This window comes from Cupressus sempervirens, chromosome 5, assembly GCF_028749045.1.
Source record: "Cupressus sempervirens isolate cs-2001-9-10 chromosome 5, ASM2874904v1, whole genome shotgun sequence".
In the NCBI taxonomy this organism is placed as follows: domain Eukaryota; kingdom Viridiplantae; phylum Streptophyta; class Pinopsida; order Cupressales; family Cupressaceae; genus Cupressus; species Cupressus sempervirens.
This window is the reverse complement of record NC_143122.1, coordinates 614,554,838-614,626,926: the sequence shown is the minus strand read 5'-3', so window position 1 is coordinate 614,626,926 and position 72,089 is coordinate 614,554,838.

Sequence of the window (72,089 nt, the reverse complement as noted above, 5' to 3'; positions counted from 1 at the left end):
TGGTAAGCACCTTAAAATGAAATTTGACAAACTGTTTACATCAATTATAACTTTATTGAAAAACAAATCTCTTCGGTGAATTAAAAAACATTTTTAATGAAATCTAACAAACTGTGTACAAAAATAATAAATTTAATTTCATTTAAAAAATTGTCCTATATATAGTTCTAAATTATCAGTTACATTAATGAAATCTTCTCATCCAGTCTTAAAAAAGAAAAGCAAAGTAGCACAATTTCTGACCAACTCTCTTTACATGTGAAGTAAAATCTAAATAGAGTCATTATCTTTAATTATAAACATAAAAAGCAGGAAATGCTACAAAAATTGAATGTTTAAAGTTACCTCTCCTTTAATGATTAATAAGACTGGTGATTCTTATAGTGAATTTTAGCATTCCAAAGTTCTAGCAAACCTGGAACAACACTAGTGTTTTTGAGTGTAATCCTATTGATTGGGATCTATACAACAAAGCATTTTGTCCTTGTGTGGAATTGAATCTACAATAATATGGATCACTTTCAAAGGTTACCAGAAGACTTGGTGAGGGAATTTGTAATTAGGGTGTCATACATATTTCAAAATAAGCTTAGGTGTGTACCAAAAATGTTGTCTGGAGTGGGTTGGGGGCAGAGAATATGATGATTAAATATTTGTGACAAGAACAAGAGATGCTTCTCAAAAATTTCAGCTCTATGATGATGAGCATGATTTGAGTGTATTTAGATGGAGGTAGGTGTTCAGAGAGAGGTCAAGAATCACAACACGAAGTTCCTACAGTTCTCTTGTGATCCTTGAAATTTGATATGAAACTTTAAGTTTCGTGCCTTCATGGAATTCACTATGTTCTAATTAAATTTGGTGGGGTAGGGGAGGGAAGTGTGGAAATTTTAACCCTCTAGGCGTAAGAGCAAGTGTTGAAACATTAGAGATGTTGAATTTTTGTTAAAAAAAAAACGTGAAAATAAATCTAGTCTATGATGAGTTATATTCAAGATCAATCTTTTCTTCTCCAAGGTTTTACAGTTGTGCAAGAATTGTAGCTCGAGAAAATTGTAGTATTGAAAATGTGCATGTAGTCTACAATTTATCTAAGGACCCAGGCCTTCTAGGCTTTAGAGTAGGGGAATTTTGTGAATAATTAAATCACAACTTTTAAAATTTTCACTTAGGATTAACTATTGTCGAGTGCTAGTTTTGCTCGGCACCTTAAGGAGCCGAGTGACAGGAGGGTGTTGAGTGAGCTCAGCACATGAAAGAGCCAAGTGAACTTGGCACTCAAAGGGGGACTTGGCACCAATGGATGCCAAGTGAGCTCGGCTATAACTATAGAGTTAAAAAAAAGACCAAGATGAGTGACAAACTTCCAATGTGAATGCTACCACCACTAAAAACCAGAGATCCAAAACTTGAAACATTCAAAAATAATCTTCTTAAATGAAATATATAGAAGAAGAAACAATGGATTCACATATGCCTACTTGCTTACTATTTAACTTTGATTCAAACTATTACAAAATTTAGGAGCATTAAACTTCAACCAAAAAACCCTAAAATAATCCTAAAACTTCAAACTGATAAATACCTTAAAAACTTTGAACTAGCAGCTCTAATGGCTGCATACAATAATGCATGGAGCATTCAGTGCTTCACAGGTCGAATCCAATAAACCATGAACTTACAGAATAACACAAAGAAGTACGTGCAATTACAGGCACTAAATTAAATTCTTTCTGTCTGTGCACTTGACTTGATCTGCTGATCAACTTCTCTCTTCTCTGCAACTTCTTAATCTGCTCAATTGACTAACTGAATGAGAGAGAGACATTCCTTCTTTTTTTTTCTTCTGCCAAATATTTTCCCCCTCATTTCCAAATTTGAAACTCACCTACTTGCATTCAATTTTTTGTCTATTTTGTAGTCTGTCAAGAGGTAGGTGAGTGTTTGGCTCCAAGGACAAATGACTGAATGCAATTAATATTTCAACACTCCCCCTTTGTCTTGAGCCAAACAAACAAGGATCACTGCTGATCCAAATCTACTACACCAAGACACTCTCTTAGGTGTACAAAAGTTCCAAGGCCTAATGCCTTAATAAAAATGTCTGCTAGCTGCTGCTCAGACTTGCAATATTCCATTTTGATATTCCCATTCTCCACCAACTCTCTGATGAAGTGATATTTGATCTTTATATGCTTGCTTCTCCCATGGAAGACTGGATTCTTGGACAATGCAATTGATGAGATGTTGTCATAATAAATTGTGGTTCCATCCTCTTGCCTTTCATTCAAATCTGTTAAGATCCTCCTTAACCAAATTTCTTGACATGTTGTTGCATTTGCTGCTATGTATTCAACCTCTGCTATAGATTCAACAACAATAGGTTGCTTCTTGGATGCCCATGAGATTGCACGTGATCCCATATGAAACATGTATCTGAAAGTGCTCTTCCTATCATCTATACTTCCAGCCCAATCACTATTTGTATAACCTACCAACTTGAATTCACTTGCTACAGCATGCAAAATTCCAAATTCCTTGATACCTTTCACATACCTTAGGATCCTCTTTCCCACTTGCCAATGGAAATCCTTTGGTGTTTCTATAAATCTAAAAATCAAACTTATCGCATGCATCAAGTCTGGCCGAGTTGCAGTTTTCGATCAACTCTCTTGTTAGAGTCTTCCTTGCTTAACCTTAGGCCAATTGCTGTTGGTGTGGGGGCTGACTTACTGTTCTACATTTTGTGTCTCTCTAAGATCTGCCTTGCATATTTTTTTTGAGAGATAAAGATGCCATCATGCATTTGTTTTACTTCAATTCCTAGAAAGTACTTCAAGAGACCAAGGTCTGTCATCTAAAATTCATTTTTTCATGGACTCTTTGAACTCACCAATTAAAGCCTTATCATTACCAATAAAAATCAAATCATCTACATACAAGACAACAATCAACACATTTCTATTTGCTACCTTGATGTAGAGAGTAGGCTCACCACTGCTTTTGCTAAAGCCATTGCTCATCAAATATGAGTCAATCCTACTGTACCATGACCTTGGAGCTTGCTTGAGCCCATAAAAATCTCTCTTCAATATATATACTTTGAGTTCTCCACCTACAACTTCATAACCAGTTGGCTGTTCCAAATAGACTTCTTCCTTCAATACACCATTCAAGAAAGCAGACTTCACATCTATTTGAAATACCTTCCATTTGTGTTGAGCTATAATTGCTATGACAACACACATGATTTCCATTCTTGCGATTGGGGCATATGTCTCATTATAATCTCTACCATACTGTTGTTTGTAGCCCTTTACTACTAGCCTTGGCTTATATATATCAATCTTGCCTTCAACATTGCATTTGGTCTTGTAGACCCATTTCACTTCAATCACTTGTTTTTTGTGAGGCAATTTAGTTAGCTCCAATGTCTCATTCCTTTCTATAGCATCTATCTCCTCATCCACGGTCTTACACCATTTCTTCTCCTTAATAGCTTCTTCAAAATATATTGGATCACTATGAGAAAATAATGCAAAATTAACACTCTCATCATAATCTTCATACCTTTCATCTTGGTATATTTCCCTAAGACTCTTGGTCTTTCTTGGTAACAGGGAGGAGAGTGTGGGATCAGAATCTTCACTACTGCTGCTTTGCCAACTAGCTCAGTCTTCATTTTTACTTGGCACTGACACTCGCTCATGCCTAGAGGAGCTTGGAAATGATTGAGGTTTCTTGTCTTTTCTTCTATTCACTCTTTCTTCTTGTTGTTCATCAACATCCTCTTCACTCATAATTGGAACTTTACTTGAGGTGCTCAGTGATTCATCAATTGGTCCATACCATGACTGATTTTCAAGAAATTCCACATATCTTAAGAGAATCATCTTGTTGTTCAATGGGTCATACAATCTATATGCTTTTGATTCTGAGCTGTACCCTATGAAGATGCACTTCACACCTTTGTCATCCAATTTCTGCCTTTTCTCTTTAGGCACATGTGCATATGCAACACATCCAAACACCCTTAGGTGTTCTACTATCCATCTTCCTCGTGACCATGCTTCTTTTTGAATTCTATCACAGACTGCCTTGGTAGGATACCTATTAATTAGATAAACTATTGTTTCCTCAACCTCTCACAAAAATTTAGTTGGGAGACCTTTCTCTTTCATCATGCTCCTTGCCATTTCAACAATGGTCCTGTTATTTCTTTCAACTACTCCATTTTGTTGTGGTGTATAGTTGCCTCTGAGCTCTTTCTTTATGCCATGTTTCTTGCAAAAATTTACAAAAGAATTGGAGGTATACTCCCCTCCTCTATATGATCTTAGGACCTTGATATAGTATCCACATTCTCTTCCAGCCTAGGCTTTGAACTCAAGAAACTTATCAAATGCTTCAGATTTAGATTTCAAAAAATAAACCCATGTCCTATGATTGAAATCATCAATAAATGTCATGAAATAAATACTCCCCCCAATGGAAGTAACTTGCATAGGACCGACTAGGTCAGTACGCACTAACTCTAATGGATATCTAGCTCTCTTAGAATTTTTAGAATTAAAGGGAAGCCTATGTTGCTTACCAAAATTACAAGCCTCACACTTGTCACATGAATTTTCCATTTGTGTTAAACCTTCTACTATTCTTTTATTTGAAAACAAATTTAAACTAGCATAGCCAAGATGACCATACTTGAGGTGCCATAGCCATGAAGGGTCTTCAATCACACTCCTTAGAGCTGATTGTGTGGGAGGTGCAACACCAACTTGAAATGAGAAACATGTCTCTATCCTCAAGAGAAACATTATGTTCTTTGTCATTTGAACTACTGCAAGTAAGTCCTTGCTCCAATCCTTTTCGTGAATGAAACACCTGTCATTCTCCATCAGCACTTTGTATCCATTTTGAATGAGCTGACCAATTCTCATCAATATGTGTTTCATATCAGGGGCAAAATACACCATTTTTATTTACTTCTTCTCACCTTGCTTGGTGCGGACCATAATAGATCTTTTGCCCACTACTGGTAGGGTTCCATTGTTACCCATTTTAATCTGAGATTTGAAACTCTTGTCAATGAATGAAAATAAAGTTTCATTACCACTCATGTGGTTGCTACATCCACTATTGAGGTACCAAACCTCAGGGCTTCCTTCTTCACCAACACTACACATGATGAAGGCAGTGGCATTGTTTCCACTTCCCACGTTCACATCACCCACATTTGCTTGTCCTGACTAATCATTTTGCTTCTTCCAGCATTCACTTGCATAATGCTCATATTTATGATAGTAGTAGCATTCTACATTACTCCTATTTGAGTTGCAGCTTTTCTTACCTCCTCTTGAAGTATTTTGTGAGCTACTTTCTCCATCTGCTCTTCTTGAGCTTTTTGCTGCAACATTTCTTTGTCCTCCATTGCCTCGGCCTTTGCCTCTAGAGTTTTTGCTTGAGCCATTTCTTCCTCTCCCCCTTCCTCTTGGATTTGACTGAGCCTTGAATACTTGCTCTTGGGAAGAAGAAGATGCACATTTGTTGATCCTATGCTCATTGGTTTGAAGAATACCCATAAACTCATCCATTGTCAAAATAGTGAGGTCTTTTTCCACTTCTATGGTCATGACCAAATTGTCATATTTATGAGGTAAAATCCTCAATATTTTTTCCACTATCCTCTACTCTTGATAGTCTTCTCCATTTGACTTTACTTGGTTAATCACATTAAGGTCCTTGAACTAAAATCTGCAATTCATTCATTTTTTTTCATCTGAAGGTTTTCAAACTCCCTCCTTATATTTTGTAGCTTTACTGTATGGACTTTATCAGTTCCCTTGAAGTTTGTCTCAAGGATGTCCCATGCTTCCTTTGCATAATTTGCTACTGCAATTTGGAGAAAAATTGTCTCTGCCATTACTGCCTCAATCAAACTTAATGCCTTAGCATCCTTTCTCCTTGACTCTTTCAACTGAGTCTTCTGTGCATTTGTGAGAGTAGCATATTGAGTTGGGTCTGTCACATCATTGAACGTATTAATCACAAACTCTCATAAATCATTCGTAACCATTATGGTTTTCATTTTCTTTGCCCAAGTATCATAATTTTTTCCATTAAAGGGTGGTGGCTACTGCCATATTTTTCCCGCATCTCCTACCATGTCAAATATCCCAGAAAATTTTGCCCTAACTCACTGTGGATGTGGGGCCTCAAGGCTCTGATACCATGTGAATAATTAATACAGAACTTTTAAAATTTTCACCTGGCACTAACTATTGCTGAGCGCTAGTTTTTCTTAGCAGCTTAAGGAGCCAAGTGACAGGAGGGTGTCGAGTGAGCTCGACACATGAAGGAGCCAAGTGAACTCAGCACTCAAAGGGGAACTTGGCACCAATGGATGCTGAGTGAGCTCAGCTAGAACTGTAGAGTTAAAATAAAGACCAAGCCGAGTGACAAACTTCCAATGTGAATGCTACCACCACTAAAAACTAGAGATCTAAAACTTGAAACATTCAACAATAATCTTCTTGAATGAAATATATAGAAGAAGAAACAATGGATTCACGTATGCTTTCTTGCTTACTATTTAACTTTGATTCAAACTATGACAAAATCTAGGAGCATTCGGCTTCAACTAGAAAACCCTAAAATAACCCTAAAACTTCAAACTGATAAACAACTTAAAAAATTTGAACTTGTAGCTCTAATGGCTGCATACAATAATGCCTAGAGCAATCACTGCTTTATAGGTCAAATCCAATAAACCACGAACTTACAGAATAACACAAAGAAGTACGTGCAATTGCAGGTACTAAATGAACTTCCTTCTGTCTCTACACTAGACTTGATTTGTTGATCAACTTCTCTCTTCTCTACTCTTCTCTGCAAGTTCTTAATTTGCTCAACTGATTGACTCAATGAGAGAGAGACATTCCTTTTTTTGTCTTCTACCAAATATTTTCCCCCTCATTTCCAAATTTGAAACTCACCTACCCGCATTCAATTTTTTGTCTCTTCTGTAGTTTGCCGAGAGGCAGGTGAGCATTTGGCTTCAGGGACAATTGACTGAATGCAATTAATATTTCAACAAATTTACTCTTACAAAAAAGCTAGAAGAATTTCTAGTTTCTATATGGTATCATCTCAAGCACAACATTTGTTGGCCATCATGCTTTCGGATTTAGGGTTTGTTGATTATTATGTAGTGGAGAATAAGAAATAATTACAAGAGAATTATTAATGTGTTTTCCTTGGAGCTTGCTCAGGCTGGCATTGAGCACTCAAGAGGAAATGAAGGTATTTTTTGTTAGATTAATATGAGTCAGTTGCATCCCTCAAATGATCTCGAGGGAGAAGTAAAACTATGAAAAAGGATAATGTTGTTATATCCCCATCAAAACAACAATCATATAATTAAAATATCAAAATATAAATAACAATATAGTTTTGATTTATTATAATCATACTATAATATTGCATCATATATTACTATTATAATATGAAAATATGAAAATTAAAAATTATTATATTTAGATTAATAAAATATAAAGTAAATATATTACAAAATACTATTAAAAATAATATTATTAATATTAATAAGAAATATAATTTATATTATTATTAAAATTATATAAATGATTAATATAAGATTAATGTAATTAAATTATTAATACAATATAATTATTATTTATGAAAAGACATGACTCTTAAGAATGAAAAATTACATATAGAGAAAAACTACCATTGAGAAATGGGGATTTAGATATGAAGAAATATGGGAAAAGATATATACAACTAGTCTACAATCTTAGAAATAAAAGAAATTATGAAAGGTCCCAATAAGGGACATTACAGATATTGATTTCATTCAAGAATACCTTCATCAGGCATCTACAGATAGCCACATCTTACGAAGCTCCAACTGATGTCTCTGCCTCACCTTCTGCCTCCTAATGCTCTGCTATATCAAGATCCATTTTTCTACTTGTCTTAAGATCAACGAAAGAACTGGAAATTTTTTGAAAAGATCAAGTAAATGGCAGATAAAGGTCATTACAAACGGTATCAGAGCGAGCATCCTGCCAGCCTGTGCATGATGGAGGCACCTACTAATTTATGACTATCAAAACAATTATTGGAAGCTAATACTCGCAATTATATATATGACATAACATATCAGACACACAGATAGAAAGAATAAAATATATTTTCTTCACTGCTTTTGAGATGAGAAGCAAGTTTGTATGAAAATTAATCAATTATTGCATAGAGAAAACACGCAACTCTAAACCAAATCTGTGACAAGGAAACAGTTATTGAAAAACAAATGTGTACGAAAATCAACCAAATCTTTGTATAGAGAGAACACGAACTCCAAAACAAATCTGTGACAAGTACTTTCAATGTATGGCCTAGCTTTTGCATCTGTCATTTGAACGATCCTCAAGGCACTTCAAATGATGATATATACTTATATATCATATTATGAAATGAATTCTGTAAACTTTGCTTTCCTAAAATTTTCTTGGACTATGAATTGATAAATATTTGGACATGCATTTACTTCAATGGCTTTTCCATTAAAGGAAAACACTTATTGATAAACAAATTTGTATGAGAATTAATCAAATGTTGTACAGAGAATATTAAGTCAGGAGATTATTGAAATATAGAAGCATTGAATCAAGTTAAAAAGTTGCAAATGGCCATCATTAAGATGTGAAAGTATTTTGAGAAATGATTTTATGGAGTGCGAAATTAGAAGGTTTGGAATTGCTCAAGACCAAAAAGTTAAAAAGAGAAGAGATTGCTAAAATAATTGAAAAATATGGAAGCTCCACATTTAGTGAGCAATAAGAAGTTAGCCGATGAATTCAAAATATTACACAAAAGTTCCCATTCCATTAAATCAAGGAATAGTTATGCTAGACCGCAGGTTGCAATGAGTTCAAAGCGTCCTTGAACTCTCAGTATTTTTCTTACGGAATGCCAAAGACCATATAGCTAAAAATATTCCTCTTCACCATTCTACCGAGGCACAAAAATTACATGGAGGGAATTGTTTCATCACAGGAAAGCTTTGAGTTGCTAAGAATAATGTTGAGCACTTGGGCTGCAAGCCACAACACTCTTAGCAGACATAAAGATAGAGCTCTGCACCAAAATGGGAAGCCTTGTGATAGTGTGTTGGAATGGATATAAGCATATTGGGAACATGTAAGATGGACTGATAAAAGGGTTTTAAAAAATTCCAGCCTGATACACAAGGCTGCCATCTTGCCCATGTTGAATATGGGAACTTTAGAACAGAGTATCCACATCCATTAAAGCATATCAGATCGAGATGATGTCATATTATAGAACTGAAATATGGCAGTGGACAATGCGATGAAAATGTGTTAGCTTTCGCATGATGGAGCATCATTTGTTGCACACTTATTATTAGCATTAACACTCCCACTTTTGTTGCCCTCTTAAATGGAAAAGGCATGATGATACACCAAAATACTGATAAAAAGACATAGAGAACAAATGCAACTGTGCTTCCACAGAAAAATGCAAGGGGTGATGCTCAAAGTGTCAAACCTGATGCATAAGGAATGAAGGTTTTCACTTTCAAATTTTATCAAGCTATTTGTTATGCATACAACCAGGGAAATGTATAGGATGGAAGATTTCAAAGAGAGAGATAGTGTGTAAGGAATTCAAATGAGTTATAAAAACAACACTACCCATTCTAAGAAGAGATTGTTGAATCTGCAAGTACAGTACAGATCCACAGGGAGTAGATTCATACTATAAGCATTAGAAGCATTCATAGATTTACATTTTTTCATGTTAGATTTATTAGTTGCTATTATTCCATTTAAATTATTTCAATTTAAGGTTATTCCTAAACTGGGGTTTCCCCCCACCATAAACACACTCCTTTATTTTGCTAGATCTCAGATATGTGAAAAAATTGCATATCTAGATAACCATGTTGCTCTATTACAACCCTCTTTGAGGAGGTCAACGTTGAGAGATCATGAAACTATTTCTGGGTTTTGTCCATAGTGTCATTTTCAGTAGCAAATTTAATAATCAGCCTTTCTAGAGGTTGTTTGGTAGGCCATGTTTTGTTTTGCATCTAAGAAGATATTTCATCTTCCTCTCTTTTATTTATATATAGTTTATCATGTTTTCATATTTTTATAGCTCATCTCTATCTTACCAATCTTCTTTCTTAAATCCTCTTAGGGAGGAGGTGAGAGGAAAATAAATATAGGTTGTTCATTCCTTCTTCATTAGGGTTTGCATTGATACTTCCTTGTGTATCAATCTAACCTAATCCATGGGGTGGATCTTGGTCTTCCCAGTACTAAATGTGCTAGGGTGATTTCTTCCATTTTATCTCTACACATCGCTATATGAGGATACCCAAGAAATGTAGTGTAGAACTCAGGCCCAATTTTTGGAAGCAAATAAGTATTATAGTGCAACGAGTTTGGAGATTAAAAACACTTTTTATCGATGGAAATAGTGGTTCAAAAATTATGAGAATCATTAAGAGGTCTGTCATTTTCATTGAAAAGTAAGAGGAAACTATCAAGCCTTAGATTTACTAAAACCTCAGTGGATTAATTGTTCCATCCAAAAGTTTAAAGTGGCACATCTAGGCATAAAGCCATAGACTACACAAAAATTCAATTGTGCTAGTCCCAAAGTTTAAACCTCAATAGATTAATTTTTCCATCCAAAGCAAGAAATTAATGATTGTGGACTTAGAAAAATCCTACCAATTTTGAACCTTAATACCTAAAGATGCATAGGTGCGCAAGCTCCCAAGGTGTGCAGGTACAAAGATTCCTGAACACTTGCATTGACTTCATTAGTTTAGTGGTAGTTCAGTTTTTAGGTGTTTTCATCCACCAAAAGAGTGCATTCATCCACCAAAAAAATACTTGAAGTATTATTGGTTGAAACAAGAAGATTTAATCACTGGAAATAAAATAAACTAGCAGTTGCATGTTTTTGTACATGCAACGAGTGCGCCAATAAGAGATGAGATTTAAGAGAAAAATGTAGAATGAACATTAAATAATGTAAATATAAGTTTTAAAAAAATAAAAAAGTTAAAGATTAAAAATAGATATAAAATTTACAATATTTAGGAAATTTGAATATTACTTAACAAACGTGTTCAATAATTTCAATATTTTACAATTTAATTCAATTTTATCAAATATGAAAAAAAAATCATTTAAAAAAAACCCATCAAAAAATTTATTAAGAAAAATTAATAAGAGAAATACCAAAAAAAAATTAAAAATGAAAAATGGCGAAATCTCTAACAAATATTGCATTAACAAAATAAATTATAGAAACTGAAAGAACAATATTTAAAGAAAAAATTAAACTAATATAAAATATAATTTAAAGTTTTTTAAAAACTAAAATCTAAATCAATTTAAAAAATCAAAAGTTTAACAAATAGAGATCACAACATAATCTAATGTGGAGATCACAAGTAATTATTTTTTTAATAAATAAGAAAAGAAAAACAAAAGTGAAAAGTGAATATTTAAATTATAATATTATGTGAACAATTTGGATTATTAATAATTTTAATTTAAATAACATAATATTTACTAAAATATTTTAAATAGATCAATAAATACAAAATACCTCAAACTCATTTGATAAAAAATCTCCTCCTTTGTCAGATCTCAAACATTTTAGGCATTTAACTGTGTCTTTCTCAACTCTTGCTAAGTACCACTTAAAAATTTAGAAAGCATCATATTTCTGTTTCAGAAACATAACAGTCATCATTCTAGAATAATCATCTACAAGCAGCATAACATACTTATATCATTTGTAGCTTTGCACTTCAATTGGTCTACACAAATCATTATGAATAATATCTAATATTCTTTTATAGATATGAGTCTTACTCTTAAAACTTGACTTTGTCATTTTGCGTAACTGACATTGTTTGCAAATTATATTGTCAGGCTTCTTCAACTTAGGAAAACCTCTGACTCTTTTCATATTACTGATACTTAATAAATATTATTTATTTAAATTAAATTTATCAAATATAGAAAAAATAATCTTTTAAAAACATCGTCAAAAATTCTATTATGAAAAATTAATAAGAGAAAAAAAAAAGTCTAATAAATATTTTATTGATTAAATAAATTATAGAAACTAAAAAAAAACATTTAAAAAAAAAAACTAATATAAAAATAAATTAAAATAATTTTAAAACTAAAATCTAAATCAATTTTAAAAATCAAAAGTTAATTGAATAGATCACAACATGAGCTAATGTGGAGATCACAACTAATAAATAGAAAAAGTAAATCAATAGTTAAAAGTAGAGATAACAACTATAAATATCATAACAAGAGTTAAAATTGGAGGGAGATAAAAATTGGCCGATAAATAATTAACGGGAAAGATTTTCAATTTTTTGGCCAAACTCTTGCAAATTTTCCGTTAAAAATTTAATTTTCAAGAACAAAGTTCCCACAAATAGCCTATTGGCTAAATAAATTAAAAATAGAATATTGCAACAAAAAACTAAAATACTTATTATTGTAAGCTTATAACTATTATTTTATTTTATCAAATTAATTTCTTTTTATAAACGAAAAATAACTTTAAACAATTCTAAATAATTTTTAACAAATGTAAGCCAATAACTATTATTTTTATTTGATCAAATTGTTTTTAAAAAAAATAGCTTTTTACAATTTTAGATTTTTTAAATCTTTTTCTAATTGTCAAAAAAAAGCTTTATTGATTTTGTTAGAAGTATTATTATTTATTTTTCCTAATTGTCAAAAAAAGTTTATCACAGGCTATTTTTTTCAAGTATCTTTTTTATTTTTATTTTTTTCTAATAGAAGCTATCGGTATCACCTACTTAAACTTGGTCTTTGTTGGGATTTCATATGTAAGAGCGAACCAACAATATGGCAAGAGAAATTGATGAGAAGAATTATCCAACTATTAAAGAGGGATGACAAAAGAACAATACCGGTCGTATGTGTTGCCTTCCTCTTTCAAGATTGTTCTCGTCAATTTCCCATAAAAAAGGCTGCTCCCCACAAAGAGATTGTTTCGATTTAAAAAATGACATGATTGAGGAGATTTTGGGAAGGCTTCCATTGCCATCGTTGTTGAGAGCCAAGACCATTTGCAAAGCCTAGAATACCACAATATCATCCCCCAATTTCAATGCTCATGTGGATCTCGGTATAAATAATCACTATTTTGTGGCCCAGGTGGATGCTAGAAATGTAGCGTTGTTTAGCATCGCCCTCAACCGCTATTTTCAAATGCCTCTTTTCACGACTACAGATGATTTTGATCTTCACATGTGCGCAACAGAAGTAGCAGGGCTTTACCTCTTTTTTGTATGTTAGAATTATAATTATAGCATGATCATAGTTAACATTGTGACTTTCTCTAGTACTCATCTTGCTTGGTATGACATTAAATCCCAAGAGTTTCAGTTGAGGCAGATTGTGGGATGCTTTCCAGAGAGGTCTTTTCATCGTTATGCCATGCCTTCGATAGTTTTGTGTGGTGGAAAGCTTCTTTTGGTGGCGCCTGTAAAGCAAGAGGATGTGGGAATATGGGAGCTGAATTCAGATGATAATACAACATGGTCTGATGTCACGAATCAAATTTTGACATTTTTTTATTCGGACTTATTATGTTGATTGATCTTTTGACTAAGACTATGTATGACTCAACTTGAGTGGAATACCTTTATATATATATAGATATATTTTAAAGAATTTAATATTTGATGATATTAGATGGATAAATTTTATTTGTTGTAAAAAAAATGATTTTGTTACATGATTGATCATACGAGATTTTGATATGATGGATAAATTATCATTGTTTTTATCCGTTTATATTTGATGATGTATGAATAATGTTAAAAATTTGTATTTAAGAAGTTATTTATTTGCCATGACGATGACGTTACTGACTCAATGGATGATTTCGAGTTTGTGAGTGTGCAGGTACTAAAGGCGGAAGGGTGGTTGAGGTAGAGGAGTTTAACGCCTTGGTAGGGTTGGTTCAGAATTTGTATGGTATAGTCGCGCGTGCACACACACACACACACAGTTGTTTTTATTTGAATTTAAATCATTTTCTTTGAATTTTAATTGATCTAGATAGATTAAATGTTTTTTTTATGATAAGGTAGCGTAAATGAAAATAAAAATTAAAAAAATGAATGATTAAATATTATTTTCCTTAGAAATATTATATGTTAGATTATTATTTTTGGATAAAAGGGGTAAAAACTTTATTAAAGAACAGAAATAACCATTACAGAGAAAGCACGGACCTAGGGTCCCAAGAAAGCCAAAGCACCTCCCCACAGGTAACTAGAACAACCCTCACCATTATCTATCACCATTCTCAATGCCATCCACATCCAGAATATTCATTAGGTCCAGACAACACTCCTGAGGGATTAACTCCCACTCCTCAATTCTCCATCCCTCAGCATACTCAGAAGCCCACTTTGCTAAACAATCACCAACCCTATTCCATTCCCTTGGGATATGGATGAAAGTCACCATTTCCATCAGAGAAAAAATCCTTAAAATTTGTTGGACAATCCTAGCCAATTGCCAGTTAACATCAACCACTTTCTACGCAAAAAGCAGATTGATCAACACTTGAGAATCAGACTCACAAACTATCCTTTTCCACCCCAAGCATGAGCTCTCTCAAGAGCAACAAAAATAGCTAGGCCTTCAACCTAGTTGATGGTCTGAACCCCTTCATAGATCGAAAAGATAAAGATCACAGTGCCCCAAGAGTCTCTACCAATCCTGCCAATATCGGCTGAACTAGGATTACCCCTTGAAGAACCATCAATATTGATCTTCAACACACCAAGGGGAGGGGCCTACCACTTTCCAACTCTGTCAACTTTTTGCCTCTCACGATGCCATCTCTTATCCCTGGCCAAGGCCAAGAGGATCCCAGAAACCCCAATCTTTCAACCAGCTCCGCATCACTCTTCTTCAAAGGGAATTCCACATCACACTTAGCTGCAATTGTCTCTTGAACCATGCCTAGAACCCTTAGCCAAACTTTCTGCACTAACCTCTGCTCCCCACAAAATATCCTTTGATTATGCTCCAGCCAAATCTGCCACAACAAGAATATAGGCCCCACAAGCCACACCTCCTGCAGAAAGGGAGCCATAGAAGGGGGTTGAACCATTCCTTGCCAAAACTCAATCAAGGAAGAAGCATGAACACATGGAGTATTCCAAACACCCCACCAAAGGTGCCAAAGCTGCATGGCAAAAGGGAAAATAAAGAATAGGTGGGTTGAATCCTCCTCATTAGCCCCACACATAACACAAATAGATGGGCCAAGAAATACTCTCTTTCGAATATTATCCCAGGTCAAACACTTATTCCAAGCCAACATTCAAACAAAATAGCTACATTTTGGCCACGAAAGCTTATTCCAAACCTTTTTCCACCATTGCATTTCAAGCCCAACCAACTTATGAGACATCAACCTACTATAACCATAAGCAATAGTATAGATCCCCTTAGGATTGGGAGACCAAGCAAGCACGTCATCTTCCTGGAGAGAGCAGCATCTTCAACTAGATAGAATATTATGCAGCACATCACACCCCTCCTATAACCCATTAACTGGCCATTCCTCTGGGGGCTTCCATCTTGCCATCTCTAACTAATCACAGAGATAAAAGGACTTGAAATCCCTCACCCGAATCTAGCCAGCCTCTTGAAACTACTAACAAAGAAGCCCCAAATTGGGGAACTGAGAACTGATGGGAGGATACCCATCCCAAGAATCCGACCAGAACTAGGCCGCCTCCCCTCCCTTGTAGATCCAAAATAATCCATCCTTGATAAGCTTTGCACCTTTCTTAAGGGTGTCCCAAATCGAAGATCCCTTTCCCATAAGGGGGTATCTAGAGATGTCAAGAGGGAAAATTCTTGGAAGGTACTTATGAGAAATAATTCTGGCCCAGCTCTTATCCTGCTCATTACACCACCACCAATACAATTTAGCCACCAAAGCTTCCCCAGTCAAAGCCGATTTCCTGAAGCCCAATCCACCATACTGTTTTGGGCTACATACCACTTCCCATCTAACCAAACTCCATTTAGAGGACTGCAAGCAACCAACCCACAAAAATTAGCGCACCACAGAATCAAGATCCTTCAGAAAGCCCATAGGAGCAACTTGGAGCATAGATCTATAAATGGGTAGAGCTTGCACTATAGACTTAATCAACTGGACCTGACTATCAAAAGATAGCTAGCGATGAGTCCAATGATTAACTCTCACCCAAAATTTATCCAAAATAATCTGCCAGGACTCTCTAGGGAGTTTACTCACTGAGATGGGAATACCGAGATACATCAATGGAAGACTCTCAATCTGGAATCTTAATGTTTGGGCAATCCTTTGCTTAATAGGGCCCAAAGTATTGAAGAAGAAGATAGAAGACTTTCCTTCATTAATTTGCTGACCAGAGGCAATCATGTACACATCCAAGATCCTTCGAAGATTAGAGGCCTCCCTCATAGTGGCCAACCCCATCATAGCAGTGTCATCCACAAATTGCAGGTGAGTTTGTGGAGGTAATGCACCCCCCCACTTCCAACCCTGGATAAGGCCCAATTCCACATTTTGTTTAATCCATCTCCCCAAACCTTCAGCCAAAAGAATGAACAAATAAGGAGAGAGAAAATCCCCCTGATGAAGATCCCTCGAGGCTCTAAAAAGATCAGAATGACTACCATTGATAAGCACTGAAAAGAATACTGAGGTAACATAGCTTCTGACCCATTGAATCCAATCTTCTACAAATCCAAACATGCTAAGAACCCGCCAAAGGAAGGACCATCTAACTCTATCATATGCCTTAGCCATGTCCAGTTTAATAAACATCGCCTTTTCCTTTGACCTGGCCATAGGGTGGATAACCTCAGTTGCAATGAAAATTCCATCAAAAATTTTCTTACTGAAAATAAAACTACTTTGCTCTTCAAAGATCAAATCAACAATCCCCTTCTCCAATCTGTCAGCCATAAGTTTAGAAATAATTTTATAGATAACATTGCATAATGAAATGGGCCTGAATTGGCTCAACCTATCCACCTCCTCCATTTTGGGGATAAGAGCAAGAAAAGTAGCATTGAGAGCCCTTAACATCTGCTTGTTCTATTGAGATTCACAAACCACTGCTAGGAGGTCAAATTTGACGATTTCCCAGAATTCTTGGAAAAACTCAATCGGGAAACCATCCAAACCAGGAGCTTTCCCCTTCTTCATATTAAACACAGTCCCTTCAAGCTCTTCTAACAAAATCTCCCTCATGAGTTGTTGATTCATATTTTCAGAAACAAGAGAAGGGATACAAGAAAAAATTTGCTCCTCCTCAGGAGACCCCCCTTGCAGGTCCTCACAAAATAGAGACTCAAAATACTACATTGCCTCACTAGAGATATCCAGGGAGGAAGACGATCACCCCTGTCATTAACCAATCCAGTAATATAATTACCCTATTGTCTAGCTTTCACAGAGTTGAAGAAGAAAGCAGTATTTTTATCCCCTTCCTGTAGCCACTCAATCTGAGCCTTTTGTTTCCAGTACATTTCCTCCCACAACTTCCATTCTTCTAGCAATTTCACAGCCTGAGCCTCATCTTGAAGTAGATCAGCTGTAAGCCCCTTCTCCCTAATTCTCCTTGTAATATCATCATGATCTACTTGGGCCAACACCTTAGCTTGGAAGACATTCCCAAAATATAGACGATTCCACCATTTAAGCTCAAATTTAACATATTGAAGGAGTTTAGCAAAGACATACATTGATGTGCCAAAAGCTGTTCTCCCCCTCCTCCCCCATTTAGAAACCAAATCATTCAGTGAAGGAAAATTAATTGATTGCTAACAATTTTAAAATTTATGATCATGATGGAAATCACATTAGAAGATGGAAGTGATCTTGAGTTGGTTTAAAATTTTGTTTAATAGAAGTGTAAATTTATTTATATTCTAAACCCAAGTGTAATTTTTTTAAAATTATGAATCATCTTGTTTATTGCTGGGTGCAATAATGAGGGGAAGAATGATTTGTTAAAAAAAGGAACCGCACAAAAAAATTTGATAACTACGAGTATCATCAGGAAGAAGAAAATGATTTTATGGGGGGAAAGCGACGTTAAAAAGGGAGGCTGAATTGAAGAGGGGCACGTTTTTCTTTTTAAAAGAAAGAGGGAAGACATTTTTGTAGGGAGAGGGGGAGAAAACGTGTGGGAAAAGAGGAAAAGGATTAATCCTTCACAAATTCTACAAGGTGAATTGGACATATGCAAAGGGAGGACAAATTTGCTGATAAAAAAAGGAAGAGAGTTAGTGGGAAAAAGATGAGAGGAGGACACAAAAAGAACATATATAATTTGATTTTGAGAAGCTTTAAGGGTCCCATGCTTTCCTCAAATAGTTCAGGTTCCCTTTTACTTTTTCTTTCCATTATTATGCTATCAGTATGTGGTTAAATTATCTATTATTAGCAATGAAATTATAAAGGAAGAAAGTTTTAGTTGCTGTTTGACATGGTAAATTATTCATAGATAGCAAAGATGTAGTCGGCTTTCAAATCTATTCTGATATAAACCAGCAATATGCCCAATTTTTTTTTTTTTATAGATGTACACTTGTACAATTCTAATAGGGTGAAGGAACAAAACTTAAACAATGAAATATAATTTTTTTTTCTATCATTTAAAACATCTTGCAAGTTATGTAAAACTTTTAGATTGGAAAGAAGTATTATAATATTTGAGCCTAAAATCGATGCCACTCCATCAATCTTTAGAGAGCTATGTGCAAAACGAATTTTCCTGCATAAATCGATACACATCAATAGATTGTGGGTTTATGACTGCTATTGTTGATCATCTAACAACTCACAATCTCACCACACAACAGCTAGTAAAGGCACCCAACTTCATAATTCCTTTATAAATTTTGTTTTATTTTTCGATTCCTAACCCTTTACATAATATAGAACAAAATCTTACACTTATAATTCCTCCTTGTTCACATCATATTTTTCCCTAGTCTGGGTATGATTTCTCCACACTTGTGGCTTCGTATATATATGTTTTAATTTATTTTCGTTATCTTGGTTATTAAACATAGGGACTGGGTAAACTAAATTGTTTCCTAAACTATAAATGTAATGAGCTCTAAAATGAGTTTTTAAAAAGTTCTATATATAAAAGATTTTAAACTTTCCTTTGGAATTGGATAGACATTTAAGATGTAAACTTCCATGACAATTAGAAGGAAGTGTAAGAAGCTGGTCAAAAGTTAGATCTTTTATATTTAATTATTATTTCTTGCTATGTAGATATGATAAGTATGGAGATTTTTATTTTATTTATTTTAATATGATATGATTAAGTTATTCATTTGACTTATCTCTACTTCTTGAGGAAGAAATTTTAGTATGGAAGGGTGTTGAATGTGGGCAAAAAGGGGAGGGTAGATTTCTGAAAGTCTTATTATCCTTTCATTACTACCTGCCAATACTTTTGCATTACATTGGTTATTTGCTTGGCCAAGCTTAAAAATAGTTATGCATATGATTGAGATGCATTGGTTATTTATATTTATTTTCCCTCTTCCACATCCTTGTGTATGTTTCTATTAGACATATGTGTAAGTAGATTAGGCACAAAGCTACACCAGATCTTTTCGATCCAATTATGCTGAGTTGCTAGCTTTCTCGTGCTAGGGTCAGGTAGTTCTCCTTAACCGGAGAATCTCGGGGAGCTAACCACTCCATGGTTGGGAGGTAAAGGAGCCTGGACCACTCCTCTATCTCATGATAGTAGATGGACATAGTTCTGATGGCTCAAAGACAAGATCACATGCAGATGGACACTAGGGTTTGATGGCATGTTATTTTTATATGATTATGTTATATATGTTTTATAGCATACGATGTGCTGATGTTATAATCATATTCAACCATGTAGGATTTACATAGTCTTGACAAAGGACGTCATGTTCACCTGATTCGTTTCCAACATTTATACTTTTCTTTGTATATGGTATCGATATGTAGTCAACCTTGTATTATCAAGTGTATTTAGAGAAATTGGTGATATGTAATAATGATTGTGGTTTTAGTTATTCTCGACAATTTGTCGATATGTATAGATTTCCATCTGGAAATGGACATTGATTTATATAGTTTTGTGAATTAAATTGAGTTTTGAATTTTCAAATTCTATTTATTCCCCATATATTTTTGCATCTTGAGGTTGTTTGCATATGTGGAAAATGTTGTCGATTTCGATTCTTACATGTGGTATCAGAGCTATGTTAAACACTAGGACCTAAGGTCTTACTGATGCTAATGTTGCGTAGTTTACTCTTGGTACAGGGGTGACCTATCATCATGTATTCTTGCAGAGGCAATAGGCCTAGAAGCAACAATGGTCCTCAGGATGAGCCTTGAAACCAAAGGCTTGACTAGATTTTTGCACTCCTCACTCAGCAAGGACAACACATGGATGACATGGAAAATGCCATAAGAGGATGACAAGTTGAGGAGGAAGAGTGCAGAGAAGCTTTGTGTCAGTAGGAAGAAGCACAGAAGAAAAGAGAGGAGGACCAATTGATTGAGGTTTAGAGGAAGCAGGAGGAAGATCGAAGGGTTGAAGACCAACAGAAGGAAGAAGCTAACCATAGGATGGCTGGGCTAGCTCATGATAGGGTCCAAATTGTAGAAGATCTCAGAAAGGACCTAAAAAAGGTTACACCTCCTACCTTTAATGGTAAGACTACAGGTGAAGAAGAAAAAGCTTGGATAGCTACCATGGAAAAGTACTTTCATGTTCGTAATTTCACTAGGAAGTCCAGAGTAGTATGGGCTACCTTTTAGTTGGTTGATGAAGGAGCAACATGGTGAGAAAATGTAATGGCTGAGAAGAAATTGTAGCATGGTGAGATATCATGGGATGAATTCTTGCAACAATTCCGTAAGCGATGGTTACCTCAACTATTTTATGACAAGAAGGCATCAAAGTTCTATAAGCTGATTCAAAGAGTCATGTCAATCACACAGTATCATGAATAATTTTTCCATCTAGTTCATACTTACCTCAGTACCAGAATGATGACTTGTTTAAGACTCACAAATTTGTCATGGGGTTGCACCTAGAAATCTATAATGAGGTGGAGATGCACAAGCCAGAGTCTATGGACTATGCACTGAGAAAGGCACTGAAACATGAACAATGGTTGAAAGATATAGCTCCAATAAAAGCCTACAATAACCAATATTTCAAGAGAAAATTATAGGATAATAACAAGCAATAGGGTGGTTGATAGTAGATGAATAACATGAAACGAAAGGGACAAGAAGAATCACAAAAGGGTAATAACAGGAATTTCCAAGATCAGAACAAGGGTAGAGGAGGTAACAACAACAAGAATAACAATGGTGGCAATAATAGGAACTAGAATAGGAATGATAAATCAACAACTCAAATAGGACCTCATGATGGTTGCTTTGTATGTGGAGGTAATTACTATGCGGCTAGATGCCCTCAGAGGAGTGCACCTAGCAATGGACTAAAGGTTCAACACCAGATCCATGCAGCTATGGACCATAGGCAAGCAGAGTTTCAAGTAGCTCCTTTGCAGTTGACTGGTAAGCTCTATAGTTGTGAAGTCTCTATTTTGATTGATACTGGTGCTACAGAGTCTTTTGTAGATCCTCGTGTAGTAGCTAAACTTCCAATTAGAGCTGGTTACATAGAAAACCCCTAGTTACTTGAGTATGGAAATCAGACAGAGCGTCAAGTAGAGCAATGTCTATCCTGTAGTGAGTTAGAACTTCCAAATTTTCACATGCAAGTAAATTTATATGTAGCTCCACTTGGGTCATACGATGTCATACTTGGCATAAATTGGTTTACTAAGCATAAGGCTATAGTAAATTGTGAGGATAAGCTAGTTGAATGCTTGGATGACTTTGGAAATCTAGTAGTAGTGAATGGGATTAAGAGGCCGATAGTGCTTAGACATATTTCAGCTATGTAGTTTAAGAAGGCTAAGAGGAAGGGTTGTCAGCTTTTTTTTTCACATATTAAAGATCTTGAAGATCCTATATCTTCCATAGAGGATTATCCAATATTGCAGGAGTTTTAGGATGTCTTTCCTGAAGATTTTCCCGAGTTACCACCTAAGAGAGAGTTTGATTTCTTTATTGATATTAAGCTAGGAGCCAAGCCACAATCTAAGGCACCTTATAGGATGACCACCACCGAGATGTATGAACTCAAGGTTCAATTGCAAGAGTTTCTGGACAAAGGGTTTATACATCCAAGCGTGCCACCATGAGGAGCATCGATGATTTTCGTAAAGAAAAAGGATGGAATCTTGCACCTATGCATTGATTACAGGATGTTAAACAAGGTTACCATAAAGAATAGATATCCACTTCCACAAATAGATGAAATTTTTGATCAGATGAAGGGAGCTAAGATATTTTCAAAGATAGATCTACAATCTGGGTATCATCAACTATAGATTAAGGACAAAGACATAGCTAAGATAGCTTTTAGAACATGGTATGGGCATTATGAATTTGTAGTTTTTCCTTTTGGTCTTACGAATGCACCTGCAGCATTCATGAATCTTATGAATAGTGTGCTCCGAGATTTTCTGGATAAGTTTGTTGAAATCTTCATTGATGACATTCTAATTTATTCAAAATCCATGAATGAGCATGAGGAGCACTTGCGTATTGTCTTGCAGCACCTTCGTGATAGGAAGTTGTATGCGAAGCTTACTAAGTGCACATTTTATTAGAAACAAATTCACTACCTTGGGCACATCATCAATGCTGATGGAGTTTCAGTAGATCCTTCCAAGATTAGGGCTATTCTTGAATGGCTGGTTCCTCAGAATGTGAGTGAAATTAGGAGCTTCATGGGTTTGGCAGGCTATTATCAGAAATTCATTGAGGGATTTTCAAAAATTGCAGCACTTATTACCTCACTACAATGGAAAGGGAAGAGATATGTATGGACTGATGAGTGTGATAGAGATTTTTAGTTGTTGAAATAGAAACTCACCTCCTCTCCTATTCTTGTGATTCTCGATCCTAATGGGCATTTCGCCATGATAACCGATGCTTCAAGTGATGGTTTAGGTGGAGTTTTGATGCAAGAAGGTAGAGTTGTATCTTATGAGTCCCGTAAGCTAAAACAACATGAGGTTAACCATGCACCTCATGATCTTGAGTTGGCTTCCATTGTTCATGCATTGCAGATGTGGAGGCATTACCTTATTGGTAAACTGTTTGAGCTAAAAATAGATCATATGGGTTTGAGATACATCTTTACTCAACTAAATTTGAATGCCAGATATAGGTATTGGCTCAAATTCCTCAGTGAATATGATTTCAGTTTTGAGTACATTAAGGGTAAAGAGAACAAGGTGGCTGATGCCCTCAGTAGGAGAGGACATATATTTGTTATATCTACTATTAGAACATGACTAAAAGAGAATTTTATTGAAAACCTCACAGGTGATGATCATTATGAGATGGTTAAAACTGCATTGTACACTAATCCATCTGATCACCATTTTGATAGATACAATTTTGACATAGAGGGTCTTCTAAGATATCAGGGTCGTATGTGTATTCCCACTTGTGCAGAGTTGAGGAAAATTGTAATGGAGGAAATACATAGTACTCCTTATTCAGGTCACCCTGGAGTAACTAAGATGGTTGCAGATATGAGGCCACTTTATTTTTGGCTAGGGTTAAAGGATGATGTGACTACTTTTGTTGCCCAGCGTTTAAAATACTAGCAAGTTAAGGCTGAGCATATTCATCTAGCTAGATTTTTGTACCCTCATGACATACTAGAGTACAAATGGCAAGTGATTTCTATGAATTTTATACAAGGTCTACCTATGACTAGGTGGGGGCATGATGTTATATTAGTTGTGGTTGATAAGTTGACCAAGGTAGCACATTTTATACCAAGGAGTTTGAAGGATGGATCATTAGCGTTGGCCAAGAAGTTTGTGCAAGAGGTATTTAGGCTACATGGTGTACCTGAGACTATCATCTCTGATAGGGACATGAGAATGACATTAAGGTTCTGGATGACCTTGAATGCTTCACTAGGGACTTAGTTAAATTACTTATCATCCATAGGTTGATGGCCAGATAGAAAGGGTGAATTAGGTTGTAGAAGATTTACTTCATATATATTGCATGGATCATTAGTATAAGTGGGAAGAATACCTACCTTTCATCGAGTTTGTATATAATAATTCTTACCATGTATTTCTGGGAATGGCTCCTTTTGAGGCACTTTATGGGCATAAATGTCACATGCCTATCAGTTGGGATAGGGTGGAGGATCGAATTGTGATTGGTCCTAAGATGCTTAGGGAGATGGAAGAACAGATGGTTATGATTCGTGCTCGTCTAAAGGAAGCTGTAGATAGGCAAAAGAGTTATGCAGATAGCAAGCATACTTTTAGACAGTTTCAGGTTGGGGACAAGGTTTTCCTGCATGTGCATCCACATAAGAGTTCAATCTCTTTTGGCAAGTCTTCTAAGCTTATGCTGAGATATGTTGGACCTTTTGATGTTTTGGAGGTCATAATTCCTATGGCTTACCAACTTGCTCTACCACCAGCTTTGGCCCATATCCATAATGTTTTTCATGTTTCATTATTGAAGCCATATCATCCTTATGTGTCTCATATTCTTGATTGACGTGCCTTGCAGGTTTAGGATCAGGGGGTGGTGCAGGTGTTACCTACCCGCCTCATGGATGAGCACACTATTTGAGTGCATGACTAAGACATCTTGTAGTATAAGGTCCAATGGGACCAGTTCTCTATTGATAGTGCTACATGACATGATGTTGATGATATGCATTAGTGTTTTCCACATCTTTTTACTTAGATCAGTAGTTTTTATTGCTATTGTAGTTACTTTATGTTATGTTGAACAATAGATGTTGATGGACATTGGGTTGATGTCTCTTCCTAGTGGGGAGGGATGTCACGACTCAAATTTTGACATAATTTTTATTCAGACTTATTATATTGATTGACCTTTTGACTAAGACTATGTATGATTCAACTTGAGTCAAATACCTTTATATATATATTTTAATGACTTTACTATTTGATGATATTAGATGGATACATTTTATTTGTTGTAGAAAAAGTGATTTTGTTACATGATTGATCATACGAGATTTTGATATGATGGATAAATTATCATTGTTTTTATACATTTATATTTGATGATGTATGAATAATGTTTTAAAATTTGTATTTAAGATGTTATTTATTTTCCATGACAATGACATTACTGACTCAATGGATGATGTTGAGTTTGTGGGTGTGTAGGTACTGAAGGCAGAAGTGTGGTTGAGGTAGAGGAGTTTAGCTTCTTGGTAGGGTTGGTCTAGAATTTGTATGGTGTAGTCGCACACACACACACTTAGTTGTTTTTATTTGAATTTCAATCGTTTGGTTTGAATTTTAATTAATCTAGATGGATTAAATGTTTTGTTTATGATAAGGTGGCGTAAATGAAAATAATTTTTAAAAAAATGAATGATTACATATTATTTTCTTTAGAAATATTATAAGTTTGATTATAAAATAAATATTAAACTCTCAATTTATTTTTCCTTAGTAATTACAAGCATGAATTTGAAATGGTAGTAGTTAGTCGAAAAAATTAAATGGTAATTAATAGTTTTTCTATTTTGAAAATGGTGGATTTGAATTAGATGTGGAATCTTTAATAGAACTTAAAGTTTATTTAAAGTTCTTGAGCCAAGTGGTAGCCGTAGATCCAAACAAGAAAAATTAATTGATTGCTAACAATTTTAAAATTTATGATCATGATGGCAATCACATAAGAAGATGGAAGTTATCTTGAGTTGGTTTAAAATTTTGTTTAATAGAAGTGTAAGTTTATTTATATTCTAAAGCCAAGTGTAATTTGTTTAAAATTATGAATCATCCTATTTTTTGTCGGTTGCAATAATGAGGGGAAGAACGATCTGTTAAATTAAAGAACTGCACAAAAAAATTTGATAACTGTGAGTATCATTAGGAAGAAGAAAAAAAATTTATGTGGGGAAGGCAGCATTAAAAAGGGAGGCCAAATTGAAGAGGGGCACATTTTTCTTTTTAAAAGAAAGAGGGAAGACATTTTTGTAGGGAGAGGGGGAGAAAACGTGTGGAAAAAGAGGAGAAGGATTAATCCTTCCCAAATTCTATAGGGTGAATTGGATGTATGCAAAGGGAGGACATATTTGCTGATAAAAAAGGAAGAGAGTCAATGGGAAAAAGAGGAGAGGAGGACACAGGAGCAGCAGATATAATTTGATTTTGAGAAGCTTTAAGGGTCCTGCACTTTCCTCAAACAGTTCAGGTTCCCTTTTACTTTTTCTTTCCATTATTATGCTATTAGTATGTGGTTAGATTATCTATTATTGGCAATGAAATTATAAAGGAAGAAAGTTTTAGTTGCTGTTTGACATGGTAAATTATTCATAGATAGCAAAGATGTAGTCGACTTTCAAATTTATTCGATATAAAACTGCAATACAGCCAAATTTTTTTTTTTTAAGATGTACACTTGTATAGTTCTAATATAGTGAAGGAACAAAATTTAAACAATGAAATACAAATTTTTTTTCCATCATTCAAAACATCTTGCAAGTTATGTAAAACTATTAGATTGGAAAGAAGTATTATAAGATTTGAGCCTAAAATCGATGCCACTCCATCAAACTTTAGAGAGCCGTGTGCAAAATGATTTTTTCTGCATAAATCGATGCACAACAATAGATTGTGGGTTTATGACCACTGTTGTTGATCATCTAACAACTCACAATCTCACCACACAACAACCAGTAAAGGTGCCCAACTTCATAATTCCTTTATAAATTTTGTTTTATTTTTTGGTTCCTAACCCTTTACATAATATAGAAAAAAATCTTACACTTATAATTCCTCCTTGTTCACATCATATTTTTCCCTAGACTTGGTACGATTTCTCAACACTTGTGGCTTTGTATATATATATATATATATATATAGAAAAAAATCTTACACTTATAATTCCTCCTTGTTCACATCATATTTTTCCCTAGGCTTGGTACGATTTCTCAACACTTTTGGTTTTGTATATATATATATATATATACATACACACACACACAAAGCCACAAGTATTTATGTTATCTTGGTTAATAAACATAGGGACTAGGTAAATTAAATTGTTTGCTAAACTATAAATGTAATGGGATCTTAAATGAGTTTTTAAAAAGTTCTATATATAAAAGATTTTGAACTTTCCTTTGGAATTGGATAGACATTTAAGATGTAAACTTCCATGACAAATAGAAGAAAGTGTAAGAAGCTGGTCAAAAGTTAGATCTTTTATATTTTATTATTATTCCTTCCTAAAATGTTGTAGAACATGTATGCGTAGATATGATAAGTATGCAGATTTTTATTTTATTTATTTTAATATGATATGATTAAGTTGTTCATTTGGCTTATCTGTACTTCTTGGGGAAGAAATTTTAGTATGGAAGAGTGTTGAATGTGGGCAAAAAGGGGAGGGTAGAAATCTAAAAGTCTTATTATTCTTTCATTACCACCTACCAGTACTTTTACATTACACTGGTTATTTGCTTGGCCAATTTTAAATATAGTTATGCATATGATTGAGATGCATTGGTTATTTATATTTGTTTTCCCTTTTCCACATCCTTGTGTATGTTTCTACTAGACATATGTGTAAGTAGGTTAGGCACAAAGGCTAAACCAGATCTTTCCGATCCAATTGTGCCAAGTTGTTAGCCTTTTTGTGCTAGGGTAGGGTAGTTCTCCTTGACCGGAGAACCTTGGGGAGCTAACCACTCCATGGTTGGGCGGTAAAAGTGCCTGGACCACTCTTCCATCTCACGATAACGGATGGACATAGTTATGATGGCTCAGAGATGAGATTACATGCAGATGGACACTAAGGTTTGATGGCATGTTATTTTTAAATGATTATGTTATATATGTTTTATATCATACAATGTGTTAATGTTATAATCATGTTCAACCATGCAGGATTTACATAGTCTTTATAAAAGACATCATGTTCACATGATTCATTTCCAGTATTTATACTTTGCTTTGTATATGGTATCGATATGTGGTCAACCTTGTATTATCAAGTGTATTTAGAGAAATTGGTGATATGTAATAATGATTGTGATTCCAGTTATTCTCGACTATTTGTTGATATGTATAGATTTCCATTTGAAAATGAAAATTGATTTATATAGTTTTTTGAATTAAATTGACTTTTGAATTTTCAAATTTTATTTATTTCGACATATATTTCTGCATCTTGAAGTTGTTTGCATATATGACAAATGTTGTGGATTTCAGTTCTTAGATCTTGTTCTCTTATTTCTCTTACTCCCCATGATTTGATACAGAGACCATTTCGTGCAATGGAATTGGTAGCTGCATCAGATAAAATTTGGCTTACAATTAAGGGATGTAAAAATTTGATTACCTTTGATATGCGCTCCCTGAAATGGAATAATGTGTTGCGGGGCTACGAGATGAATTGGGGACTCGACAAGGTAGCTTGTGGGACATTGTCCATTCGCAACAAGCGTCCTTTGTTCTAGTAGAAATCACGTTTTCTTTATCATACATTTATCATACATGTAACCCTGCATTTATGTATATCTTAGATTTTGGGCTAATTTACGTATGCCTGTGTGCATATGATATTTCTTTTCATTATTATGTAATGACTATTGGAATTTAATGTAGTGGTTGTCTTGCCCCTAGAACCAAATGTTCACCTACCACCTGATAGACTCTAGAACAGATAGAAACAATAACTACAGTGGGTGAGATTTTGAAATCTGAAAAGAGGGGGAGAAAATAAATATGAAAAAAGGAATGATTTTACATTCATTTTCACGAGGGTTCAACGATATTCAGCAGATCAGAAGTTTAGCAGAGCAAGGTAGAGCAGAGAAGGAACAAGGAAAGAAGTTTGTGCTTGCAGTTGCATGTGTTTCTTCCTCTGTTCATTATGTAAGTTTGTTATTATTGGATTTCTCATGTTGAAGCATTGATTGCTCCAGGCACCATTGTATGCATCCATTAGAGCTACAAGTTTAAAATTTTGATGTATTGAAGTTGTTCAAGTTTTAGGGTTATTTTAGGGTTTTTTGGTCGAAGCTGAATACTCCCAGATTTTGTAATATTTTTAATCAAAGTTGAATAGAAAGCAAGAAGGCATACTTGAATCCATTTTTCTTCTTCTATTCATTGCATTTGAGAAGTTTGTTTAGAAACTTCAAGCTTTGGCTCTCTAGTTTTAATGGTAGAAACATTCACGTTGAAATTTCTCTAAGCTATAATTTTTCCAATTTTAAGCGAGCTTACTCGTCATCCATTATTGTCGAGCATTGCCCTTTGTGTGCCAAGCTTAGTTGGATTCTTCTTGTGCCGAGCTAACTTGGCACCTACTGTCCATCACTTGGCACCTTCACGTGCCGAGAAAACTGCCACTTGGCTCCTTAAGGTGCTGAGCAAACTGGCACTCAGCAATTGTTAGTGCTGAGAAAAGTTTTTCAAAGTTGTGATTTATTTCTCACATGGTATCAAAGCTTTGAGGCCCCACATCCACAGTGAGTTAGGGCAAAGTTTTTTCTGGGATTTTTGACATGGCAAGAGATGTAGGAAAGATATGGCAGCAGCCACCAGCATTCAATGGACAAAACTATGATACATGAGCAAAGAAGATGAAGACCATAATGGTTGCAAATGATTTATGAGAATTTGTGATTAATGGGTTCAATGATGTGATAGACCCAACTCAGTATTCTGCTTTCACAAATGCACATAAGACTCAACTAAAAGAGTCAAGGAGAAGGGATGCTAAAGCATTAAGTTTGATTGAGGCAGCTATGAAAGAGATAGTTTTTCCAAAGATTGTAGTAGCAAATTATGCAAAGGAACCTTGGGATATCCTTGAGACGAACTTCAAGGGGACTAATAAAGTCTGTACAGTAAAGCTACAGAATATAAGGAGGGAGTTTGAGAAGCTTCAAATGAAAGAAAATGAATCAATTGCAGATTTTAGTTCAAGGACCTCCAATGTGATTAATGAACTAAAATCAAATGGAGAAGACTATCAAGAGTAGAGAATAGTGGAGAAGATATTGAAGAGTTTAAATCATAAATATGGCAATTTGGTCATGACCATAGAAGAGGCAAAAGACCTCACTATTTTGACAATGGATGAGTTGATGGGTACTCTTCAAACCCATTAGCATAGGATCAATAGATCTACATATTCTTCTTCCCAAGAGAAAGCATTCAAGGCTTAATCAAATCCAAGAGGAAGGGGGAGAGGAAGAAATGGCTTAGGCAAAAACTCTAGAGGTAGAGGCCGAGGTAGTGGAGGACAAAGAAATGTTGTAGCAGAAAGCTTAGGAAGAGCAGATGGAGAAAGTAGCTCACAAAATACTTCAAGAGGAGGTAAGAAAAACTACAACTCAAATAAGAGTAATGTAGAATGCTACTACTATCATAAATATAAGCATTATGCAAGTGAATGCTGGCAGAAGAAAAATGACCATTCATGACAAGCAAATGTGGTTGATGTGAACATGGGAAGTGGAAACAATGCCACTGCCTTCATCATGTGTAATGTTGGTGAAGAAGGAAGCCCTGAGGTTTGGTACCTTGATAGTGGATGTGGCAACGACATGAGTGGTAATGAAACCTTGTTTTCATTCATTGACAAGAGTTTCAAATCTGAGATTAAAATGGGTAACAATGGAACCCTACCAATAGTGGGCAAAAGATCTATTATGGTCCGCACCAAGAAAGGTGAGAAGAAGGAAATAAAAAATGTGTATTTTACCCCTAGTATGAAGCAAAATTTGATGAGCATTGGTCAGCTTATTCAAAATGGATACAAAGTGTTGATGGAGAATGACACGTGTGTCATTCATAAAAAGGATGGGAGCAAGAACTTCCTTGCAGTAGTTCAAATGAAAAAGAACATAATGTTTCCCTTGAGGATAGAGACATGTTTCTCATCTCAAGTTGGTGCTGCACCTCACACACAATCAGCTCTAAGGAATGTGATTGAAGACCCTTCATGGCTATGGCACCTCAGGTATGGTCATCTTGGCTATGCTGGTTTAAATTTGTTGTCAAATAAAAGAATGGTAGAAGGTTTGCCACGAATAGGAGATTCATTTGACAAGTGTGAGGCTTGTATGTTGGGTAAGCAACATAGGCTTCCCTTTAATTTTGGAAATTCTAAGAGGGCTAGATATCCATTAGAGTTAGTGCATACTGACCTAGTCGGTCCTATGCAAGTTACTTCCATTGGGGGGGAGTACTTATTTCATGACATTTATTGATGATTTCAGTCATAGGACATGGGTTTATTTTTTGAAATCTAAATTTGAAGCATTTGATAAGTTTCTTGAGTTTAAAGCCCAGGCTAAAAGAGAATGTGGACACTATATCAAGGTCCTAAGATTAGATAGAGGAGGGGAGTATACCTCAAATTCTTACGTAATTTTTTGCAGGAAACATGGTATAAAGAAAGAGCTCACAATGAGCTATACACCACAGTAGAATGGAGTGGCTGAAAGAAAGAACATGACCATTGTTGAAATGGCAAGGAGCATGATGAAAGAGAAAGGTCTCCCAACTAAATTTTGGGGAGAGGCTATGCAATAGTAGTTTACCTAATTAATAGGTGTCCTACAAAGACAGCCCGTGATAGAATTCCAATGGAAGCATGGTCACGAGGAAGATGGATAGTTGAAAACGTAAGGGTGTTTGGATGTGTTGCATATGCACATGTGCCTAAAGAGAAAAGGAAAAAATTGGATGACAAAGATGTGAAGTGCATCTTCATAGGGTATAACTCAAAATCAAAGGCATATAGATTGTATGACCCATTGAACAACAAGATGATTCTCTCAAAAGACGTAGAATTTCTTGAAAATTAGTCTTGGTACGGAAAAACTAATGAGTCACCCAACACCTCAAGTAAAGTGCCAATTATGAATGAAGAGGATGCTAATGAATAGCAAGAAGAAGGAGCAAATAGAAGAAAAGCCAAGCAACATCAGTCATTGCTGAGCTCCTCTAGGTATGACCAAGTGTTAGTGTTGAGTAACCGTGAAGACTAGGCTAGCCGACAAAGCAGGAATAGTGAAGATTCTGATCCCACACTCTCCTCCCTTTTACCAAGAAAGACTAAGAGTCTTAGGGAGATATACCAAAATGAAAGGTATGAAGATTATGATGAGAGTGTTAATTTTGCATTATTTTCTCATAGTGATCTAATTTATTTTGAAGAAGCTATTAAGGAGAAGAAATGGTGTAAGGCCATGGATGAGGAAATAGATGCTATAGAAAGCAATGAGACATGGGAGCTAACTAATTTGCCTCCCAAGAAGCAAGTGATTGGAGTGAAATGGGTCTACAAGACCAAACTCAATTCTAAAGGCAAGATTGATAGGCATAAGGCAAGGCTTGTAGTTAAGGGCTACAAACAACAGTATGGAAAAGATTATGATGAGACATATGCCTCGGCTGCAAGAATGAAAATTGTGCATGCTATCATAGCAATTTTAGCTCAGCACAAATGGAAAGTATATCAAATGGATGTGAAGTCCGCCTTCCTAAATGGTGTATTGAAGGAAGAAGTATATGTGGAGCAGCCACTTGGTTATGAAGTAGCATGTGAAGAGAACAATGTATATAGATTGAAGAGAGCTATTTATGGGCTCAAGAAAGCTCCAAGGGCATGGTATAGTAGGATTGACTCATATTTTATGAGCAATGATTTTAGGAAAAGCAATGGTTAGCATACTCTCTACATGGTGTATTGAAGGAAGAAGTATATGTGGAGCAGCCACTTGGTTATGAAGTAGCATGTGAAGAGAACAAAGTATATAGATTAAATAGAGCTATTTATGGGCTCAAGCAAGCTCCAAGGGCATGGTACAGTAGGATTGACTCATATTTGATGAGCAATGATTGTTGTCTTGTATGTAGATGATTTGATTTTTACTAGTAATGACAAGGCTCTAATTGGTGAGTTTAAAGAGGGCATGAAAAATGAATTTGAAATGACAGACCTAGGTCTCTTGAAGTACTTTCTAGGCATATAAGTAAAACAAATGCATGATGGCATCTTCATCGCTCAAGAAAAATATGTAGGGTAGATCTTGGAGAGATTCAAAATGTAGAATAGAAAGCCAGCCCCCACACCAACAACAATAGGTCTAAAGTTGAGCAAGGAAGACTCTAGCAAGAGAGTGGATCTGACACTATAAAAGAGTATGGTTGAAAGTTTAATGTATTTGACTGCAACTCGGCCAGACTTGATGCATGCAATAAGTTTAATTTCTAGATTCATGGAAACACCAAAGGATTCCCATTGGCAAGAAGGAAAAAGGATCCTAAGGTATGTGAAAGGTACCAAGGGTTTTGGGATTTTGTATACTGCAGCAAATGGATTTAAGTTGATAGGCTATAATAATAGTGATTGGGCTGAAAGTATAGATGATAGGAAGAGCACTTCTGGATATGTATTTCATATGGGATCGGGTGCAATTTCATGGGCATCCAAGAAGCAACCTATTGTTGCTCAATCTACAACAGAGGCTGAATATATAGCAGCAAATGTAGTAGCATGTCAGGCCATTTGGTTAAGGAGGATCTTGACATATTTAAATGAAAGGCAAGAGGATGGAACCACAATTTATTATGACAACATCTCATCAATTGCATTGTCCAAGAATCAATTCTTCCATGGTAGAAGCAAGCATATTGAGATCAGATATCACTTCATCAGAGAGTTGGTGGAGAACGGAGATATCAAAATAGAATTTTGTAAGTCTGAGCAGCAAGTAGCAGACATTTTCACAAAGCCATTAGGCATTGAAACTTTTGTACACCTAAGAGAGTGTCTTGGTGTAGTTGATGTAGATCAATAGTGATCCTTGTTTTTTTTGGCTCAGGACAAAGGGGGAGTGTTGGAATTTAATGCAGTGGTTGTCTTGCCCCTAGAGCCAAATGCCCACCTACCACCTAACAGACTACAGAATAGGTAGAAACAATAACTGCAGTGGGTGAGATTTTGAAATCTAAAAAGAGGGGGAAAAAATATGACAAAACGAATGTTTCTACATTCATTTTCATGGGGGTTCAGTGATATTCAATAGATCAAAATTTTAGCAGAGCAGGGTAGAGTAGAGAAGGAAGAAGGAAAGAAGTTTGTGCCTGCAGTTGCACGTGTTTCTTCCTCTATTCATTTTGTAAGTTCATTATTGTTGGATTTGTCCTGTTGAAGTAGTGATTGCTCCAGTCACCATTGTATGCAGCCATTAGAGCTGCAAGTTTAAAGTTTTGACATATTGAAGTTGTTCAAGTTTTAGGGTTATTTTAGGGTTTTCTAGTTGAAGCCGAATGCTCCCAGATTTTGTAATATTTTTAATCAAAGTTGAATAGAAAGAAAGCAGGCATACTTGAATCCATTTTTCTTTATTCTATTCATTGCATTTGAGAAGTTTGTTTAGAAGCTTCAAGCTTTGGCTCTTTGGTTTTAATGGTGGAAACATTCACGTTGAAATTTCTCTAAGTTATAATTTTTTGAGTTGGAGCCAAGCTCACTTGACATCCATTGTTGCCAAGCATTGCCCTTTGTGTGCCGAGCTTACTTGACTTCTTCTTGTGCCAAGCTAACTCGACACCTACTGCTTGTCACTCAACACCTTCACGTGCCAAGAAAACTGCCACTCGGCTCCTTAAGGTGCCGAGAAAACTGGCACTCGGCAATAGTTAGTGCCGAGCAAAGTTTTTTGAAGTTGTGATTTATTTCTTGCAATGACTATGTTCTTGGCTTTTTTTTAGACTAATTTATGTATGGTGTTTGCATATGATCTTTCTTTCAGTTCAATGAATATATTTTGGATTTAAGGACTGATTTATGTATGCACATATGCACATGATTTTATATTTTTAAATATAGTTAAAAAAAATTTATTTTAGAAATTTTCTTTCATCACAAGATATGTTTTAAATATAATTGTTGAAAAGACTTAAAAAAATTTCAAGCATATAAAATACTATGTGTAAGACCAAATTCCATTCTCTTGCAGAGAATATATTTATTGAAAGAATAACCTTTGAACACTATATATAGCACATGGAATTCCAAGAATAAAGAAAAATTCTACAACCATTGCGAATAACCTCTTTATTTATGTTGCCAAGAGGACTTTAAACCAATGTTTGAGCTTACCTCATGGAGTTCTAGTCACGTTATCAATAATTTATTCACATTACCAATGATTTAATCACATTGTCAATGAATTATTGAACATTGATATGAAATAGCAAATATTTAAAATTTTACTTAAATATATCTTTTAGTTTTCAATAATTTTAGGGTTGACTTATGGTCATTTGTATACACATTTTGCAAAACTCAAACAAAGACACCAATATTCTATGGTCTTTATTTGGTAGAATTGTACATCAAATTAAATTGGCAAATAAATCTTAGCTTATTAACAATTATAGTTCTCTGAAATATAATAAATTAACATAACAAATTAAATGTACCCACAAATAACTCTTGTCAAATTAGGCATGCCCATATTGAACATTGTACCTTTTGTAATTAAAACTTCCAAGCCCTAAAATTTTGTAAAGAATCACTTAGTTTCTTATTGTTGTTACAGAGAACTATTATGAGTTGGACAAAAGAAACTTGCATAGACCACCCTAAACTGCACAGCTTACATGTATTACTTTGTGTAGATTAAATCAAAAATTGAAAAACACAGCCTTAAGCTCAAAACAATGTACTCAAACACAAAAATGGCTACTCAATTTGAAATACAAACTCAACCCACAAGATGTCCAAATTTGATAAAGTGTTTAACCATTTGTTAAAAATTAGTGCGAAAATAAATTTAACAACAGCCATGGTCCTCACTAGCAATGGATGTTCAAACACTGTCTACAACTAGATTTAGTTTCAAGACATTTTTACTTGCAATTACATTTATTAGACTACTGCAATAGCCTTGAAGCTAATTAGTGTGTATTTTACTAGTGCAGGTTTATTGTGTGCACTCAGATAAGTTTTCATCGTATTCAGTGTTATATATTTAATCATACATGTGTAACACTTGAGTTATCATTTTGTAAATATGTTCTTTGGACATTCCAATTTGAATAGCTACTGCAACAACAATGATGTTGAGTGCCTATGTTAACACAAATATCATGTGTTATCAAGTGACATCTATTGAGTGAAGAAGCTTGGAACTATCTAACAAGTTGACTGCAATGCATTCATCTTCTCATTTATGTTAGCTGTTGCTTGAATGCATCTTAAATAATGCTTTCAAATGTATTGATTACTTTGATAATCACAAGAATGTGAATCTGTTGATCTATTTTATCAAAGTTTTTATAGGCCCCATTATGGTGAAATTGTTTTGGACAATTATTGAATTGTCTTATTGTTACTAACAGTTTCTTTTATGAATATGTTATACAAAATTGGTAGAGATTTGCCAAGCAAGATAGATAAATTACATTGTATGTAACTGATTCTCAAAATAAATTCTTGTTGCTTGAGGCATCTTAGACAATGCTTCTGAATGCATTAGTCACTTTTTTGCTAGCTTGTATTATGAAGGCATAATACAAAGAATACAAGTCTATGCAGATATTGAAATATTTGTAAAAGCAACCTTACATTACGAATATAGTAAATGATTAACTTGTATGTTAGACTCACTATGCAATTTTCTAACCTTGTAATTCATATGTCATCAGTAAACTACACGTTTTAATAATTTCATGTAGATTAATTAATCCTTTGCACATTCTCCTACTCTTTTATATTAGATAGGGACTCATACCACACACAATCCTTACTATTCATCTTCTTTTCATTTTTCTTATATTCAACCTTCAAAAGAAAACTAATAAGAAAAGAATTTTAATATACCTTTTATCATGTTAACTTTCTTTCAATCCTTGATTTTTGTCGCTGATAATAATAATTGAATGGTATTTCTTTGCAATGGAATACGAAGTTGAACTCTACCCTTCCATACCAAACCAATGTCTCATTTTAATTCTCAATAATAGATAAAAAGGAAAAAGCAAAGCCAAAATCCACACTATAGAAATATCAAATGCTAACTCCTTTTATGATTCATATCTCCCAATAATGAATAAATACGTTGAATAGTTAGTTTGATTTGTCATTTAGTTAGGTTATAGCATCTGTATAAAGTCAAATAAATTATTGAAAAGAAATAGAAACTTTCAAGCAATTATAAGGAGTTTGCTTAAACAAGATTTCATGACCTATGCCAGCTTCTTCCCCTACATGTGCTACAATAGTGATGTTACAATAGGATTGAAAAAGATATTTTGTAGAGTTCATAGTTATAGTTGACTTTGTAGAAATGTATGCTCGATGTGGATGCTTAAATAAGAATGCTTATTCTCATAGAATGAAAAGATTGACTAAATTTATCATATATATATATATATATATATATATATATATATATATATATATATATATAAACATGTAGTCACAAATGCTGAAACAAGGCCCGTACTTTTTAATATAAAAAAATAGAGATTGTCCTTTTGTTAAGTGTTGGTGTTGCAAACATATGGTAGAAATTTGTCAAAGGCTAGAGGCATATACTCAAAGAAATGTGGTGTCATACTCACAATGATTCAATATTTTGTTTTGAGAAAAGGAAGCAGTCCATATGTCGTGAAGGATTTATTCCTTCCAGACATCAAGAATCAAGATAATGAGTTTTAATTTTTGGATTAGATTGTGTATAATTTTTTACCATCAACATTTCGGATCATACTACAATGATCCTAAACGTTGATGGTAAAAAATTATACACAATCTAATCCAGAAATTAAAACTCATTGTCATGGATTGTGGAAATCTTATAGATCTAATCAAGATAATATTAAATGCTTTATATAGGCATTAGCTTTAAAATCATACAGAGCAGTTGTCATTGCGCGTATAACTCCCAAATGTGATTATACAGGGCAACTGAGCAAGCTGCAAGTTCAAATTTACCATACGATAATACATATAAACCAACATGAAACCCATTCACCTCAAATCACCATATTCAAACCCTAGCAATTGACCAAAGACCTAGTTTAAAACTGTCATTCCACATAAAAACACCCATAGGAAAAGGCTTGTTATGATCCTTTCTTTGAAGAAATATGAAAGAATTAATCCTAAGATTTGTGTGATATAATGCAATCTCTTCAATATCAGGTGCCTTACAATGTTGCAGAAGTTTTGTACTTTTGTCAATCTAAAAACCCCATTTGAGTTACAGTCCTAAATAATATTCTTATAACATGCGAACACACTTACATCACAACAATTTATATCCTCACAAAATACAGAATTTGTTTAATGTTATTCTGGCTAAGAACAATGAGAAATTCATGTCACTAGGCCAGAAGTCCTTTCTAGCAGTTATCTGTATTGAATTTGGTAAAAGTATTATAGAACTACCTGGTGAGTTTTTCTGTTTATGAATGTGATTATTTCTTCCTTGATATATTTTTACGAAATATTATTGTCACCGTATATAAACCCCAAAACAAATGGCTGCTATTATGAACTATAAAAGAAACTTATTTGTTGCATTTATGACTAGAGCAACCTATAGAAACAATTAGCATGCTCAAAAACAATTAAAAATCAATGTCAATATAAGAATGCCCGTGCATGACCTGGGTCAGAACGATGTTGGTAGAATAAAATATCAGAACCAAGTTCATAAAATAAAATGTGAAAATGGATTATTGGGAATTGAATAAAATTGAACTCAGAAATACACCGTTCCTCCCAATTGTTTGCAGCAATCCATCTACCTAAAACTGTGAAGATGCATAAAATAATAAACTCTTACATATTTTCTCAACATTGAATTAAGGGTTCGTTTGGCTGTGGGCATAGGAATGGAGAATAGGCATGAAATATTGGGAATAAGAATGGCTATCCCAATAACAACTATTTTTTGGAATGGGTATAACCTCATTTTAGAGGCAAAATGAGAATACAAAAATCGTGAATGAGTTTTCAGAACAGATCAACTGTACTGAATAATAGAGCTAGCTGTCCCGCCGGAGCTCTGCAGCACCACCGGTCGTCTGCATGCATGCACCCTCGCCGCGCTGCTGGTGCATCTTCCGCTGCTTATCCTATTGCCGCCCAGCTTATTTGTTTCGGCGTAAATGCTATCGGTCGCCCTGGTGGCCTTCAAAATTTTTATATTCCTATTCTATCAACCAAATGTAAAATAAAAGTCATATTCCAATTTTTCTATTCCTATTCCATCAACCAAACAGGCCAAGTAGTATGTCCAATAGATTGGAGTATTACTAGCCAGAGAAGAATTGAAGTGCTGATTCGAAGCTTTGCAATACCCATATCGGGCAATCCAGAAAATGATTGAAATGAAGTATATTTCTTACAATTAATAGATTGTAAGAAATGGTAAGGGAGAATTGAAGTTTTTTCAATAACTAAATTCGTACATCATTAGATCTGGTAGTAATTTTATGATTAAATTGTACTTTAATAGATTTTTGAAACGACACTCCCAGTTAACTTTCTGTTTTTCACATTATTTATAATTTTAAGTTTTTAAAATATTAATTTATGTTAGACTTACATTTTAAAAAAAGTTAGCATATCTTTAAATAGCCATCTACTAATCATTTGCTTTCCTACCTTCTTTTGTTTTATTGATTTTATAATTTTAGATTTTCGTATTTGTAAAATTATTCTGAATGGCTCATCTCATAAAAAACAATTCTGATCACAAAACGGTAAGCATCTTAAATGAAATCTTACAAACCGTGTACATGCATAATGACTTTAATTTCAATTAAAAAATGGAAAAATAGTATCCTATATATAGTTCTAAATTATCAATTACATTAATGACATCTTCTCATCCAAGTTAAAAAAAAGAAAAGCAAAGCAGCACGATTTTTGACCAACTCTCTTTACATGCATAGTCAAATCTAAAAATAGAGTCATCATCTCTAATTATAAACTTAAAACGCAGTACATACAAAGATTGAAATTTTAAAGTTTATATATAAAGTTACCTCTCCTTCAATGTTTGATAGACTGGTGAACTTCAGAATATTAGAGCTGTAGTAAACCGGGAACAACACTTGTGTTTTGAGTGTAGTTCTGTTCATTGGGGTTTATACAACAAGTGTATAGTCCTTGTGTGGAATTGAATCTACAATAATATGGATCACTTTCAAAGGTTACCAGAAGACTTGGTGAGGGAAGTTGTAATCAGGGTGCCATACATATTTCACAATAAGCTGAGGTATGTATCAAAATTGTTGAAAGAGATTGTAGGATATCATGGTGAACTTTGCAAGGAAAGAACCATATTAGGAGTGTGTGAAAAACTTGTATGTTTTCTTGACCAATCTGGTGAGTGCAACAGAATAGCATTCTATGATCCACTCTACAACTCAGTGGCCAGATGCCCATCTATGCCCACTGAATTTCACTTCACAGACTATTCTCATTGCTTTTGTGTGGGTAAAAAATTGATTGTTATTGGTCTGCAATATGAAAATAAACCTATGAGTACTATCATGGTATTTGATTTTATGTCTCACACATGGAAAAAAGGAGCAGATGTTCTTGTTCATGAATTTGGGCATCAAATTGCTTGTTGTGCATCCCTTGAAGGAATTGTTTACATTGCTGGAGAAAATCAAGAGGCGGCAGTTTATGATGTTTTTGAGGACAGATGGGAGCTTCTTCCAGAGATGCAAGAAAAGATTGGTTGGGCGAGAGGTTATTATATTGATGGGATGTTTCATGTGGTGAGTGTTTATGCAAAGCGATTTTACATTACAGATAGATTCAATCCAGTGAGTCGACACTGGGATGTGTTGCATGATTTTGAGCTGCTGAGATGTTATTCTCCATTGTCTTTTGTAGCTGATCAATCTGGACAATATTTGTATTCATTTCAAGGGGATAAAGTGATGGTATTTGATTGCTCAAAGAAAGAGTGCAAAGAGGAGGAATGCCATGTTCCACCACATCTAGAGTGGGTTGGGAGCAGAGAATATGATGATCAAGTATTCATGACAGGAACAAGAGAGGGTTCTCCAAAGTTTGAGCTATGTGAGGATGAGCATGATTTGAGTGTATTTAGATGGAGGTGGGTGTTCAGAGAGAGGTCGAGAATCACAACATGGAGTTACTACAATTCTCTTGTGATCCTTGAAATTTGATATGTAATTTTGAATTTCTGTGCCTTCATTGAATTCACTCTGTTGTTCTAATTGATGTCTATAGTGAAAATCTTGGTTTTCAAAAATTTGAATGGGAATAATTTGAGCTTCTCCCTCTCAACTGGTTTTTTTTGGAAATTTTTTTTTATTGACTCAATGGAAATAATTATTTTGTAAATAAATTAAACTGATTTATGTTTTTCTCAAATTTTATTTTTTTCATATTAAACAATTTTATAAATTTCTATCAAGCCCTATGGACCCAATTGTTTCATCAAGCCCTATGGACCCAAGCTCTCCCCTAGGGCATTCAAATTTGGAATAATATGATGCACACCCATAAAATTTTGGAGATGGGTTGCCATTGGACTGTTTGGATTGGTGACACCATTGTATTTTGGAAAGATCAATGGATCCAAGATTACCCACTCAAGCACACTAAATTCCTCCCATTGCATGAGTTATGCACCAAAGCTTATGGATCCATGATCTGAAACTATATCACCTCGCATCGCGAATGGATTGGGATCCAATACTAGGGTCCCGTAGGGATGGGTCTTACTCTAGAACTTCAAAACTTACTAAAAAATTATAGTATCCCCCTCATTTTGGTTGAGGACTCCATAATTTGGAAGCTTACTCCCTTGTGGGACTTCATGGTGAAGTTGGCTTATCTTTATTTCCTTGAGGGTGGGGTGGCCCATGAATATTGGAGAAAGGTCTGGCACCCATGGATCCTTCCAAAGATTTTTTTTTTTTAGTGGATGACTTTACATGGGTCTATCCTTACTGTGGGCAATCATCAAACGGGAGGATGTTAGCTTGCAAACTCCTATGTCCTTTATCTTTAGGATGCAGAATATATCACACCTTCTTATTCGCTGCACTTTTTCCTTGAAAGTGTGGAGGGAGGTACTTTTCTTATGGGGAATCCAATGGTGTGTTAATGAAGGTCTACAACAATTTGTTCACTGGAATGGCCCGTCTTCCCACCCATATTTAAATAACTTATGTTTAATAACTCCTTATGTTTCATGGGAAATCTAGAAGGAACAGAATAACAAAATATTAAGTGATAAAGCTGCTACTAGTTTGGGGGTGGCTCAATAGGTTATCAGACTTCTAAATGAATGTAGTGGAATTTGGTAGTGGAACCCCCCCAGTAGACTTGATATGCAATGGGCTTCTACCTAGGGAGTGGGCCAAAAGGTGGCATAGTTTGATAACTCCAAAGCCTTGTCTAGGGTGTGGAACTTGCCTCCTAAGACATGGTTTAAGCTTAATTTTGATGGCTCGACCATGATGGAAAGTTCCACTGCTAGGGTGTTTTACACAATTCTATAGGAAAAATGGTTATGGCTTATTGTGGAAACTGAGGAGGTGGCTCAAATAATGAAGCTGAAGCGATTAAATCCCCCAGGTCAGCCATTCCATAGTAATTTATTGCATGAACATCCCACAAATATGTAATCACCACATTCAAAAGTTTGATCCCACCAAGGGTTGTAATGCTTTCATCTGAATTTTTCACAGGCACAAACTGGGCAAAAACCCCATCTTGCTGGGAGGAAAGCAGAAGATTTTCATGAATGCCCTTCTCCGCATCAAGTTTGGCAATGAGAAGGCGTGCCTGGCTCAAGTCCTTCAAATGTCTCACAGCATTTCCAGGTGGGTTCAAAGGCAAGAGAATCAAAGTACCATTTTGGAGATCTTTAAAGAAGCTTCTTGCTATTTCATTTGCATATTCATTCCGCTTGTTAATGGCGATCTCTATGTGAGAGGGATGGTATAGATGTTTTAAGCTCGGGTCATTTTTATGCCCAGCAAAAAAGCCCCTTTTGAGGTGGTGCAGGTAGGGTTCGTACATGCGGTATGCTTCATCTGGTAGAGTATTATCAGCGAGGCCATTAATAAAATGTCTGTAGAGTAACAATGGAGATTGCCTTGCAATTGGGCTTTCATTCCTTCTCTCCAGAGGATTATTTCTCATATACCTCGAAGGCCTTGAAAGGTAATCACGGCGGTGCTTGTTGTGTCTGTCACGACTCATATGGGATTCTATGAGACTGTTCTGGATTGGGATTCGATCCCGTGACCGCTTTTCGTATTAAGATGATGCGGATATGTGCCTCATATGGTAATGGCAGTGCCATTTTCGAGGAGCAGAATGAGAATGAGAAGATTTGTACTTGCTCTGGTAAACTCTTGAAGGTCTTGAAGCATACTTATGGCGATGGCTGTTGTCTCTTTCACGGCTTCTGCTACGGCTCAAATGGGTTTCTCTGGATCGCTGTCATAGTAGGACTCGATCTCGTGACCTCTCAGTTGAAGATGATTGGGATCTGTGCCTGGAATGGTAATGGCGGTGCCATTTCCACTAGTTATAAGCAGAAAGGGAATGAGAACGGTAATGTTGCTGAAGAGAAGGAGAAGGGGAAGGAGAATGGTAATATTGTGGAGATGAAGGAGAAAAGCCTTGTTTTCTTTGGGAAGAAGAAATGGAATTCATGTTGCTCTTGATTATCAGCTTGAGGCGGCTTGGAACTCTTTGGTATTCACCTTTTCTAGAGTATACAAAGATTTTGAGAGACTTTTGATCTACAGGATGGTAAACGAGGGGGTTGAAGGTCTTATTTATGCACTTCAAGACATATGATCCAACAATAGAGATTAAGAGGCAAAATCAATGGTGGAGAAATTTTAAGAAAGTGCGTGAGCTATAACACACGTGAATTGATAATTTGGATGGATGAGCTGAGTTGTAAATGTAATAAATAAATAAATAAATTTTTTTTTAAAAATCTCTACCGTATGAAAAATAGATTAATTTACTTAATTTTTTAATTTGAGAGAAAAATCTTGAATTATATGGAAGATGAATCTAAGATGGACAAGAATTGACAAGCTACATGAATAAGATGGATATACATTTTTATTTATTAAGGATAGTAATCTAATTAATATATAATTATTTAATTAATATTAGAACCAATGGTCAAACTACTTATTTAAATATTTGAATAATTTTAAAATTATTTAATCCAGAGAGAAAAGATTTGTAATAGGAAATGATTCAAATAATCACTACGATGGTAAAGGAGATCTTTTTTATTACAACATACTTTGTAATGACAGCAAAATGGTTTCCTCTTTCACATGATAACCACATTAATCATCTAATTTGACCTTAGCCCTAAATGAAAAATAAAACAAGATACTAATTTCATTTATTTGGAATGAAAAATTTAATAAATCAATTTATTAATTTAATAAGAAAATATAAAATTTTATATTCACCTTTCATCTAGCTAGACTTCTTGAATGACTTTCCACAATTCAGAAGATTTTTTTACTTCCTACTATGTTATATGCATATATGTATTCCAAGACATAGACTGGATTGGGGCATGGAAGGATGATTCTGAGGAAACTTTGGATAGCAATAATGAGGAGATTATGGAGGAGGAACAACCCCAACCCCCACTTTATGTCAATGAATTAAATCACACTGCTTGATTTTTTACCTCAAGGTTTTGGATCTTAAAGTACAAGATAGGAACCCACGTAATCTTTTTTTTTGAGGCGACATAAATATTTACAATATTTTTAAGGTGTTCCCAAAAGGGACTATAAGTCTGGAATAGATGTAATTTCTTATGTATCAATTCAATCAATCATAAAGTCTTTAATTTGTAATTGATCACTTGGATATTTCAATAATGGTGTGAGTAAATTGATGGTTTGGTTTACATGCTTAGATTCAATTGAAAATGTATTTTTGCATTTAAAAGTTTTCTCCAAACTCTAAATATGGTTTTAGTAGGTGTTAAGATATTCCCCCACATTGGTGGTATTATTAATTAGATTAACCAATTGGCAACAAAACATATCTCAATTAATATAGGAAATGACATAATGTTATGTTAAACTTGGAATTATCAATAAAATGTTCCCATAGAGAGAAATTAATACTAAGGAACAAACACTAATCACCCAGTTCAAACAAAGCATACCTATAAACTAAATAATCATAATTCAAACCAGACAAACACAGTCATATAGCTCAAACTTCGATATTCATCAAGGAGGATCCAAACAAAGTTGATTCCAGAACTAGCATCTAAAAATGGAAAATGAACATTATCCCTGAATTAATCTGAGGTATAGTAGACATTTAAGATTACTTGAATATAAGGGGTATATATATAATAAGATGTTTCTAATGAAACTATAAATATTTTGTTGGAAATATTTTTATTTTTGGCTACAACAAATAGTTCTACATATTTTATAACTCCTCCTTGTTTGGAAGAAATGAGAAATATCTCATCAGGCATAAAACCTATAAATTTACATCAAACAAACATACATTAACGTGCCTACAATATTTTTTTAATGTTATAGTAATTGAAATGTAAGAAAATAATTTTAAACAAGATGCTAGATTCAATAATCCAAAATATATTTTTTAGAAATTAAAACTCTCAAAATACAATTAACCCTTAATTGGTCATTGGCCTATGCAACCCATTGTACAAAATAAAGACACTAACAGGAAAATACTAATAGATAAGGATTTTAATATTGATGAAAAAAATTTGGAGTGTGGTCTACAAACAATACCACCATTACAGATGAGATTGTCCCTTATGTGGGGGGCCTACCTCTGTCAAACATGCCCCAAGCATTTATTACATGCATCTATCCTCATCATATATGGCCTCAACAAAAGGGCATATTTCTTGATCATCCGCTCAAACAATAGGGACATATATCCTAAAACTAGCATTCATCATTCTAGCCCAAAACCTTCAAGAAAGCTCTTGCTAATGGATACAAACTGTCACAAGTAGCCAAGTTCATCAAGAACAATGGAGATTCAACAAAAATCTCAATAGATTGCAGATATAGAGGCTTGACTATCTCTAACCATGCTATTGTTGTTAAAATGAACTTCAAGATGGCTATAGAAATAGAGGCTTAAAATAATAGATTGAGAGACTCAATTATATTTTTGGTATAACTTACATCTAAAAGACATGCAATGAATAAATTATTGGCCATGACTTTAACCAAAAGACATAAAGGTAAACTAAAATTTTCCCATCAACATGACATAAATGTGATTACGAACTTCAATAACTTAAAGGAAAATAAATATATGGCACAAAGACCATCTAAATAATCTTTTCTTTCATAGAGAAATGAAGGGGAGATTTGATATTTAATTTTTTCCATGTGTGACTAAATAAAACCAATAGATTGTATTACATGTAATCACACTTGACAAGAAATAATTAGATAGTATCTAAAACATGAGTGAAGTAACCAACAAATATATTTCAATTAGAGAAATACACATTTAAACCAAAAGAGTTGAAAAAAATCCATTTAAAATATATGATAGCTCTAGAAGATCAAGAAAAAAACTACTTCCGCTAGTGTATGAGGTACTTTCTGTGGAATGTCATGCCATTTGGTCTAAAGAATATCAAAGATCTATGACAACTATTTTCCATGAGATGATGCATACGAACATGGAAGACTATGTAGATGACAATTTGGCTAAATCTAAGAAAAGGAACACACGCCTAGATGACTTGTGCTTGATATTGGATTGTATGGTACAATTTAGTTAAATCCTAAGAAATGTGCCTTTGTTGTCACTCCTAGTAAATTGTTGGGCTATATAATATCTTCTAAGGGAATTGAGTTAGATCCTAAAAAGCTCCTAGCAATCATGGAGATACCATATCCTTGTACTATTAGTCAACTAAGGAGTCTTCAAGGATACCTTTAATCAATAAGGAGGTTTATTTCTTAGCTAGCTAATAGATCACAACCTTTCAACAATAACTTACATAAGGGATCCACATGTGTGTGGAATGAATAATTTGAGAAGAACCTTAATTAGATCAAAGAATACTAGGCTAAGCCTCCTATTCACATGCATCTTATCTTGGGAAAACCTTTGATTTTGTATATCTTAGCTACATCTTCTTCCTTCGAGGAATTATTAGCACAAAATGATGAAAATGAGAAGGAATGATCTATTTATTATATCAACATAAATCAACTCAAGTATGAGGTTAACTATAAAAATATTGAGAAGGCTTGTCTTGTGGTAGTGTTTGCATCTCAAAACCTTTGACACTCAAAACACTAGTGTTGTTCCCGGTTTAGTACGGCTCTAATATTCTAAAGTTCACCAGTCTATCAAACATTGAACGAGAGGTAACTCTATATATCAACTTTAAAATTTCAATCTTTGTATGTACTGATTTTTTAGTCTATAATTAGAGAACATGACTCTATTTTTAGATTTTTCTATGCATGTAAATAGAGTTGGTCGGAAATCGTGCTGCTTTGCTTTTCTTTTTTTTAACTTGGGTGAGAAGATGTCATTAATGTAACTAATAATTTACAACTATATATAGGATACTTTTTTTCCATTTTTTAATTGAAATTAAAGTCATTATGCATGTACACGGTTTGTCAGATTTCATTTTAAGGTGCTTACCATTTTGTGATCAGAATTATTTTTTATTAGATGAGTGGTTCAAAATAATTTTACAAATATGAAAACCTAAATTATAAAATCAATAAAACAAAAGAAGGTAGGAAAACAAATGATTAGCAGTAGATGGCTATTTAAAGATATGCTAATTTTTAAAAAAATGTAAGTCTAACATAAATTAATATTTTAAAAACTTAAAATTATAAATAACGTGAAAAACAGAAAGTTAACTAGGAGTGCCGTTTCAAAAATCTGTTGAAGTACAATTTAATCATAAAATTACTACCAGATCTAATGATGTACGAATTTAGTTATTGAAAAAACTTCAATTCTCCCTTACCATTTCTTACAATCTGTTAATTGTATGAAATATACTTCATTTGAATCATTTTCTGCATTGCTCGATATGGGTATTGCAAAGCTGCGAATCAACGCTTCAATTCTTCTTTTGCTAGTAATACTCCAATCTATTGGACATTCTACTTTAGTTCAATGTTGAGAAAATATGTAAGAGTTTATTATTTTATGGATCTTCACAGTTTTAGGTAGATGGATTGTTGCAAACAATTGGGAGCAACGGTGTATTTCTGAGTTCAATTTTATTCAATTCCCAATAACCCATTTTAAAATTTTATTTTATGAACTTGGTTCTGATATTTTATTCTACCAACATCGTTCTGACCTAGGTCATGCATGGGCATTCTTATATTGACATTGATTTTTAATTGTTTTTGAGCATGCTAATTGTTTCTATAGGTTGCTCTGGTCATAAATGCAACAAATAAGTTTCTTTTATAGTTTATAATACCAGCCGTTTTATAGTTCATAATACCAGCCATTTGTTTTGGGGTTTATATATGGTGATGACAATATTTCGTAAAAATATATCAAGGAAGAAATAATCACATTCATAAATAGAAAAACCCACCAGGTAATTCTATAATACTTTTACCAAATTCAATACAGACAACTGCCAAAAAGGACTTCTGGCCTAGTGACATGAATTTCTCATTGTTCTCAGCCAGAATAACATTAAAAAAATTCTGTATTTCATGACGATATAAATTTTTGTGATGTAAGTGTGTTCACATGTTATAAGAATATTATTCAGGAGTTTTTTCATCATCAATAAAAAGCTGATAAACTGTACAAAACTATTATAAAGGAGTTTTAGATTGACAAAAGTACAAAAGTTCTATAACATTGTAAGGCACCTAATATTGAAGAGATTGCATTATATCACACAAATCTTAGGATTAATTCTGTCATATTTCTTCAAAGAAAGGATCATAACAAGCCTTTTCCTATGGGTGTTTTTATGCGGAATGACAGTTTTAAAATAGGTCTTTGGTCAATTGCTAGGGTTTGAATATGGTGATTTGAGGTGAATGGGTTTCATGTTGGTTTATATGTATTATCATATGGTAAATTTGAACTTGCAGCTTGCTTAGTTGCCTTGTATAATCACATTTGGGAGTTATACTCGCAATGACAACTGCTCTGTATGATTTTAAAGCTAATGTCTATATAAAGCATTTAACATTATCTTCATTAGATCTATAAGATTTCCACAATCCATGACAATGAGTTTTAATTTTTGGATTAGATTGTGTATAATGTTTTACCATCAACGTTTAGGATCATTGTAGTATGATCCAAAACGTTGATGGTAAAAAATTATACACAATCTAATCCAGAAATTAAAACTCATTATCTTGATTCTTGATGTCTAGAAGGAATAAATCCTTCACGACATATGGACTGCTTCCTTTTCTCAAAAAAAAATATTGAATCATTGTGAGTAATGGAAAACATGTGTAATGGTCAATTAATTATTTCAAATTTTAATTTGTCACTTAGGCTCAAGCATGTGGGTGTTTAAAAACGTTACCCGTTTCCAATTACCCTGATGAGAACAAAACATATCTAGGGGCAGCTAACTCCCATTATCAACACATCCATTCAGACACTAGGCCAACTATAAGGCATGACCCTTCTTCTTCTTTAGGCTCTACAAAACCTAGGCAGGTGGACCTACAGATTCTTTATATGGTACCAGTTATCAAAGCATACACTGAATCTAATACAAAGCAGATAGAAACCCTTGTTTCTCCTAATAACTTATGAAATAACATATATCTGCAGTAGCTAGATGCAAAACAATGAAATTCATAAGCTAAGTGAGGGCATTCTTTTTATAGCTCTTCAACATGAAAGGGAAATTCATTTGATTAAAGATGTTGATTCAACAAAACCTCAAAAGTGCAACAGTATAACCAGTGATCCTATAACTGATCAGTGCCTGATCCATTGGGCAATTCCATGAATGCAAAACATACATCTGTGACATTAGGACGTATCTCATATACCCAGACATCAGATCTATCCAACCACCTTGTGATTCAGACATCAGTGTTCATTCAGGTCTCATTCTCACAAAATATCCTTCTCAAATAACCAACAACCTTGTTTAAACATATCGAGCATTTACTTGGCCCTTTGGTCCAACAGCAAAATACATCGAACATACAACCTGAAAGGGATGCTAATGGGTCTCAAATCTTTGTTCCAAAACCACATAAGACTTACAAATTGTTGAGACACGAGACAAGAACCATAACAAAACTAGTGAAATTGTTGCTCATATGTAGTCATTTCCTTGAAACTATACATTCAGATGCATAAAATTTAAACATGAAACAACCTAATATCTCAGAACTATCTATATTATCTCTACAATGCTGTTCATATGAGAGTTCTGCTGAAGAAAGTGGTGTCACAGTCACAGAAACATTTCAAAATACTGGAACCAATGGTCTCACAGTGCAAAAACTGGAATCCCTAATGGTATCACAGCAATGAACTTTTTCTTCCCAGAAAATGGAACCCCTAAATGATAGAAATAAAGAATGATATAGAAGATAAAGAATTCTTGGATCTGTTCTGAAGACGACAAGTGCCCACTTGAAATTCAGTCCTGTGCAACCGAGTAACCTCTTTCTTCTTTCATCCCATCTGATTTGATTTTCTGTTTCATCATTACATTGCAACTGCTTTGAAATATCTTTGCCTAATGATGAAATCCTTTTGCATCTAAAATATCTGAAACCTTATGCAATTCTGGTGAAATTATGAGTTTTTACTAATTTTAATGTAACCAATTCAACCCCAACTGCATTATTACCATCTTTTATGCATATCCAGGTCATTATCTTGACAAAAAATCAAAACTGAACTTCCTGGTCTGAATATAGATGCGATTTAGGTACCTGATGGAAAACCTCGTGTAGCTCAAACTAACTGATACCTGTGCAAAAACTAATCTTAGAATCAAAAAATTCAGACTTTCACGATTCTGACGGTATATGATAAGGCATACTTTGCCTTCTAGAAATGCCCAGAATCTTGATTTGAAAAACACTCCTCTGGTTAAGATTGTTCGAGTCTGTATTTAAAATAATTTCAAAAAGTTTAAACTTTAAACTTTAGGAAATAAAAATTTCAAGTTAAGAGACCCTGCATGTCATGTCAGTTTGTTGGCAAAATAATTTTAAAATGAAAATTTTAAAATCATTTTATTTTTCCTAGCCCTTCCAACTTCGAGTCAATTCTAGGTTTGACCAATGCCACATGGCGCACTCTGATTGGACACCTGATCTACATCATCCGCCATGTGTCATCTCCTCGCTACTTCGCCATGCTAATTGTCGTGCATCTTCCGCTTGACGAGTAAGTGAGGACCACTGGATGTGCCACGTGGCACGATCTCGTTCAACTTCTCTGAACTTGACACATCCCCTCTTGCTTGCTGCCACTTGTCATGACCTGATTCACTGACGACACTAACATGGAACCCACACAACATTTTGGATCTTGCCATTTTTTTTATGTTTTTTCGGCGACCTTGCTACTTTGCTAGTTGGAGTTGCCAAGATTTTTTGGCTAGCAAGGTAGCGACCATCGGATTCTTGGGTTTTTCGATTTGCCTTCTAGCTCACTAACGTCATCCTGCTTGGACTGCGTTTTCATTTAAAATTGTTTCTTTGACTGCACAGCTGATGTCATCCTACAACTACCTGGGACCCATCATGGAGCGCTGCTTTTCCAAAAGGCACCTTTCTTTACACACTCAAAAGATGCAAGCAATAGTATTTAAAAAACAATTTTACTGTGCCACAACGCATGTGGGAAAAATAACTTCCATGGTTTCCCATACTCCTACGCGTTGGTAGCTCTTTTCTTGCATGGGACTGCTAGAGCATAAACAATAGTGAGTTTTTTATGGGCCTACGCCTTCTCCTCCAGCGTGATCACTTTTCATGATGCCCTTTGTTGTTGTTTCTTAATGTGCTTCTTTGGCATGTGTTCTCCCTGTTTGGCTACAACTTCTACTTAGCAAGGCGTTGGGTTCACATTTTTGACTACTGATTCTCCACATTTACATGGGTCCCCCTTTTTTAACATGGTCCTTTTACTACCTTTTCCTGGCGTCTGTTCTGCAGTGTTGGAGGTGGACCTTTTCCAAGTATCTCTCTTCATTTGATGTTTCTGCTGTTAGACATGGAGTGGCTTTCTATGCGTGGAGGCTTTTGTCTACTGGATTTGCTAACTGCCTCCAAACGTGGGCTTCTCCTCCGTGAATGCTCCTTCTTTGGCATGTTCTATCTTAAAACTGCATGGGTCTGCTTGGGAATCGACTGCTTTCAAGGTAGATCCCTTACCTCCTCCCATGCATGGATTGCCCTGCATCCTGCTCGTGAACGTTTCCTCTCTTTAATGTATGTCCCCTGCCAACATTCTACATTGGACTAGTGGTCTGCCTTTTTAAGACTTCTTGCTTGCATTTACTTTTCTTATCTTGTTTACGAGTTCTTTTCCTTTCTTAATTTCTCCACACAGAGCTTTGTAAGGGTATTTCTTTCCTCTGTGCAATGGCAGCAGCTTCCTCTATTAAAACTTTGGCTTCCCTTTGTTTTGTATCTCTTTTTAAGTGCAATGATAATTATTAAATATAATAGCAAGTTTCTTCTCACTTGTAATTGTCTATAGAGGCAAGCCAATAAAATTTGTAACTTACATCTCCCTTACGTACAAACATAGTAGTAATGATGAATTAGAAATCCCCTTTTTGCTATGGCCATTACACATATATCCCATTTCGCTTTGCAACGATATGTGTACATGCCAAGACATCAACATGAAAAGAATTGTTATAATATCCTTTTGAAACACCTTCATTCCTTGACATCTCATCAATTTTAAGTAATTAGTCAGGCCCAGAAAGTGGGTCCGGCTAAAAAAAAATTTATTTTCAAACGACTAAAGTCTCAAACTGATACACTGAACATCTGATAGCGATTTGAATCAAAATCCATCATTGAGACATCAGTTTAGCTCATTTTATCACTTATCTGCAACTTTTGACTTTTTGCTAACCGGGCTTCTCGGTTGGCTTTAAAATCTGACTCGGACAGATAACTAAGCTCCGAGATCAATAGTACTGAATCTCTATTCCTCATATTCCTAACCTGTCAAATCTTGTCTCATGAAGAATTTGGGATCAAAAGATATTGATCGTCAAAGTTGCTTACTCAGAATTATCTGCAAGAAAACATGTTAGAAAACGATAAACTGGGTTTGGATTCAGCTCAAAAAACTAGGAAAATGAGCATTTGGGGAAATGAAAACTGGGACACTGGTTCTCTGTCATGAGGACATTATGGATCTGCGATTTGGGCTCATGACGAATAACAGGATGCATTTGGCAAGTGGTCAAAGTGGGCTACTTGGAATTGCAGACTGGAAATATTGACAAGATAATGAATTTCGCGAATGGAAATGACCTGGTAAAGTGTGAAGACAGATTTGTCAAGTTCTAAAAACTGGCACACTTGTAGTATTTTTAGTATAGAACATAGGGAAACAAACAATTTGATCTCACCTGTCATGGATCAGGAGACATGACATCATAAACAGGGGTTTCAATCAATCTGCAAATGCTGACACCAATAAAAGGTTAGAAATTCCATTTGGAATCGCATTTGAAGACTGATCAAACGGATTCGTCAAGGGCTAAAACTTGAAACATGACAATTCTCTGATGTCTACAATGCAACGCAAAAGGAATTTCAACATTTGGGTCAATTGGTCAAAAGTTACAATATGTCAAACAGGGCTTCCCAGAATTATAAACATTTTGCAATTGTGTGAAAACGGTAACTTACCAACTTCGAGGGATTCAAAACCTAGTCATACGAACTCGAAACAACTCGAAATCTAAAACATAGGTTCTTTGGTATGGATACTAGATACTCTCAAAGTAGAAAGTAACAAAACCTTTCTGGGTACGAGATATTTGGGTACAAACACAACCTTATGTCACTATTTGACACTAGGTGAAAATTGCAGATTTGGCAATTACTTAAAACAGGAATTCGCCAAACAGCTCGGAATGATGTTTTAACTTCATGGAACAGGTATACAGGCTGAATGGAAGGTGTTAGAAACATTAAACACCATTTATGCATTAACTCAACAGCGGGGCACAAACTAACAGCCATGTACAAAGTCGTTTTAAAGCATTTATAGGACTCAAAATTTCAATGGTGCTCAAAATTGACCATGCAATTTTTAGCACCAACAAAGCACATCATGTTTTAACCCTTATTTTCCTAGCTCTAACCTTAGCCTTTCATGATTTTCATGTTATATGTTATGAACTATTTGAGTTGTGACCGTACGATTGTTGTTTTATCGCCCAGTATCAAGTTGTTGGTACTTAACACTTAGGTAGGCCACAATGGGGTGAAACAACTAAGTCTACCGTCATCACATCTTTGAAGCATTTCATGGTAGCTTACAATTCCTGGTTGTGAAGATGCGAAGTTAACTCTAGCAGACATATTTAATGTGAATCGCAAGGTCGTTGGTGGTTAGGCTTAACCGTGATCAAGGCCACAATGCTACATTTTCTTTTTCTCCACATGTTCACACATTTATAATAGTTAATCAAGGTTTAAGTGGTGATGGAGAAAATCTTATTTGTTCGCATGGTCACATGAGTTTGAGGTTAACCCTAGATTAAGTTTGTGAAGTGGCAAAGCATTGTGAGTCACATTGTCACTGAGGTCAATGGCTAATCATGGGATAAGGTCACACAGTTATGACATAGCATTGTATGGATAAAATTTGATGATGTGGCAGTACTTGATTGGTCAGAGGTACTAATGAGGATGGTAATTATGGTTTTCCCTTGGTTTTTTGATCTTCTAAGATGAATGCATGACCCTATATTGCTAAGAAAAAGTGTACGATGAAAATACATAGCGAGATAGTGATGATGTGATATGTGTCTAAGCAAGCCCAGGTGACAAGTAAGCAGTTAGTAATGACAGTTAAGTTCATTTTTGCAAATTCATGGGATTTCATGTTAGTCAAGGTCCAAGCCATGATAGTGTGAATGGTTTATTGGTGGTTAGGTCCCCATGGTTCACAAGATCGCTAACATTTGATGTTAGCCAAGAAAACTACGATGACTATGCAAAGAGTTAGAATCATGCAGTCATCGGGTGACAATAGTTAGTTGAAAATGTTGAAGACAAGTTGTGAAGCAATGATAGATTGTTGGTCATGGTTTCACAAGAAATAATAGTTAATGAAGATAGGTGATTACTGGTACTGAAGGTCAAACATGAAAGATACAAGAGTGTTCGGGTGGTTAAATGATAAACTATGATTGGTCCATGTGGTGAAACCTAGAGATTGACTCCAATTGACCAATGACATCACTAACTTGGTGTGTTGATAGTAAGAAATAAATTTCTCTTTAATGGAAAATATGTTCTTCTTGATTGTCCACAACCAATCTTCAATGTTCCCTATGACTGATAAATGAAAAAGGGGCAATCCATCACTACCTGGTTATCCATCTACTCAGTTAAAACATTAATGACTATGAAATATGTCTTCTCAAGGTTCTGTTTGGTGAGTGATATGATTTTCCTACATCTAAATGTGTACCAGGATTAGGCCTTTCCCAGATTTGCAGTGATTTTTTTCTGCAATCTTAAATGTAGTTGTTTAGGACTAGATAGAGCACTAAGAAAGATGACCTCCAAATTCCTCTAAAGAATGCTCATGATTCTCTTAAGGAGGTTATTTTCTTAGGTACTACCATTTTCGGTGCTATAAAAGAATTGTATACGTTTTTTCTGGGTTCTTTCTGAACTTTTGGTTACTACTATTTTATTTACTTTTATTGGTTTTTGGTCCATGTAAAACAAACTTGATTTGGTTGTTGGTCCCTGTAAAACCAACTCCTTACTTTGGTTCCTTTTTGTTTGGGGTTTCAGGTCCCCTTTAAACCTTCTTTTAAGTTAATCAAAAGTATTTTAGTTAATACCTTTAACTTATTATTTATAATGAAACTAAAAATTATAACAATACGAGACTAAATATACTCTTCTCTAAGACATCACTTTTCATAAATACTTATGTCATTAAACTTTTACATCAATTTTTGACATCTTGGACTATGGATTATCAAGGCTATCTAAAAGATCTTAGTATTGTTGACAATATGCACCATTTAGATTCTAATTTTTTTAATGAGATGGCATAAAATCATAATCTTAATTGTATATATCCTCAACAATAGTTATATCAATCAATTTTTTTGCCAACAACAAAATAAAAATAGCTTTGACCATGGTATATGATCGAAGCACTATATTTGAATATTTTTGAAATACCTAACTAATGTACTTGGTAAATATATTAGAAATTATACATGCATACTAGCTTTCTTTTATCACATGATTCCTTATTCTTAAATTTTTCTATAATTTGAATACACTTATGTGTTTATCCCTATCTTTTTATCATATATAAATTCCTAGTAATATCATGCTTTTTAAATGGGCAATGTTTCTTTTATGTGTGTTTTAGATGACAAGTTTCAACGTGCATTCTTATTGGATAACTATCACTGAACATATTACATATAACATTCAATCATCCCTAGAACATAAATTTGTAAAATTACTAAAATTATAAACGTTTCATGAAAATATTTCATTGTTGTATCTTAAGAGAATTAACTTGTGAATGAATATAAAATTTACTATTTTATTGAAGTTCTATGTTTTCTACTATACATTTTTGTTGGTGTAAAAATTGTGTATTATCTAATTGGTTGATTTTGAAGTAACTCTTACATTAGCTTAATCAAGCTTACTTGAACAACATATTTTTCATGTCTCATGTGATACAATAAAGAAATGTGTCACAATCTTGTTTAATTTTAGAATTCCATTCATATTGTTATAAAAATGATTTACTTATGTATATTATATTATTATTCATCTGCACCTAGTAAATTTTTTTTTTTTTTCATGAAAAACCAATTTCTTACTTCTTGTGTAAAAAGGTGTTTTGATTCACCCTTATATTAGACTACAATAAAGTTAAATCACCAATTTGCACAATTACAATATATTTATAAGAATAAAAAAAAACCAAGATAAATGCACCATTATTAATAATAACAAAAATATGCCACTAGATAAAAATATGCAATCATTCAATGAAAAGATTATACACTATATAAAACTTATAAATAATTTTTTTTAAAAAAAAACACACCTACACACTATATGGAATTGGCCTTTTATCGATATAAAAAACACTAAATAAAATAAGGCATTGGGCAATCCTTCATTAAAAGACTATACTAAGACTACTCTTAAAACATTACATAACTTAACAATTATTATTATTTTCTAAATTTTTAAGCTGATAGGCTTTACTCCTTGAGAATCATTGACCTAGATGCTTGGAATTTTTGGCAGTCATACATTGCTAAATGTAAAAATGATGCCGCAAAAAATGGTTGGGAAAGGACAAACTGTGTTAGAAAATACTATGTGAATCAAAGCACCAACATGGACATTGGAATGATAGTGCATTGGCTCAGTAGGACATCGACTCCCATCAATGTAGAGGGGATTCAATAATTGTTATCAATAAACTTTAGGTCATTTGGGAGCTTTCAAGATGATGAAATCTGAAGTTTGAGGAAGGGATTCAAGAATCAATTTTTAGAATCTAAGTTGTTCTTGTAAATGCTTCAAGTCAATGCAACCTATAATTGTGTACATTGCAGGTTGTGTAGGAAGAATTTAAGGAAGGGCTGGAAGATTTGACATGTCTTCTGCAAGAAACTTTGTCAACACTTGTCGGCTATCAAATGAGTGTGGAGATTCATGAGGCATAGTAAGGTTTCATAGACGACAACATGGTATGTAGAAAATGTTTTATTAAAAGGTCTTTAGACACTTTGAATCCACCTCTATTGTTAGTGTTCTATTTATCTATGTAGTGGAAGTTATAAAACCAAACTTATCAGTAATCTTACTCCCCAAACTACCAAATGGTGTCAAAAAATCATCAGAAGAAGATAAGCCATGTTTACTGATTTTGCATTTGTTTTTTCTAACTGATATACGCAAGACAATGTTTGTTGATAATGTTTGACAAAGGTGTGATCCTACCAATCTTGTTTTATGAACTCAACTTAAATGAAAACAAGTATATGATGATGTATATTGTTTAAATCGGTCTATTTGGGAAGAGCAACATGCCAACATTTCACATATGAATGCGTTTTAAATACTTTTAAAAATTATTTACATATTATTAATTACAGAGTGCCTAATACAACATACTCTACATTTCAATACTATTATTATTAAATACAAATAAAGTCTATAAAATCATAACCATGTGATTGGGAGATACGTTTTCCACCATAATTTACATTTGATTTTCAAATAGGATGTAGCTTTACAAGGATTGGAACAATTATCCATATGCCAAAAAGAATTTTTTTGAAATATTCTAAGCCACTTTAGTGGCTGAAATATAAAAAAAAAATTCCACTTTCCTTATATACAAATTAGGGTTATAAAAAAAATTGTATTCATGTGTGCCCTAACATTCATCCTTTTATAAAGTTTGATAACTCTTTCCAAAAAAAATGTTGCTCGTCTTTTAGACATAGTATGTTAAAAGAATGATTAAGATATGCACTATAAAGATTTGTTATTGTTTATGTTTTCTTATACATTTGGAATCAAATCTTTAATATATTTTTAAATATTTTAAATTTTCTATCTTGTAATTATTAATTATATGATTGTCTACTTTCAAGTCTAATATTATTTATAAAAGCAAGAAATTTTGTATTGTTTCATTATTATAGTTTTAAGACAAAGACAAAACAAATATGATATGATTATAAAGTCATGGATAATAATGTAGGTGGGGCAAAAAATAGATAAGAAGTAAACAAGGAAAAGGAGAAAACTTTAATCTTAAACATGTTATTAATTTATATATTTTAATAATGAAAATAATCTCATCAAAAAATAATATTATGAATTTTATACAACTCGAAATATTAAGTTTTTCTTATACTATTTAATTAATTGTTTATAAGTTTTTAAAAATAAAATGTTCAAAATAAAATGAAAGAATTGGACTTAGTATTAGTAATCCAAAATGAATGACAGGGCAATAAATGAGCCCGTGCAAGCGAACGTTAATGTGAAATCCTAAAATGTCTTTCATTCTCAGTCATATATCACAATTGAAGGAGAATTCTAAAATGCAAGTATAGGCATTGTATATGGTAAATTATCGTGACAAGGAAATGAATCTGACAATGTCTTAGTTTACCGAACATGCATGTGAACACAATAGAGCTAAAAAATTATATCTATCACTGCCTCAAGTAGAATCATGCATTCTCCTCACAATATATCAAGGACATCTAAATGGTTTCTATATATATAAGACATATTAGTATTGGATTCTCACATCTTACGAAAGATGTATTAGCTTCACATTTGGCTCTCCCATCACTTCTGATTGTAACTACTTGTCTCCTACACCTTGAGAGGTATTGTCTTATGTATACATTCATAGAATTGAATTTATTTAATTTTTATTATTCAAGGTTATGTTTAATAGAATCTACAATTGTTTGTCTTCATATTTTCTAGAATCACACATGAATACATTCAATAATTTAGGCAAAGGTTGAGACCATTACAAAATAGTTGAACATAGCATTATTCACTTTTGAAATAAGATTCTTAAGACTTATATGTAAGGTTGAATTATACATTTCAATTTCTATTTGAATTATATGTTAAAGAAATATTTAACCAGAACTACCTCTTCCTCAATTAGACATGCCCATCAAAGAAGAAGACAAACAATGTCAATTAAGCATCATTTTGGATGAAGCAGAAAGTGAGGAGGAGAGCCAAGAAGAAATAAAGGCTCAACATAATGGATTTCAGTTAAGAGTGGTGCAAATGCTACTAGATGGAAATTGTTTTTTTAGAGCCCTAGTAGATCAACTTGAAGGTGACCAAAAGCAACACTCAAAGTATCGTAATATGGTGGTGGAGTACATTATGGAGAATCATTCATACTTTGAGTCTTTCTTTTCTCAAAAAGATGGCATGAATTTTGAAGAATACTATGAAAAAATGGTAGAAGATAGAACTTGAATAGACCATTTTGAGATTTGTGCAACCTCCATGATGATTCAAAGCAACATTCATGTACACTATTTGAAGGGCCAGGAATCCCAAATCTACAATATTGATAGCTCAGAAACATCCACACTTCATGTCTCATATCATGATGGAAATCACTACAATAGTTTGTACTTCATTAATAACAATGCCAATGCTCATGTCGTAGGTATGCTTTTGGAGGATAATAATCAAAGTATATAATATAATGACTAAGATCCTATCAAGTTCATTATAGATGAAAAAGGGTGCAAAGATACCAACAAAAGTTGCATATAAGATAAATTATTGAAAAGAAAGGACAAACGTCGATGAAAGAAAGGTTTAATAGGGTGTATTCCATGGTTAGAAAGGAAGACAAAATGATAAAGATTTTAAACTTATCTTTCTAATGTTGTATCGAAAATATTATTAGAAAACTTTTTGTGACATTATTTGATATATATAAAACTATCAGGGTAACCCTTGCACCCTTAAAATATGCAAGTGCTAGTAATAAGAATAACGTAAATAAACTGGCAGTCACAAGCTTTTGTGCTTGCAATGATGAGTCGATAGGTGTTTACTTTAAGGAAAATAAAATTTAATTTTGTAATAAATTATCATTAAAAAAAAATTCCCATAAAAATCTATTAGGAAACACTAATAAGAAAATACTATGAAAATAATAACACTTATAAAGTGCAGCAAACAATATAAATTGAAATTATTATAAAAACTAAACTAAACTAAAATAATAGTTATAAAGTGGAGCATCACCTAGATCCAATGACTACTAAGTGTTCTATATAATATCATGAGAGATGGATTCTTGTAAATCACTACTCATTAAACATGAGTCAATGATTTTGACTCAAAAACTTCATAGTTAAACCCTTGTTTTGAATTTTTTTAATTCAAAAACAATATCACAATCTCCTTAAAAAAGCTATCATGAAAAATTAGTATGAGAAATATTAAAAATATATATTAAGAAATAGCAACTTCCACAAATATTATATTGGCGAAACTAAAAATCAATATTTAAATGAAAAACCATACTAATTTAAAAAATAAATTTAAACAATTTAAAAACTAAAACTTCAATCATACAAATATCCTAATCACTAATCATACAAATATCACTAATCACTAATCCTAAACTGAAAATTAACATTTAAGGTTAAAAATTAAACTAATTTAAAAAATAAATTAAAAACTAAAATTTTAAAAAATAATTATAAAAAAAGCTTAACTAATTTAAAGTCTATTGGCATAAATATATGAACAAAATATTTATTTTTAAAAATTTACCAAAGTTAATATATAAAATTAATATGAGAAATTTTTTTTTAAAAAAATAGCAACTCCTCCCACAAATATCCTATTGGCTAAACTAAAAAATAATATTTAAAGTTAAAAAAACTAAACTAATTTAAATAATTTAAAAACTAAAATTTCAATCAATTTTAAAAATCAAAATTAAATAAAAAGAAAGAAAAACATGATTTTTTTATAAAGAAAAATTTAAGTTAAAAGTGAAGATAACACCGAATTAATTTTCTAAATAAATAATTAAATAAAAAGTTAAAATTATGGATAAATTAATTTATAAATTAAATACAAGAGTTAAAAATTGAGATAAATAAATAGTGTAGATAATAGCTAATTAAATTTTAAAAATAGAAAAAAAAAAAAAAAAACTAAGAGTTAAAGTTAGGGCTGACAGTTTTCCGGTCAAAGATTAATTTTGCAATAAAATATAATTTTCATGTCAAAAAATAATTTAGAAAATAATTTTCAGGTAAAATAATAATTTTACCACATATAGGAATAAAATATTAAGTTACCATTTACAATTTAAAATTTGGAAGAACGCATTAACAAAATATTAAATTACCACACACTATTTAATTGTTAGAAAACACACGATTCATGTCGAGGAATTATTCTTTTATTCAGTTACATCTTGACCTACTATTCCAATTACAACAAAAATAATGGCGCCACAATTCCCTAGTTCAAAAAGTTGTTTTTGTTATAAATTCATCGAAATCTACCATCGCAATCTTCTATACATTGAGATAATCTCCATCTGATATCAGGCAAGTGTTGAATTGTGAAGGCCAACAAACACTTGTGTTTTTCCCTCCATTTATTTTGTCTCTTCAGCTGATCATTTGTGATCTATAAATGCTGATCACATGTATTGTAAACTCAATTGGTTTTCTCATTAATATAATTCCTCTGCTCTCAGTGTGGACGTAGCCACGATTTGTGCTGAACCACGATAAACTCTGTGTTGATGCATTTTTGCTGTTCTGTATTTTTCTTCCGCATTCTTGGTTGATTTACAATTGGTACCAGAGCCGTAATTGATTTCGGTGACCAAATTCCGAAGTCATGGAGGAAACAAGAGTGCAGAAATTCTCAGTGAAGAATTTCAATTTGTGGAAGGTACAGATGCGATCACTTTTGGTCACGCACAATCTTGCAATAGCAATTGAAGGTAAAGCAAATAAGCCTACCGCTATGTCAAATGAAGACTAGACTAAAACTAATGAGAAGGCAATGACAGAGATTTTTCTTTCGCTATCTCCGAATGTATTGTTCAATGTGAACAATGAAACATCAACAAATGACGTGTGGGACAAACTTCATAGTATGTATCAAACGGCATTTGCTGCAAACAAAATTTTTATCATGAAGAAGCTTTACAAATTGAAGATGAAGGAAGGAACAGCAATGCCGAATCACATAAATGAGTTAAATACTCTTTTATGTCAAGCACACTCCATTGGTATGCCTCAAGATGACGAAAATAAGGTGGTCATCTTGTTATGTTCCTTACCGGATAACTGGTATGGTGTGGTATCAGCAATTAGCACTTCTATAACCGGCAAAAACAAGCTGGTCTATGATGAGGTAGTCTCTGTGATAAATCAACTATTGTAGTCACTGATTATTAATCTCCTATCATAAATGATTATTAAACTGCTGAAAAAAATTCCCAGCTAATATTGAAAAAAAACACAACTGCAATTTCACTTATAATACGGAAAGAAATGAAGAACACAATGAACACAATATTTTTGGACAAATTGTCCCTGGAAAAACCCCTAAGGGAAAACCAGTTCTACAGATGAAGAATTATATTAAACTTCAGCAAAAGAAGAGATACAAAATTCCTTGCCTCTAATTGGCAGAACTCCGACAACCTCCTAATTTCTCCCGCTGATATTCCCCACTGCTATCTCCACGCTAACACTGCACCCTTGCTAACACTGCAAGACTGTTTGCTAACATTGCAAAAATTTCTTCAAAACTTCTTCTCCAAATAACCCAATGACCCCTTTTTATACTACTCTTGTTAGTAAACCAACGACGGAGATTAAATCAAACCAACCGCTGAGATTAAGACAACTCGACAGCCAATAATAGAATTGGTTGCAAGGTGTGCAAAAAGGAATCTCTAAAATTAGTAAATAACAACCATTTACTAATTCTTGGCAAGTGGACAAACAGCTGTCCAAACCACCCATAAATACAACTACTATTCATAGATAAGGACGAACAGTTGTCCAAGCTACCCATAAATACTACTGCTATTTTCGGGTCAAAAATAACAGTTCTCCAACTAACAATAATTAACACTCCCTCTTAGTGAGGAAGCTATTCTGCATGACACCCATCTTATCTCTGAAGAAAATAAATTTGGCCTTTCCCAAAGCCTTCGTCAGAATGTCTGCTACCTGCTCATCTGTAGGTATGTATTGTAGTCGAACAACTCCCCTTTGTACACAATCTCTGATGAAGTGATATCTGATGTCTATATGTTTAGACCTATCATGAAACACTGGATTCTAAGACAACTTGATGCAACTCTGATTGTCACAATGTATCATAGTAGTCTCAACCTTCTGACCAAATAAGGCTATTAAAAACTTCCAAATCTATATAGCTTCACATGTCGCCATGCTAGCTGCTATGTATTTTGCTTCTGCTGAACTTAGAGCCACAGACTTCTGCTTCCTGCTGAACCAAGATACAACTCCTGATCCCAAGCTGAAACAACACCCTGAACTGCTACTTTTGTTTGTTGTACTTCTTGCCCAATCTGCATCATTATAGCCTATCAACCTGATACCTTCAGCTCAAACATATCTGATCCCATACTCGACTGTACTACACAAGTAACGTAGCACATTCTTAGCCGCTATCCAATGCATTCTCTTTGGTTCAACCATGAACTGACTAAGAGAGTTAACCGCAAATGCTATATCTGGTCTAGTGTTGATCAAATAAATAAGCGAACCAATCAACTATCTATATAAAGTGGGATCTACATCTTTCTCCTTAGATGTATCTACCTTCCTCCAATTCGTGATCATGGGTGTAGACATGGCTTTGCAATCCTCCATCCCGAATTTCTTCAAGATTTCAATGCAATATTTCCCTTGACCAAGAAAAATCTCCCCATCTGTCTACCACACTTCCATGCCTAGAAAGTAGTGCATAAGTCCTAAATCCTTCATCTCGAACTCTTCTGCAAGGTTCCTCTTGCAATCCACTATGAGCCCTAGTGAACCTGTAAGAAATAGATTGTCCGCATAAAGAACAAGAATGAGAATCTCACCCCTAACCATCAAGTAGTAGAGGTTAGCATCTGCTTCACTCTTCACAAAGCCCATTTTCTACAAGTATGTATCAATGCACTCATACCACGCTCTAGGAGCCTGCTTGAGTCCGTATAATGCTTTCTTCAATCTGCATACGTGGGTCTCTTTGCTGTGCGCTACAAAGCCTTTTGGTTGTTCTATGTAGACCTCCTCCTTCAACTCACCATTGAGGAATGTTGTCTTGACATCCATTTGATGGATTTTCCATCCCATCTATGTTGCAAGTGAGATTACATCTCGTATAGAAGTATACCTGGCAATTGGGGCAAATGTCTCCTCATAGTCTATTCCCTCCTTCTGAGAGAACCCTTTGCCACGAACCTAGCCTTGTATTTCTCGATGATACGATCTGCACTGTGCTTTATCTTATAGATCCAGCGTGATCCAACTACAACCCTATCTGTTAGTCTAGGTACTACCTCCCACACATCATTCTGCATTATTGAAGAATATTCTTCAACCATAGCATCTCGCCATCCCTGATGTTCTGCAGCTTCTTGATAGCTAGAAGGCTCACTATCTACCAACTGACTAACTAATGCCACATAGTCATTGAAGTTGGTTGGTTGTCTTCACTATCTAGTACTCTTCCTAGGAGCTCCCACAAACTCCTGAGTATCCCTTTGTGTATCTAGAACCACATGATTCCTGCTGCCAACTATAGAGGATGAAATGTCAACCTCTAAGCCTTCTAGATGCATTTCCTGTTGCACCTATTGTGCCATACTCTATGAATCTTCACTAACTGAGTCTACATTCGTACTGGTAACTCTACTTGAGCTTTGTTGTCCTTGACTTGGTCTTGGAGCTTCTATTGGCTGCTCACTCTGATCATCTACTGGCAAATCTTTGGATCTCCTGAATGCCTTGTCGTCCATGAACTTGACATCCCATCTGACAATAATTCTTTTAGTCCCCAGAATGAAAATCCTATATGCCTTTGAGGTCTCACTATACCCAACAAAGTACTCCCTCTCTACAGTCTGATCTAACTTTGTACGTGTATCTCCAAGAATATGACAATATGCCAAACTCTCGAATATCCTGAAGTGACTAACATCTGGCTTCTTCCCTGTGAAAGCCTCCTCTGGTGTCATCTTTCTTAGCACGTTGTGTGGAACTCTATTCTGAATGTAGACTGTTGTATTACATGCCTCTGCCCATAAGTAACGGGGCATGTCCTGGTCATGTAGCATAGCTCTTGCTACCTCCGATATAGAACGGTTCTTCCTCTCAACAACTCCATTCTGCTGTGGATTGTAAGGAACAGTCCATTCTCTCTTGATTCCTTCTCTGGTGCAAAACTCCTGGAAGACATTTCCTTTGTACTCATTTTCCATTCTACTAGAGAGTTCTTTTGCACTTGTTGAAGCTACCACCTGCTTCTTACCCTTCTTCCTCTCTGGAAAATCACTGACATAGTGGCCAAACTTGTGACATCCAAAGCACTTGACCTTAGAAAGGTCCCTCTTCTTCTTTTCACTTTGTGAATTTGATCCTTTGCTAGATCCCTTCTTTTCTTTCCCTTTACCCGCTAGGGCAACGTTCTCTTGTTCCACCTCATTTTTCTGACTCTTGTTGGCCCCATTGACAAGACTTAGTCTAAACTCCTCCTGAGTGAAATCAGTTCATAGTCGATCCCAACTCGGTAAAGTATCTCGTCCACTGACAACTTGAACAAAGACACTCCATTGTTTAGTAAACCCATTTAGGGCTATTCTCACTAGCTCATCATCACTAGGGCTATCTCCAACAGCTGCTAACTCATCTGTGACAAGTCTGAGCCTGGTGAGGTAACTTGTGACGTCTTCTCCCTGAGTCATCCGGGTATTCTTTAGCTTCTCTCTGAGAATCAACTTCCTATTGGTGGTAGCATTTTGGTACAGATTTAGAATGGCGTCCCACATCTTCTTTGCTGTATCTAGCTCCGAGATATGTGGAACAATATGATCCTTGACAGTATCAAGGATAATCCTCCTCGCTTTGGCATCGTCCTTCCTATACGTTGCAAGCTATGTTGCATCCGTTGGTACAGGTACACCACTGGTAGCATAATCCTTGATACCATTCTCTTCCAACAATAAAGAAATTTTGGCCTTCCAGACACCAAAATTTGAGGCACCATCCAATATATCTTGATCTCTCAAACCAGCTGAAGCCATCTCAAGGGTTTAAAGCAATAATAAATCTAAAGAGATCAAAATTTCTTTCCTAGGGAAAAACTCTTCTACCCTTAACAATGCTCTGATACCATGTGATAAATCAACTATTGTAGTCACTGATTATTAATCTCCTATCATAAATGATTATTAAACTGCTGAAAACAAATTTCCAGCTAATATTGAAAAATAACACAACTGCAATTTCACTTATAATATGGAAAGAAATGAACAACACAATGAACACAATATTTTCGGACAAATTGTCCATGGAAAAACCCCTAAGGGAAAACCAGTTCTACAGATGAGGAATAATATTAAACTTCAACAAAACAAGAGATACAAAATTCCTTGCCTCTCACTGGCAGAACTCTGACAACCTCCTAATTTCTCCTGCTGATATTCCTCGCTGCTATCTCCACGCTAACACTGCACCCTTGTTAACACTGCAAGACTGTTTGCTAACACTGCAAACGTTTCTCCAAAACTTCTTCTCCAAATGACCCAATGACCCCTTTTTATACTACTCCTGTTGGTAAACCAATGACTGAGATTAAATCAAACCAACGGCTGAGATTAAGACAACTCGACAGCTAATAATATGTAATGATCCCATCTTTTGGCCGCCATGTTGTTTTAGCAGTTGACCAAGTGTGTGTGTGTTAGCCTTGTTCTACATGGTCCTGAGGGCTAACGAAGGGTTTAATGGGATCCTGGAGTGTTTTGGCCTAGTCATTTCCAGTTTGGGCCAAAAAAAAGTTGATTTACTCAGTTTCAGGCATACTTACTATTTTTAGTAAGTCGGCAGGACATAGTGTAGGTCAATTTTTGTGATTGGATTCGATACTCCTCGGTGAGAGCTTTTCGATGAGCTATCACTCGCATTATTCAGAGTCTGATTGCTAATACATTTTAATGCCTGAAGTTTTATTAAAGTAACGTCTAATTTAATTGTAAAATATTAAAGTGCTACTTTAATATTTATTTTATGGTGATGTGTACCCAAGGGAGACCTAAGGGGTATTTTAATATATGTTTTATATATTACACATCTTTTATCCCACATTGCCCATATGAGTTGAGTGGACCCTTGGAAATAGAATAAAAGGAAGCATTTGTGGCTTCATTAGGAAGGTTGAATATGAGAAGAAATTGGTGTGTGAGTTGCAGCTCCGTTCTTGGCATTTGAGGATGTCTATCCTCTCTTGTAACATTCTAGACGTCATTCCCTTGGGGTTTGGCCTTTGGAATTCTTTGTTATTGGCTTCATTATCAGGCAGTTTAGTTGCATTTTCGGCTACATGCAGATTTGGTATTTTGCTTGTATTTTCTTCACTACTTGTTCGACGCTTATGCCGCTTTGAGGGAATGATATTACGAAGGTAGTGGATTGATTGAAGGACAAAGTACTGTAGCAGCAAGTTCAAAAGCATGCGCTGGAGTATTATGTCAATAATGCTGAAGTAATTAGTGAGTTGATAAATCTGCCATGTATTTGGTTTTATGAATTCTGAAAATAACATTTTATTGGCAGCAGTTCATTTCCACTTTGCATATTATTGTAGTTTCTTTCTTGTTTATGTTGTATGATACCAATTCCATGCACAAAACACAACAAACAAATAAACGTTTGATTTTTGGAGTTATAAGGGGTTTAAAACATTAAACGGAGAAATAAGAGGTTGCATGCAAACTGTTTGACATAATTCCTTTCAGCAATTTGGTTTAGTTTTTGGGACATTCAAGGGTGCCCATTACAGAGATATCAAAGCTATTAGTCCTGCCATCCTGTGGAGTTCTTATAGGGAATTTGGAACAGCGAGATAAAGGGAAAAGAGTCTGACAAAATGTATACTAGTCCAGATCAAGAAAATGCAATGCTTAGGTTACTTAGTTCATTAGAGGAGGGGCAACAGATGCAATAGGAGCATAATAGGCGAATGGATATGATGTTGCAACTTATGGCTAGACAGATGGGCATCAATATTGAAGACTTGTATGTTGCTCCAGTGCAAAAAGAAGTTGTTTCATCAAGTGGGATCGAGACACATATAGAGCCACCTAGCTATGATGTTGGTGATATGGAGTCCATTAATGTGGGATTAGAAGAATGCAAGGATACTATCATATCAGTAGCCACTTCTATGTCAGTTGAACCATCTAACGAGGAGTTTGGCAGTATGCATGCAATTTTAGATGTGTGTTCTGATGATAGTACACTTGTTATTGCTAATGAGGTGAGCAATATAGTGACAGAGTCATATTATACTATCGATCAACAAAGTATTAATGTTCACTCTTGGGATAGTACTATGTTCAACATGGATGCAGCATTCTCTTATGACAATTTGATGTTTGACGTTGATGTTGATCATTCACTTGAGTGGAGTTGGGCTCACTTTTCACCATCTACAAAGATTCAATTTTGTGTTGCAGCAGTTGGGAGGAAGAGGTTTCATAGATCTTCTATGGAGCCGCCTTCTGGTGACATCCAGACTTATACTTCTTCAGCACAAGTTTTGAGAGCTAACTTGCAGGACATGCGGTTGGTCTTAATAATGTTCATTTGCAGTTTGTTTAATGTCCATATGGATATCACATATTACTTCAATTGGGATCCAGGTGGAGGTTGGAGTTCATTATGTTACTTAATTGCTTAAGAACAAGCAATTTCAAGGAGGGCGGATTTGTAATGATCCCATTTTTAGCTCTCACATTCTCCAAAGTCTAAGTGGAGGATAAGAAAAAATTAAATTAATTTCTTATAAAGTCATTCAATTTAAAGGTGAATTTGTATTTAATTAATTTAATTATTAATTACAAGAGAGTAGATTTTAGGGTATGTATTAATTATTGGAAGGACGGAAGCCTCTCGTGATTTAATTAATTATTGCCAAGGAGGAATTTGTGGGGTATGCATTAATTATTGGAAGGAGAAGCTTTTAGCTCTTGCAATTAATTAATGTTTTAGTTCCTTCGAAAAGGATGAAGAAAAGGATAAATAGGGCTGAAAGTCTCATTGTTTAGCATGGGATTATTGTATCGGATGATTATGACTTGCATTTGATAAGAGCTTGGATGTGTGAATCACACTCCTTTTGGTAATAGAGGACGTTCATTCTCTGTTGTAACATTCTAGACGTCATTCCCTTAGGGTTTGGCCTTTGGAATACATCTCTTTGTACTTGATTGCAACATTTTTAGAATTAATACAATTTCAGCAATTGATTCAACTTTTGGGCATTCTTGGGTGTCCATTACATAATAGAATTGGTTGCAAGGTGTCCAAAAGGGAATCTCTAAAATTAGTAAATAATAACCATTTACTAATTCTTGGCAAGTGGACAAACAGCTGTCCAAACCACCCATAAATACAACTGCTATTCATAGATAAGGACGAACAGCTGTCCAAGCTACCCATAAATACTATTGCTATTTCCGGGTCAGAAATAACAGCTGTCCAACTAACAATAATTAACAGTTTCTACGTTGCTTAGTGAAGACATGAGGAGAACTAATAAAGAGTCTTCATCCGGTGATGCACTAACAACCTTCGTCAACATGTCCGCCGGATTGATCTTGGTATCAACTTTGGTAACCTTCAGTTTTCCTTCTGCTACCACATAACGAACATAGTGAGCATGCTTGTCAATATGTTTGGAGTGTTGCTGAGTGCAATTTTTATGTTTCACAATCACTATAGTTATATCTAGTCTTGGCATTTCCTATCATCCATTTGTACAGTGTTAAGTTGAGCATTTCAACTTTCTCAGGTTGAATTTTGTTATAAATTGGAAGCACTTCACACAGTTTTTTCCTGAAGCATTTTAATAGATCAAGAAAAGAGCTAATCAGACCACTAATCCTACAGTGAGGCCACATAATGCTTAAATGGTTTTCTTTATGGTATCAGACCAAGTTCTCCGACTAAATATATTTTGAGCCAGCAGGACACAGGTGATTCTTCTTTTGTTTGGGTGTAGGCTTAGAGTCACCTGGATCATCAGGCCCTCAACAACAATATTTACTACCATCTTAGACATCCTCCTGTGGCTGAGTTTTTTCCCACATTATAATGGCGTGGGTTAGTCTTGTAGTCCTATGCCTCAGTAAAAAACAATTAAAATCAATATCAGCTATATAAACACCAATTTAGGCTCCACGATGAAAGAGATATTCCATGTCAATGCACAAGCCACAAACTGTTCCATACCAGGAAACTGTATAATTAGGCCATGAAATCCCCTAGAGAGGCTTCATTTAAGACTAGTTTTTTACAGCCAGCAATAACATGTTTTGGTCCAGTGGGGCTGTGGGGGCTATTCCCCCTTCAATAAGTTATATCTCTCAATACAAATTTCTCTGCAGCAATGCTATAAAGAAAGGTATCAAAAATAGTATATTCTAATATAGATGGATTAGCACTTGACTCTTGAAAATAAACAGCTTAAAATAGAAATATAGTTATAAAATTTCAATTTCCTTATAAATTTGATTAAATTGTAATTTGACTCACCCTTAGAAAAGCTTCAAAATCAATATCCTCTTCAGTATCTGGATGGTCTTTAGCCACAATATCCTCTTCAGTATCTGGATGGTCACTCTGCCAGTTTCCT